At 43.3% G+C, this 72,089-nt stretch overlaps 1 protein-coding gene and 1 long non-coding RNA gene across 4 annotated transcripts; one reads left to right on the top strand and one right to left on the bottom strand.

Annotated features, from left to right (window-relative positions):
* Positions 1-9,290: 9,290 nt before the first annotated feature.
* LOC137326156 (uncharacterized) lies at positions 9,291-13,346 on the top strand. Its single transcript, XR_010964126.1, has 4 exons — positions 9,291-9,452; positions 9,979-10,081; positions 11,261-11,289; positions 12,759-13,346. It is a non-coding gene; the product is annotated as an uncharacterized lncRNA (long non-coding RNA).
* A 14,528-nt stretch (positions 13,347-27,874) lies between these two features.
* LOC137326155 (protein delta homolog 1) lies at positions 27,875-57,629 on the bottom strand. Of its 3 annotated transcripts, none has more exons than XM_067991024.1 (6): positions 57,484-57,629; positions 54,669-54,780; positions 49,926-49,989; positions 36,789-36,919; positions 31,628-31,772; positions 27,875-29,221 (listed from the first exon to the last, which is right to left on the bottom strand). In XM_067991024.1, the coding sequence occupies exons 2-6, from the start codon at positions 54,751-54,753 to the stop codon at positions 28,453-28,455; spliced, it is 1,194 nt and encodes a 397-aa protein (XP_067847125.1). In that variant the 5' UTR covers positions 54,754-54,780; positions 57,484-57,629; the 3' UTR covers positions 27,875-28,452. The 3 variants fall into 3 exon arrangements, with proteins under 3 accessions (XP_067847125.1, XP_067847128.1, XP_067847126.1); XM_067991027.1 differs by lacking the exon at positions 57,484-57,629 and adding an exon at positions 55,589-55,631; XM_067991025.1 differs by lacking the exon at positions 57,484-57,629 and adding an exon at positions 55,211-55,345.
* Positions 57,630-72,089: the final 14,460 nt, after the last annotated feature.

Here is a 72,089-nt window from a genome sequence, read left to right as displayed (position 1 = left end):
GGAACCTGAGCAGGGAGAGAGAGGAAAGCGTAACAGGAAGGGACAGAAGGTATGGAGTAATAGGTAAAGTGTTGAAAAAGGAAAAAGCAGGAACTAAGCGTCACAAAACAGATTTGAAAGTTCTTTATCTGAATGCACGTAGCATTCGTAATAAAATGGACGAGTTAACGGCACAAATAACTACGTATGGGTATGATCTTGTGGCCATTACAGAAACATGGCTGCAGGGTGACAACGACTGGGAATTAAATATGCCAGGGTATTTAACAATCAGGAAGGACAGGCAGGAAGGAAGGGGAGGTGGGGTGGCTATGTTAATAAAGGAAGGAATCACTGTAATACAGAGAAATGATATTGGGACAAAGCATCAAGATAATGAAACAGTTTGGGTGGAGATAAGGAATAATAAGGGAAAAAAAACATTAGTGGGCGTAGTATATAGGCCTCCTAATAGTTGCAACTCTGCTGGAAGAAGTATTAATCAGGAGATAGTCGGGGCATGTAATAAGGGAACAGCCATAATTATGGGGGATTTTAATTATCATATTAACTGGACAAATCAAATTGGGCAGAGCAGCCTTGAGGACGAGTTCATTGAGTGCATCAGGGATGGATTTCTTGAGCAGTATGTAACTGATCCTACAAGGGGGCAGGCAACCTTGGACCTGGTCCTGTGTAATGAGTCAGGATTAATTAATAATGTCCTAGTTAAGGATCCCCTTGGAACGAGCGACCACAACATGGTTGAATTCCATATCCAATTAGAGGGTGAGAAGGTTGATTCTCAAACAAGCGTACTGAGCTTGAATAAAGGAGACTATGATGGTATGAGAGCGGAATTGATTAAAGTGGACTGGGAAAATAGATTAAAGGGTAAGACGGTACATGAGCAGTGGTGTTCATTTAGGGAGTTATTTTACAACTTTCAAAATAAATATATTCCACTGAGGAAAAAAGGGTGTAAAAGAAATGACAGCCACCCGTGGCTAAGTAAAGAAATCAAGGATAGTATCCGACTAAAAACAAGGACATATAAGGTAGCCAAACTTAGTGGGAGGATAGAAGATTGGGAATTCTTCAAAAGACAGCAAAAAGTAACTAAAGGATTGATTAAGAAAGGGAAGTTAGATTATGAAAAGAAATTAGCAAAAAATATAAAAACAGATAGCAAGAGTTTCTATAGTTATATAAAAAGAAAAAGGGTGGCTAAGGCAAACATAGGTCCCTTAGAGGATGAGACCGGGAAATTAATGGTGGGAAACATGGAGATGGCAAAAATGCTGAACAAATATTTTGTTTCAGTCTTTACAGTAGAGGACACTAAGAATATCCCAACACTGGACAAACAGGGGACTCTCGGGGGGGAGGAGCTAAATACGATTAAAATCACTCAGGAGATGGTACTCAGTAAAATAATGGGACTCAAGGCGGATAAATCCCCTGGACCTGATGGCTTCCATCCTAGGGTCTTGAGGGAAGTGGCAGTAGGGATTGTGGATGCTTTGGTGATAGTTTTCCAAAATTCCCTGGACTCAGGAGAGGTCCCGGCAGATTGGAAAACTGCTAATGTAACACCGTTATTTAAAAAGGGTAGTAGGCAGAAGGCTGGAAATTATAGGCCAGTTAGCTTAACATCTGTGGTGGGTAAAATTTTGGAGTCTATTATTAAGGAGACAGTAACGGAACATTTAGATAAGCATAATTTAATAGGACAAAGTCAGCATGGCTTCATGAAGGGGAAGTCATGTCTGACAAATTTGCTTGAGTTCTTCGAGGATATAACGTATAGGGTGGATAAAGGGGAACCAGTGGACGTAGTGTATTTAGACTTCCAGAAGGCATTCGACAAGGTGCCACATGAAAGATTATTACTTAAGATAAAAAATCACGGGATTGGGGGTAATATTCTGGCATGGGTGGAGGATTGGTTATCAAACAGGAAGCAGAGAGTTGGGATAAATGGTTCATTTTCGGACTGGCAACCAGTAACCAGTGGTGTTCCACAGGGGTCGGTGCTGGGTCCCCAACTCTTTACAATCTATATTAACGATTTGGAGGAGGGGACCGAGTGCAACATATCAAAATTTGCAGATGATACAAAGATGGGAGGGAAAGTAGAGAGTGAGGAGGACATAAAAAACCTGCAAGGGGATATAGACAGGCTGGGTGAGTGGGCGGAGATTTGGCAGATGCAATATAATATTGGAAAATGTGAGGTTATGCACTTTGGCAGGAAAAATCAGAGAGCAAGTTATTTTCTTAATGGCGAGAGACTGGAAAGTACTGCAGTACAAAGGGATCTGGGGGTCCTAGTGCAAGAAAATCAAAAAGTTGGTATGCAGGTGCAGCAGGTGATCAAGAAAGCCAACGGAATGTTGGCTTTTATTGCTAGGGGGATAGAATATAAAAACAGGGAGGTATTGCTGCAGTTATATAAGGTGTTGGTGAGACCGCACCTGGAATACTGCATACAGTTTTGGTCTCCATACTTAAGAAAAGACATACTTGCTCTCGAGGCAGTACAAAGAAGGTTCACTCGGTTAATCCCGGGGATGAGGGGGCGCACATATGAGGAGAGGTTGAGTAGATTGGGACTCTACTCATTGGAGTTCAGAAGAATGAGAGGCGATCTTATTGAAACATATAAGATTGTGAGGGGTCTTGATCGGGTGGATGCAGTAAGGATGTTCCCAAAGATGGGTGAAACTAGAACTAGGGGGCATAATCTTAGAATAAGGGGCTGCTCTTTCAAAACTGAGATGAGGAGAAACTTCTTCACTCAGAGGGTGGTAGGTCTGTGGAATATGCTGCCCCAGGAAGCTGTGGAAGCTACATCATTGGATAAATTTAAAACAGAAATAGACAGTTTCCTCGAAGTAAAGGGAATTAGGGGTTATGGGGAGCGGGCAGGAAATTGGACATGAAGCTGAGTTCGGATCGGTCAATGCCCTGTGGGTGGCGGAGAGGGCCCAGGGGCTATGTGGCCGGGTCCTGCTCCGACTTCTTGTGTTCTTTAGATTTGTGGTTGGGATCAGATCAGCCATGATCTTATTAAATGGCGGAGCAGGCTCGAGGGGCCGATTGGCCTACTCCTGCTCCAATTTCTTATGTTCTTATGTTCTTACAGTTCAATGTAAATATCACAATTCCAAACCAATACAATTCAAACCAATGCAATACAGATTGTACACCATGTGATCCCAATATTACAATTCAATATGATTCATGGTGTACAATACAAGGTGGGGTGGCCTTACACGGTGGCCTATCCCCATAGAGCCTTTGCATAAGTCGCACCATGCTTCAGTGCATCCCGTAGCACGTACTCCTGGACCTTGGAGTGTGCCAGTCGGCAGCACTCAGTCGTGGACAGCTCCTTCAGCTGGGGGACCAGCAGGTTTTGGGCGGATTAAAGGGCCTCCTTCACCGAGTTGATGGTCTTCCAGCCTCAGGTGACATCTGTCTCGGTGTGCATCCCAGAGAATAGCCTGTAGAGTACAGGTGTGCACAAGTGTCCGGTGTTACCGAACTGTTTGGGATGAACCGGGACAGATACCAACGCATCTCTCTCCACACCCTCTCCACAAAGGGCAGCCCATCAGGAGGTGGACGACTGTCTCCTCCCTGCCACAGCCTCGAGGGCAGCTCACTGAGATTCTGTGCCTGTTGGAAGGATTGCACTGAGAGGGCCTTTCTCACCACCATCCAGGCTACATCCTGGTGCCTGTTTGTTAGTTCTGGGGACAAGACGTTCTGCCAAATGGCATCGACTGTCTGGTTGGGGAAAAGCCCAATCGAGTCCACCCTCTCCATTCCTTGTAGGCCTCTTAGAACGTTTTGTGTTGACCACTGTCTGATGGCCTTGTGGTCGAAGGGGTTCCTCCTCAGGAAACTCTCCACCTGGGACAGGTGTGGGGGACGGTCCAGCTGGACGGGATGTCCTGCGCCTGCTCGGCCAACGTTGCCAGACCCAGCCTTCTCAGCGTGTTGGATAGGTAGAAACTCAGCACGTAGTGACGCTTGGTGTTTGCTTACTGGGGCTCTACACACATCCTGAGGCAGTCACACACAAAGGTGCCCATCAGGATCAGAGCAGCATTGGGGACGCTCTTCCCCTCCTTTGTCTGCGGACTTGTACATGGTGACCTTGCAGACGCGTTCTACCTTGGACCTCCAGACAAAGTGGAAGATAACTCGGGTGACTGTGACTGTGGAGTTGTGGGGAATGGGCCAGACCCTGGCCTCGTAGAGCAACACTGTGAGTACCTCATGCCTTATCACCAGGTTCCTGCCAGTTATGGAGAGGGATCGCCCCACCCACGTACCAAGCTTCTGTTTGTCCTTGGCGATCCACTCCTTCCAGTTCCTCGTGCAGGCCACGGGCCCCCTGAACCAGATCCCCAGCACCTTCAGGTAGTCAGACTTGATGGTGAAGGGGACAAAGGATTGGTCTCCCATCTGCCAAAGAATATGGCCTTGCTTTTACTTTGGTTCTCTCTGGCCCCCGAGGTCTGCTCGAAACGGTCGCAGGTGCCCATCAGTGTGTGGACCGACTGCTGATGGGAGCAGAAGACGGTGACGTTGTCCATGTACAGGGAAACCTTAACCTGAGAGCCTCCACTGCTTGGCATCGTCACCCCCTCGATACCTGTGTCCTTCCTGATGGACGCAGCGAACGGTTCGATACAACATACGAACAAGACCACAGAGAGAGGACAGCACTGCCTGACTCCAGATCTGATCGGAAAGCTCTCCGACTCCCACCCATTGATTAGGACTGCACTATGGATGCCCACGTAGAGCAGTCAGATCCAGTCACGGATTCCCTCCCCAAAACCCATTTCAGAGAGCACATCCATCATGTACGTGTGGGATATTCTGTCGCAGGCCTTCTCCTGGTCCAGGCTGGTGAGGCAGGTGTTCACCCCCATGTCCTGCGCGTAGGCGATCGTCACCCTGAGCAGCGCAAGGCTATCAGAGATCTTCCTGCCGGGTAAAGTACAGGCCTGATTCGGGTGGGTCACCTGCTCCAGAGCAGACTTGAGCCTGTTGGCAATGGCCTTAGACAGAATCTTGTAGTCGGCATTTAGCAAGGAAATGGGTCACCAATTTCTGATTTCTTCCCTCTCCCCTTGTAGATGAGGGTGGTGATGCCTTTCCTCATGGACTCTGACATGCTGCCTGCCAGAAGCATACCCCTGTGCACTTCGACCGGTAAGCCATTGCTTCTGGGAGTTCTACAATTCTCAAAGGACCAGAGGGCCTTTGCCAGCTCGTCCAAGGTCAGTGGCCGATCCATGCTCTCCCGCTCGCTATCCTTCAAGATTTCCGTGATAGAGGACAGGAAGGCATGTAGCATGGAGTCTCATTGGTGTCAGATGCGGGGGAGGCTTGAAAATCAGTTGTGTAGTCTATGCACCTGATTTGCTGCCTGCCACATTTCTGTGTAACTTGGGGCAGAACAATGAGGCTGTGCTATCAGAATGCAGGAGCCTCATTTAAATGTTTAAGTATTTAAATCAGGTCCCACGCTGAATCTTGTGACTTCAGGCAAGGTTCCATCTATTGCGTGCACCTCACCCTATTTAAAATTGGTGCATAGGAGTCCTGGGTAATTGCATGCTTTTTAAGGGAATATTATAGTTTTAAATGCTGGGAGATGGTTTCTTTTAATTACATTTTGCTACATTTGCTCCATGTACAAGTTGGTTTTGGTGGGATGTCTGCCATTTTTGGGATAGCAGCCAATATTTTCTTTTAATACCCTTGGTTGTTGCTGCTATTTTAATAGCAAAATACATAGTGTGAGGATGGGAATTCCTTTGGAGTTCCAAAAGCGCTGCATGATTTAGATGAGTAAGAGAAGTCCAAGAGGAGTCAGCAACACATGTGAAATGACATCGAATCCAAACCTGTTATTGCCTCAGGACCTGAGTTTATAGATTCATCTACAAGTACTTAGACATGTTAGAGGAGACCTGTCTTTGCCACTTCTGCTTCACAAGACGGGCTGTCAGAGTTGTACCATCTGCTGCAGGATGACCTACAGAAAAAATCTGGAACAGGGAGAACTCTTCCCATAGAAGAGAAGGCTACTATAGTATGAAGCTTTCCTGCTACTGAATCCTTCCATGTTACTACACAGGACGTCTATCATATCAGCCAGTCTGTCGCACGTGAGTATCAAACAAGTGACAAATGCCTTGTTTACAAGAAGCAACATCTCCATCACTTTCCCTGTGGAAAGGAGGCATCAGCTCGACGGGACGAAGAATTGAAGAATTATAGCTTTCATTCTCTTTCAACCCACATCCTGCGCCAAGTCTTTCTCTCCCATTATCCCTTTCTCACTGGCTTACACGGTCTTCCTATCCCCTAGTGTATTAAATTTAAAATCCCTGTCCTTGTCTATAAATCCTCCATGGCTTTACCTCACTTTATCTCTGTAATCTCCTTTAGGCTGATATCTACTTCTGAATGCTCCATTCTTCTTACTCTGGCCTACTGTGAATTCCCCTCTCCGTTCACCTCATCAATGGTGACAGCCTTCATCTACCTTGGTCCTATACTCTTTGGAACTCCCTCCCTAAACCTCTCTCCTTCTCCACCTCTCCGCCTCTCTCTCCACCTTTAAAAAGCGTTTTAAAAAACTTCTCAAAACCTGTCTCTTCAACTGAGCTTTCAGTCACCTGTTCTAATCTCCTCATTCCCGGCTCAGCCTCCATCCTCCTTACATCTGTTTGAGATGTTTCTTTACGCTAAAATGTATAAATGCAAGTTGTTGTTTTAAATGCAACATTTTTCATCTTAGGCTTTTGCCTCTCTGAAAAGCTTATGGCTTGAGTTCAGATGCTTCCCAGATCTATTAATATTAGCTGAAAGGACAATGGGGTCTCTTTTGACTTTTGAGGTCGTTACTACTCTGCTAACGCTAGGCAAAAATGGACCTTAACAAGTACAACTTCCAGCAAGTATCTGCTCGTACAGCCAGCTGCAATCCGAGTCTGTGCAAACATCTGTGGAGAAAACTCCCAGCAGGCATCAACATCAACAACTTGCATTTATATAGCACTACTAATATAGGAAATCATCCCAAGGTGCTTCAGAGGCATGAGAGAAAATGGATGCTGAGCAAAAGAAGAGCTAAGTAGGAGGGGTGGCTAAAGGCTTGTCAAAGGAATGATAAGGAGGACAGGCAGGTGGGAAAGACTTGAGCTCCAGAACTAGCTGCGCCTCTAGCCAAGCTGTTCCAGTACAGTTACAACACTGGCATCTACCCGACAATGTGGAAAATTGCCCAGGTATGTCCTGTCCACAAAAAGCAGGACAAATCCAATCTGGTCAATTACCGCCCCATCAGTCTACTCTCAATCATCAGCAAAGTGATGGAAGGTGTCGTCGACAGTGCTATCAAGCAGCACTTACTCACCAATAACCTGCTCACCGATGCTCGGTTTGGGTTCCGCCAGGACCACTCGGCTCCAGACCTCATTACAGCCTTGGTCCAAACATGGACAAAAGAGCTGAATTCCAGAGGTGAGGTGAGAGTGACTGCCCTTGACATCAAGGCAGCATTTGACCGAGTGTGGCACCAAGGAGCCCGAGTAAAATTGAAATCAATGGGAATCAGGGGGAAACTCTCCAGTGGCTGGAGTCATACCTAGCACAAAGGAAGATAGTAATGGTTGTTGGAGGCCAATCATCTCAGCCCCAGGGCATTGCTGCAGGAGTTTCTCAGGGCAGTGTCCTAGGCCCAATCATCTTCAGCTACTTCATCAATGACCTTCCCTCCATCATAAGGTCAGAAATGGGGATGTTCGCTGATGATTGCACAGTGTTCAGTTCCATTCGCAACCCCTCAAATAATGAAGCAGTCCGAGCCCGCATGCAGCAAGACCTGGACAACATCCAGCTCGGGCTCATAAGTGGCAAGTAACATTCGCGCCAGACAAGTGCCAGGCAATGACCATCTCCAACAAGAGAGTGTCTAACCACCTCCCCTTGACATTCAATGGCATTACCATTGCCGAATCCCCCACCATCAACATCCTGGGGGTCACCATTGACCAGAAACTTAACTGGATCAGCCATATAAATACTGTGGCTACAAGAGCAGGTCAGAGGCTGGGTATTCTGCGGCGAGTGACTCACCTCCTGACTCTCCAAAGCCTTTCCACCATCTACAAGGCACAAGTCAGGAGTGTGATGGAATACTCTCCACTTGCCTGGATGAGTGCAGCTCCAACAACACTCAAGAAGCTCAACACCATCCAGGACAAAGCAGCCCGCTTGATTGGCACCCCATCCACCACCCTAAACATTCACTCCCTTCCACACCAGCGCACTGTGGCTGCAGTGTGTACCATCCAGAGGATGCACTGCAGCAACTCGCCAAGGCTTCTTTGACAGCACCTCCCAAACCTGCGACCTCTACCGCCTAGAAGGACATGGGCAGCAGGCACATGGGAACAACACCACCTGCACGTTCCCCTCCAAGTCACACGCCATCCCGACTTGGAAATATATTGCCGTTCCTTCATCGTCGCTGGGTCAAAATCCTGGAACTCCCTTCCTAACAGCACTGTGGGAGAACTTTCACCATACGGACTGCAGCGGTTCAAGAAGACGGCTCACCACCACCTTCTCAAGGGCAATTAGGAATGGGCAATAAATGCTGGCCTTGCCAGCAACGCCCACATCCCATGAACGAATAAAAAAAAAGTGGAGGGGTTTAGGGAGGGGATTCCAGAGTGCGGGACCCCGGCAGCTGAAGGCACAATTGTCAATGGGTGGAGCAAAGGAACAGGGATGCAGAACACCAGACTCAAAGGAATGGAGAGTTAGGTGGTTGGGTTGGGTTTAGGATGGGGGGTTGTCGTAGGGCTGAAAGAAGATACAGAGATAGGGAGAGGCAAGGCTATGGATCGATTTAAACACAATAATTAGAATTTTAAATTTAAGAGTTTGTGGGACTGGGAGCCAATGTAGGTCATCAAGGACAGGGGTGTGTGGGACAGGATATTGGCAGCAAAGTTTTGGATGAGCTGAAGTATACAGAGGTTGTAGGATGTAGGTGGGATGGTCAGGAGAGCATTGGAGTAATTGAGTGTGGAGGTGACAAAAGCATGGATGAGGGTTTCAGCAGCAGACGAGCAGAGCTAGGGACACGGTGGATGATGTTACAGAGATGGAAGTAGGCAGTCTTTGCGATGGACAGGATATGTGGTCAGAAGCTTAGTAAAACAGGATGTGAAGGTTACAAACAGTCTGATTCAGTCTGAGAAGGTAGTGAGGGAGGAGAATGGAATCAATGGCAAGGCTTCAGAACCTGCGTTGGTGGCCAAAATCAAGCTTTGGTCTTCCCAATGTCCAGTGAAGGACATTGTGGCTCATCTAACAAGCAGATTTCAGACAAGCAGTCTGACAGCAAGTCCTAAAGTCTTCAAAATAAGGTAAAACATGGGCTTTGGAACTTTTTGAGATAGATTTTGATAGGAAAACTATTTTCCATGGTTTGTTCATTTATAAATAGAGAGGTGAATAAAGGGAAACATAGATAAAGGCAGGGAAGGACAGACAGAGACACAGCGGAAGAGGTGGAGACACACACACACACACACACACACACAATAGATAGAAATGTACTGAACAAAAGTGGGGGCATAAGCTTCCAATGAGAAACTACTCAGGACATATCAAGCAATGATCAATGAGTAGTTAGAAAAAGCTAAGAATTATATCTAGTTTGGAGCCAACTGTCTATGTTTCGGCTGTTATCATTATATTAAGGTTTGATATCATCTACATAAACAAAACCTACATTCCAGTGAGAATGAAGAGTATATTGTGCGACATTGCCATCTATAGGTGTAGTAGCATATGAAACAAGAAGGTCACATGACAACAATCTCAGAATTGATAGATTTACAACAACAAAAACTTGCATTTAGAGCAAATCATCTGATTTTGTCCATCTAGGTTTATAAATACACTCACTTTCAGTAATTCTATTGTATTCCGTGCTGAGAACTTGCCTGAATGGGTTGTAGTTAAAGGCAGACCCGAAGAATATCCTCCTATAGTAAGTATATAAACGTATATCTTGCTTGTACTTTCTGTTGACATTAATAAAACCAGTAAATTGATTTATCTCTGGCCTCCAAACTTATATAATTTAAGTTAATCTACTCTGTTAATTTAACAATGGGTTGCGGGGTGGGATAGTGTGTTGGTTGTCCCACTTGCTGTGCCACTGAATAGTAGAATGCAGGTGCATGTCTGCAATTCTGTACATACTGACTTTCCATCATAAGCAGAGGACACATGGAGGAATGAGAGAAAAACTGATGGTTAATCCCCCAGACCACTGTAGTGCACTTTCTAATAGTCCGATTGAGTCAGATTTTCAGATGCCTTGGTGCAGGTCGTTTCCTCATTTTCCTGACTAGAAAATGGAGTATATCAGTGAGGATCTGAAATGGGGAAGATTTGCTCTGGACACTATGGGGGTAATTTTAACCTAACACGCTGAACGGGAAACCCAGGGGATCAGGTGGAACGCCGGTTTTAACCTCGTCCAATATTACTCTCCATTGACTTCACTGGAGAGTAAAATCTGGGGTGTAAAACCAGCATTGCACCTGATCCCGTCAGTTTCCCAATGGGCGGGTTAGGTTAAGATTTCTCCCTATGTGTACTGACATCATTAATATGTTCTTTAATACACTTACAATGTACCTATACATAGCAACCAGAGCAATTACACAATAAGTTTCTAGGGGACAAATACTTAACATGTTTGTCTGACATTCCTCACCCTGCTATTAGTGAAGGCGTTGACCTGTTTAAAATAAATGGGTTAATGCCTCCACTAAATTAAAGAGGGAAAATTTCAGGTAACCGTGTTAAACGTTTGTCTGCTAGTATCCCGTGGTGTAATCTCAGGGAATGCACAAAATGACAGCACAATAAATATGCCTTAAAATTAGTTTAAAATGCTTCTTTACAACTAATTGAGAATTTCAATTTATCCACTTGAGTCTGGCACAGATGTTTTACTGAAGGTTATTGGCATAGCAAAAAACAAATGAATTTTGAAGTTAGGTCTGTTTAAGGAATGCAAAACTGGAAAGTGTACACATTCCTTGATGGATGTACAGTGGTTTTAACTTACCCTTTCATATATTTATGAAAAACCCCATGCAAACTCTATTCCCATGTCACTTTTTATTTCGATAGTAATTCCTTTCTCTGTCCGCAGGTCACCATCTCTTTTTCAATTTTCTTACGGTAAGTTAAAAAGAACAGAATCTGAAAGTTAAAATGTTTCCTTTCCTTTACTTCCTCACAGATTAGATACACTTTTGCATTTCCCTCCAACTGAGAGGTATAGTTAATACTGAGGAGGGCTGCGACAAAATACAGGAAGACATTAATAAACCTGCAGAATGGGGGTATAATTGGCAAATGAATTTCAATATAGATAAGTGTGAGGTATTACATTTTGGTAGGGAGAATAAGGAGGCCACATACTGCTTGGAAAATAAGAGTCTAATTGGGGTAGAGGAGCAGAAGGATCTGGGGGTACAAATCACGAAAAGTAGCGACACAGGTTAATAAGGCCATAAGAAAACCAAGCAGTGTGGTTCATTTCTAAAGGGATAGAATTGAAAAGCAGGGAAGTTATGTTAAACTTGTTTAGAACCTTAGTTAGACCACACTTAGAGTATTGTGAACAGTATTGTAAAAAAAGGATATAGAGGCACTGGAGAAGGTGCAAAAAAGATTCACTAGGATGATACCAAAACTGAGAGGTTATACTTATCAGGAAAGATTGAACGGGCTGGGGCTCTTTTCTCTATAAAAGAGAAGACTGAGGGGTTACCTGATAGAGGTCTTTAAGATTATGAAAAGGTTTGATAGGGTAGGCGTAGAGAAGATGTTTCCACTTGCAGGGGAGACCAGAATTAGGGGCCATAAATATAAGATAGCCACTAATAAATCCAATAGGGAATTCAGGAGGAACTTCTTTACCCAGAGAGTGTTAGAATGTGGAACTGGCTACCACAAGGAGTAGTTGAGGCAAATAGCATAGATGCATTTAAGGGGAAGCTAGATAAACACATGAGGGAGAAAGGAATAGAAGGATGTGTTGATGGGGTTAGATGAAGAAGGGTGGGAGGAGGCTCGTGTGGAGCATAAACACTGGCACGGACCTGTTGGGCCGAATGGCCTGTTTCTGTGCTGTGCTGTAATTCTATGTAATTTCTTCACTTCTCTTTTAAAAGTGCTGCCTGTCGCTGGGGTACAGTTCCACGGCTGGTGGCAGCTCTCTAGCACCTCATCAAATTAGCCATTCATCACCTTTGAACCTGGACACTGAGGGTCTGCAGGAGAGGAGGAACACAGCTGACCTTGACACTGTTGCCTGACATCCACACACACAATTTCTAGCAAGGCTTACTGGTCAAACCAGGAGCAGGAACCTGGTTTTTCCCTTCATAGTCCAGGGGCAGGCTACATTAATCTATATTAAAACCAATCTGCCAATGCTTAGACTTGTCTTCTTAATCAGTCATGATCCCCTTGAATACTGTCAATATCCCTTATACATGTCGCCTATCTACATATCTTAACCTCACTTGAACAGAGGCGACCGGGGTGGGCGGGGGGGGCGGTTACCTTATAGAGCTATATAAGATAGTTCATCGGTCAAAGGTCATCGACCTAAAACATTAATTCTGTTTCTCTTTCCACAGATGCTGCCTAACCTGCTGAGTGTTTCCTGTATTTTATGTTTTTAAGTTAAGAAGACATATCCAGAACACTACTTCAGATAATCTGTAACAGGAAGATTCGGAGGACAAGTTCAAACTAGTGAAAAGCAAGTTCAGGACTGATGTCAGGAAGATCTTCTTTACAGAAAAGCGGTCAACACATGACATGAACTTCTGGGTAGAGTATTGGAGGCAAAAGCCCTGGAATCATTGAAGAAATAGTTAATGCTGTGATGGGGGAACATTGTTTTTTTCTGGGTGGATGAGCTAAAATGGCCTTCCTCATTTGCACTTATCGTGTCTTGTGTGATCAGCAAATTTTATAATTTTACAAGAAGTGCTCTCCTCCATGTTATTTATGAATAGTGTAAGCACCAGGGAACCCACAAGAGACACTTGTCGAACTCTACTAGTCACTGCTTTCTTTTCTGTTTATCACCACCTTCTGCTTTCTATGTTAAGGTAGTTTTCAATCGTGCTTGCTAATTTGCCATTACAGTAATTGCAGTGTTTGCCAAGATAGCTTGTGTTTGAATCAGAATTATACTTAGATCAGCATTTGTATAATGTACTGGAAAAATTGCTGAATTGCAAATTTCTGTACCACTGCCCATTTGTTCAGCAGTTGAGTCCAGAAGAAAATTTCAGAAAACACTTAACAGAATTGCTTACACAAGATGATTTGGTATATATGATGTGCCGCTGTCTGATGGTGAAATTTGGCAGGAATCATACCATAATTAATGTGCTCCATATTAAAACACAGTTAATTGGAGAACATTTTATGTTGGGATCAGGATTCTGTACTGAAGTATTTTGTTTGGATCAGGAATTATGTACAATGAGAAAGAATAGGAAAGGGTTTGGTGTTGTGGAATTTTGTGCTTGTTTCAAGAATGCGTCTATCTGGAATCAACAGTACACACCACATAATGCTTAAATTTACCTCAGAGAATTGCTAAAAAATGTCAGACATACCTGGAAGCCATCAAGTTCCTCACAATAACTTTCCAAAAATATCTTCCAAACATAAGAACGAAGGTACAGTAACCATATCACAAAGTGCAGATACAAAGGTGAATTCCATGTGATTTTTAAAAGGAGATTGTCACCTTTTTGGAGAAAGGAAAGAACCTGAAGGAGCTGGGCATTTATTTCATTACGGTGCATTGATTTATTTTTAACATTTGTCACCTCATTGTGTCCTAAATTATATCATTGCATTATGTGATCACTAAACAACATTCCTTCCAATTCATCTCAATAAAGAGCAACACTGTCAGTTTAAGAACTTCAAGAACCATTGTGATTGCCTGGGAATAACAGAAGTTGATACATATTCTGAGGCTATAGGTGATTTTAATTTACATTCCACAGCATGAATCTATTTGCTGACAATGGGGTCGATTTTGACTTTAGGTGCCAAATCGGCACCCGATGGGTTGGGGCAATTGGGCTGTCCGCTTGATGAAGTGTGTGAAAGACCCGAGCCATTTTGATGGTCGGGGCTTCATTAGCCTATGATAGGAAAGCTGCCCACAAGTTTGTGAGCATTAACAGGCAGCTCGCTGAGGAGGGGGGCAGGATTTCAGGTGGGCCCAGTGTCAATAAAAAGAGAGGTCGCATCTCTTAAAGCAAGATGCAACCTCTCAAAGTGAAGACATCCTCATAATTGGCTGCAGATTGGGAGGAGAAAGTGAAGGATTGCTTTGGCACGTTTAAGGGCACCAAGATTTTCAGACGGTGCCTGGAGATTTTGTTGGAGCGAGTGAGGGCAGACACTGCAGCAGACTTGGAGGGAGATATCCGAACAAGTGAACACAGTCAGCCTCACCCCAGGACATGGTTGCAATGTCATAAGATGTTTAATGCACACAACATATTTGCCCAAGGTAAGAATTACTTCTTGTGCTGCCTCCTTCTCTGCATTTCTCTCACATCTTACCACAGCACTTCCCTTCCTCCCCACACCACCCCAAGCAATTCCATCCCTCTTTCCACCTGCTTATACTCTAATGCGCGTACCATCTACAGGATGCACTGCAGCAACTCGCCAAGGCTTCTTTGACAGCACCTCTCAGACCTGCGACCTCTACCACCTAGAAGGACAAGGGCAGCAAGCACATGGGAACAACACCACCTGCACGTTCCCCTCCAAGTCACACACCATCCTGCCTTGGAAATATATCGCTGTTCCTTCATCGTCGCTGGGTCAAAATCCTGGAGCTCCCTACCTAACAGCACTGTGGGAGAACCGTCACCACACGGATTGCAGCGGTTCAAGAAGGCGGCTCACCACCACCTTCTCAAGGGCAATTAGGGATGGGCAATAAATACTGGCCTTGCCAGCGATGCTCACATCACATGAACGAATAAAAAAAAATTCGGAATGGGAACGAAGGCTGCCCTCCTTCTAGTTTCAGCTGCACTATCAGCAGTTGTTGTGTCCCTCACAGCTGCACTTGCAACATTTTGCTGTCACCTGGTTGCTTAGGGAATTCTATGGACTCTTCTTGTATTTACCAGTAAATTTCAGCCTCCTGCCATTTTCCTGCTCTGTGACACCCTCCCATCCTGCACACTGCTTGCTGCATATCACACTCAACATGCACACATCAGCACGCCTCACACAAATTCACAAGCATTTGATGGGGCCACACACTATTAAGCTCCCCTTCTTTCTGTGGGACAAGTTGGCACACAGTACTGAGGAGCGTATGTGAACAGGAGGAGGGCCTACCTCAATTCAGGTCTTCACTTCCCTGGAGCAAGAAGCATTGGAGATCCTGGGCACAGACTTCCCTCAGTGTGCAGGGATGGAGAGTTGGGATGATTGGAGTTGAAATCATTGAAGTTGAGGTAAGTGGTCCAGTTTCGGTAGATCCTGTTTGGAGGATATTGGCACTTTTGTTGCCCTATCCCTCCAACAGTCTTCCTCCAACCTCCCGTGTAGCTTCTTGGTCTCTCTGCTGCTGCTGCTGCTGCTTCTGTTCTCCTTCCATAACTAACCAGATTGGTATTGCTAAGGCAGCTGCCATTGTCAGGAGGACTCGCAGGTTGTAGCAGCCTGCTCAGTTTTTGTAAACTGCCAACAAATCTATGTTCTGACAAAGTACAGCTCTCTGGAATAAGATAGGCTTCCAGCCAGATCTAATGAACCAACAAGTTTCATGTGTGTTCCCCTTTAAATAGCATTCCAAGTGGCCTCTCTGAACCACCTAATTTACTGGGTGGGTCCTATCCTCAGTGGTAGTCCTGCTATTTGCCTTCAAAATTGCAGCATGATAGGACACCTATTTAAATATTGCCAGCGCCAGATACAGGCAGGCACCTGGGCCACCTGGGTCCTAAACTCAGTTAAGAGGGCGGCAGATACCACGCAAGAGTAAATAGGGCAGTAAGTACTGCGCCATTATGTTAACCCCATTTGCGACAGTTGGAATAGGTCACCATTGGTCCCGTGCACCTTTTAAATGAACAAAACCATGTGTGTGCAGGTGCTGCCATCACCTGGGACTACAGAGAAATGCTGAATTGTCTCAGGATCTACTTTTTGTCCATAAGAAACTTCCAGCCACAAATCTGCGATCCTGGAAAAATTGCAGCTGTGGCACGGGAGCATTTGTAACCAGTTATGCATTGACCAGAAACTTAACTGGACCAGCCATATAAATACTATGGCTACAAGAGCAGGTCAGAGGCTGGGTATTCTGCAGTGAGTGACTCACTTCCTGACTCCCCAAAGCCTTTCCACCATCTACAAGGCACAAGTCAGGAGTGTGATGGAATACTCTCCACTTGCCTGGATGAGTGCAGCTCCAACAACACTCAAGAAGCTCGACACCATCCAGGACAAAGCAGCCCGCTTGATTGGCACCTGTCTGGGAAATATATCGCTGTTCCTTCATCGTTGCTGGGTCAAAATCTTGGAACTCCCTTCCTAACAGTACTGTGGGAGAACCTTCACCACATGGACTGCAGCGGTTCAAGAAGGCGGCTCATCACCACCTTCTCACGGGCAATTAGGGATGGGCAATAAATGCTGGCCTCACCAGCGACGCCCACATCCCATGAACGAATAAAAAAAAGGCTAAGCAAGCCAAATCTTGAGATTATATGCCCCTCCCCTTGAATTGCCTGGGCTCTGAGTGCATTGTAAAAGAGTGAATAACCACTGGGACAGATGGGAGCCCTGAAACAGCTCGCTGCACTTTTTTTTTTTTCGTTAATGGGATGTAGACATCGCTGGCAAGGCCAGCATTTATTGCCCATCCCTAATTGCCCTTGAGAAGGTGAAGGTGAGCCACCTTCTTGAACCGCTGCAGTCCATGTGGTGAAGGTTCTCCCACAGTGCTGTTGGGTAGGGAGTTCCAGGATTTTGACCCAGCGACGATATATTTCCAAGTCAGGATGGTGTGTGACTTGAAGGGGAACGTGCAGGTGGTGTTGTTCCCATGTGCCTGCTGCCCTTGTCCTTCTAGGTGGTAGAGGTCGCGGGTTTGGGAGGTGCTGTCGAAGAAGCCTTGGCGAGTTCCTGCAATGCATCCTGTGGATGGTACACACTGCAGCCACGGTGCGCCAGTGGTGAAGGGAGTGAATGTTTAGGGTGGTGGATGGGGTGCATGAGGGAATGGCCCCTTGCCTTGTTCCCAAGGGAAACATTTGAAAGCATCAGCAACGCTGAGTATGGAAGAGTGGTGTCACCACCCAGCAAGTATCATTTTTTTGACACCTTTCCCACATGTTCTGTCTTCCTCCTCCCCGGGATTCATTTGATAAATAGCTGTATAACATACAACATATCTTAGAGGGGCAAATTTCCTCACCGTTTTCAGTGCATTAGCGACGGATAAACAGCTCAACAAACTTTTCTCAGTCAGGAAAATCGGACAGAAGCCATTTCACTGTTGCTGAGCACATATCTCATAAAATTGTTTCCAAATCCCAGGTCTGCTTGTCACTTCTTTCATTTCTATGCATATAATATACTGAACTTATTGCCTATCTTGCAACTCACCAAGAGCAATGCCGTGGGAGATCCATAGTATGCTAGTATTTCTAAAGAGTTTTCGGGAACAAGTTTTGACATTTGGAAACTTGTCTTTGTGTTGGCTCCAAAGTACTTTAAATAAATGGAATATTTTTGGCTTTTTCTTTTAAACTTTTAATGGATCACAAGCTTTTATTTTACAGCCACAAAAAATCCATCTTACTCCAATATTGTCATTTACGTTGCCCAGCTAAATATTTTCAAGGATCATGCCTGAGAAATGCAGCAATCAAATTTAATAACTGGTTCACATAAAAATAAAGTAGTTCAGAAACAACTTTATTATTAGTGTGCTTGGATATGGAAATGACAGAATCTATAAGGAGTTTATACAACAAAATGATAGTGAATTAAAAAAACAAGTTTTGTGGCATTTTAGTGCACTGGTTTCTGAAAATTCCACTTGCTTATGGTGTAGCTTACAATTCCCAATTCAACAGGTTCAGATGTTTAAATATTTTGGCCATCGGACACAGAATAACCAAAAAGGCAATTTAGTAATAGAAAGAAATATGGATGACTCTGCTGTTGAACAAACACACGTCTAAGGAACTTGTATCATAGTATCATAGTATGAACAGCACAAGAGGAGGCCATTTGGCCCATCGTGTCTGTGCCAGCTCTTGAAAGAGCTATCCAATTAGTCCCATTCTCCTGCTCTTTCCCCATAGACCTGTAATCCTTCCTAACGTGTGTTGCACAGAACTGAACACAATACTCCAACTGAGGCCTAACCAGTGATTTATAAAGGTTTAGCATAACTTCCTTGCTTTTGTACTCTATGTCTCTATTAATAAAGCCCGGGATCCCATATGCTTTTTTAACAGCCTTCTCAACTTGTCCTGCCACCTTCAAAGATTTGTGTATATACACCCCCAGGTCTCTCTGCAACCCTTTAAAATTGTACCATTTATTTTATATTGCCTCTCCTCATTCGTCCTACCAAAATGCACCACTTCACACTTCTCTGCGTTAAATTTCATCTGCCATGTGTCTGCCCGTTTCACCAGTCTGTCTATGTCCTCCTGAAGTCTGTTGCTATCCTCCACGTTGTTTACTACATTTCCGAGTTCCGTGTCATCTGCAAACTTTGAGATTATACCCTCTATACCCAAGTCCAGGTCATTAATATATATCAAAAAGAGCAGGGTCCTAATACTGACCCCTGGGGAACACCACTGTATACTTCCCTTTTACCCTATTCAAAGGCTGCTAGCCGTATACTTCGATCTTACCACAGAACTGTGTTTTAAGAATTCCTCTGGCTAACTATTGCATACCTTTCAGTCAGTTATGTGGAATTCTGTCTAGCTAGAATACAGTAGACTATAAACATCAAACAATGTGTCTGTTTTGAGAACTCTAGTGGCCAACTCATCAAGTGGTGTTTAGTTATTAGTGTGATGTTACGCTTCATATTATTTCACTTCAGTGTGTGATTGTTTATTTTAATCTTTTTCTTTTATGTGTGGTAAAACAGAAATAAAATAAATTCAAATTGAGATTGAATGCTTGAAGTAGCTAAACATTTCCTCCCAGGTTCTGGCACATTGACAGGTACTATTGTATAAATAATAGTTTTGATTGATTGTTTTAAATTAAAACCACAATAGAACAGCGAAGAGGCTGCTGCCTATTTAAATCACTGCCAAATGTTTCAAACTTACTGATTTTCTGTCCAAATTCCTTAAAAGTCATAAAAATTATATTCAAAGCATGTTGGCCTAATGTTTTTTTTATTCATTCATGGGATGTGGGCATCGCTGGCGAGGCCAGCATTTATTGCCCATCCCTAATTGCCCTTGAGAAGGTGGTGGCGAGCCGCCTTCTTGAACCACTGCAGTCCAATCATCATGAGAAACTTAACAAGGTCATTTCTGCAGCATTATTTTTCAATATTAATGATATGTAAGGAAACTAGGAACAGACTGTGTTATTGGCCTAGAAATTTCAGGCAGCGTGGGGAACGGAGGTGCGTCTTAATGGATAGGCCTGAGGTGCACGTAATATTGGGCCTCCTGACTCATTATCATGGAGCCGGCAAGCTGCGGACACATAACGAGCGTCCCCAGGCAGCTCGTTGGAGAAGAAGACTCATCCTTTGGGCCACTGCAACACCAGCAGCAGCCCTCGGCTCAGCCCTTAAAGAGGAACAGTAAGGGGGTTGACCGGGAAGGGGGTGATCGGTAGTGTAGGTAGCAGTAGCCGGGATGGAGGGTACTGATGGCCGGGAGGGAGGGCAGTGTAGGGCGATGATCGGGGAGGGTAGAGGCCAGGATCGGGGAGGGTAGACACCGGGATCGGGGAGGGTGGATCCCGGGATCAAGGAGGGTAGAGACTGGGATCAGGGAGGGTGGAGACCAGGATTGGGGAGGGTAGATGCCGGGATCGGAGAGGGTGGAGCCCCGGATCGGGGAGGGTGCAGCCCGGGATCAGGGAGGGTGGAGACCGGGATCGGGGAGGGTGGAGACCGGGATCGGGGAGGGTTGAGCCCGGGATCGGAGAGGGTGGAGCCCCGGATCGCGGAGGGTAGAGACCGGGATCGGGGAGGGTAGGGCCCGGGATCGGAGAGGGTGGAGCCCTGGATCGGGGAGGGTGGAGCCCGGGATCGGGGAGGGTAGAGCCCGGGATCGGGGAGGGTGGAACCCGGGATCGGGGAGGGTGGAAACCGGGATCGGAGAGGGTGGAGCCCCGGATCGGGGAGGGTGGAGCCTGGGATCGGGGAGGGTGGAGACCGGGATTGGAGAGGGTGGAGCCTGGGATCGGAGAGGGTGGAGCCTGGGATCGGAGAGGGTGGAGCCCCGGATCGGGGAGGGTGGAGACCGGGATTGGAGAGGGTGGAGCCTGGGATCGGAGAGGGTGGAGCCCCGGATCGGGGAGGGTGGAGACCGGGATTGGAGAGGGTGGAGCCCCGGATCGGGGAGAGTGGAGCCTGGGATCAGAGAGGGTAGAGGCCGGGATCGGGGAGGGTGGAGCCTGGGATCAGGGAGGGTGGAGACCGGGATCGGGGAGGGTGGAGCCTGGGATCGGAGAGGGTGGAAACCGGGATCAGGGAGGGTGGAGCCCCGGATCAGGGAGGGTAGAGGCCGGGATCGGGGAGGGTAGAGCCTGGGATCGGGGAGGGTGGAGCCTGGGATCGGGGAGGGTGGAGACCGGGATTGGAGAGGGTGGAGCCTGGGATCGGAGAGGGTGGAGCCCCGGATCAGGGAGAGTGGAGCCTGGGATCGGAGAGGGTGGAGACCGGGATCGGGGAGGGTTGAGACCGGGATCGGGGAGGGTGGAGCCTGGGATCGGAGAGGGTGGAGCCCCGGATCGGGGAGGGTGGAGACCGGGATCGGGGAGGGTGGAGCCTGGGATCAGAGAGGGTGGAGCCCCGGATCGGGGAGGGTGGAGCCTGCGATCGGAGAGGGTGGAGCCCTGGATCAGGGAGGGTGGAGCCTGGGATCAGAGAGGGTGGAGCCTGGGATTCGAGAGGGTGGAGCCCGGGATCGGGGAGGGTGGAGCCTGCGATCGGAGAGGGTAGAGGCCGGGATCGGGGAGGGAAGAGGCTGGGATCGGAGAGGGTAGAGGCCGGGATCGTGGAGGGAAGAGGCTGGGATCGGAGAGGGTAGAGGCCAGGATCGTGGAGGGAAGAGCCCGGGATCGGAGAGGGTAGAGGCCGGGATCGGGGAGGGAAGAGGCTGGGATCGGAGAGGGTAGAGGCCGGGATCGTGGAGGGAAGAGCCCGGGATCGGAGAGGGTAGAGGCCGGGATCGGGGAGGGAAGAGGCTGGGATCGGGGAGGGTGGAGCCTGGGATCGGAGAGGGTGGAAACCGGGATCAGGGAGGGTGGAGCCCCGGATCAGGGAGGGTAGAGGCCGGGATCGGGAAGGGTAGAGCCTGGGATTGGGGAGGGTAGAGCCTGGGATCGGGGAGGGTAGAGCCTGGGATCGGGGAGGGTAGAGCCTGGGATCGGGGTGGGGTGGAGGCCTGGATCGGGGAGGGTGGAGACCGGGATCGGGGAGAGGGAGGGCGGCGATGGGTGGGGGTAATGGTGGTTGGTGGCGAACTGCGTGGTTTGAATGTCCATGATTCCATGAGGGTGAAATTTAACTTCGGTATGGGCGTAAAACGGGTGGTAGTAGATTGACGTCAATGGAAAGAAAATTAAGACGGGGTGTGCAACGGGTGGCCGATCTGCTACCGCCCGTTTTGTAACCCCACCGATGTTGAATTTTACCCCCTATGTTTTCGTTTGAGTAGCAAACACTGCCTTTCACAAATTAGGGCAAATGGTCCCCAGGAGAGCGACAGGATTTTCGAATGGGTCCCCCAGTAGTTTGTCTATTTGCAAGGGGTCCGCCACACGATAAAGTTTGAAAAATCACTGATTGAAAACTAAGCCAACCGAACTAGTGCAAAAATATTTGCTTGATTTTGCCACTAGATGTCAGCCTACTCATAGACCTTGGTGTTCAAAGGAAGCACGTCTAACTTACACCAGCACCTTTTAGAGTACGAAAACAAAATGAATAATTTCAAATAGGTTTTATTACAAACAAATATTATATAATAAATGTTATGAATGTTATCTTAAATTCATTTTACAGCAAAAGCGGGCTCACTGTTACTTTATGTAGGAACAGTTACTGATCATTTTCTTAAGGATTTACACCTCGGAAGAGCTCGCAAAATACTTAGTTAAAACATGAACAAATTGTGTAGTGTTTGTAGATTAGAGCTTACTCAGTCCACAAAGAGAGTATTTAACTCTAGATATCTGGATGACTGAACACAACTTGCTAGAGAAAATGAAAGTAAAAATGAGGGCCTAAAAATCTGGCCACACAACACCCATTTTTTGGGCACTAACTGGCCTACTAAGGTCCCAACATGTCAGACAGGAAGCACACACATATTTCTCATCAGCGGTGCACCGCCCGCCATATTAGTGATGGTGGGTGTACTGGAGTCAGGAGTGCACCGCCCGCCATATTAGTGATGGTGGCTGTACTGGAGTCAGGAGTGCATATCGGGATTATTTAAAGGGCAGAATATTTTATATCGATTAGGCTCCTGTGCTTCTTGCAGGACCTGTTTTCAAATTTTGAATGCCCCAGTGCTTCACTCACCACGAGCTGAACTCGCATAGCACAACGTGGCACTAACCAGCAGGAAGGAACCCAAGAATGTTTTATTTTTTTTTATTCGTTCATGGGATGTGGGCGTCGCTGGCGAGGCCAGCATTTATTGCCCATCCCTAATTGCCCTTGAGAAGGTGGTGGTGAGCCGCCTTCTTGAACCGCTGCAGTCCGTATGGTGAAGGTTCTCCCACAGTGCTGTTAGGAAGGGAGTTCCAGGATTTTGACCCAGCATCGATGAAGGAACGGCGATATATTTCCAAGTCGGGATGGTGTGTGACTTGGAGGGGAACGTGCAGGTGGTGTTGTTCCCTTGTACCTGCTGCTCTTGTCCATTTAGGTGGTAGAGGTCGCGGGTTTGGGAGGTGCTGTCGAAGAAGACTTGGCGAGTTGCTGCAGTGCATCCTGTGGATGGTACACACTGCAGCCACTGTGCGCTGGTGGTGAAGGGAGTGAATGTTTCGGGTGGTGGATGGGGTGCCAATCAAGCGGGCTGCTTTGTCCTGGATGGTGTTGAGCTTCTTGAGTGTTGTTGGAGCTGCACTCATCCAGGCAAGTGGAGAGTATTCCATCACACGCCTCACTTGTGCCTTGTAGATGGTGGAAAGGCTTTGGGGAGGAGGTGAGTCACTCGCCGCAGAATACCCAGCCTCTGACCTGCTCTTGTAGCCACAGTATTTATATGGCTGATCCAGTTAAGTTTCTGGTCAATGGTGACCTTCAGGATGTTGATGGTGGGGGATTCGGCGATGGTAATGCCATTGAATGTCAAGGGGAGATGGTTAGACTCTCTCTTGTTGGAGATGGTCATTGCCTGGCACTTGTCTGGCACGAATGTTATTTGCCACTTATGAGCCCAAGCTGGATGTTGTCCAGGTCTTGCTGCATGCGGGCTCGGACTGCTTCATTATTTGAGGGGTTGTGAATGTAACTGAACACTGTGCAATCATCAGCGAATATCCCTATTTCTGACCTTATGATGGAGGGAAGGACATTGATGAAGCAGCTGAAGATGGTTGGGCCTCGGACACTGCCCTGAGGAACTCCTGCAGCGATGCCCTGGGGCTGAGATGATTGGCCTCCAACAACCACTACCATCTTCCTTTGTGCTAGGTATGACTCCAGCCACTGGAGAGTTTTCCCCCTGATTCCCATTGACTTCAATTTTACTCGGGCTCCTTGGTGCCACACTCGGTCAAATGCTGCCTTAATGTCAAAGGCAGTCACTCTCACCTCACCTCTGGAATTCAGCTCTTTTGTCCATGTTTGGACCAAGGCTGTAATGAGGTCTGGAGCCGAGTGGTCCTGGCAGAACCCAAACTGAGCATCGGTGAGCAGGTTATTGGTGAGTAAGTGCCGCTTGATAGCACTGTCGACGACACCTTCCATCACTTTGCTGATGATTGAGAGTAGACTGATGGGGCGGTAATTGGCCAGATTGGATTTGTCCTGCTTTTTGTGGACAGGACATACCTGGGCAATTTTCCACATTGTCGGGTAGATGCCAGTGTTGTAGCTGTACTGGAACAGCTTGGCTAGAGGCGCAGCTAGTTCTGGAGCACAAGTCTTCAGCACTACAGCCAGAATGTTGGCGGGGCCCATAGCCTTTGCTGTATCCAGTGCACTCAGCCATTTCTTGATATCACGTGGAGTGAATCGAATTGGCTGAAGACTGGCTTCTGTGATGGTGGGGATATCTGGAGTAGGCCAAGATGGATCATCCACTCGGCACTTCTGGCTGAAGCCTTGTCTTTTGCACTCACATGCTGAACTCTGCCATCATTGAGGATCGTGATCTGGCAACGGGCAGTTGCAGGGGCAGTCTGTAAACACCATGTATTGTTCAATATGTATAAATGCGTAGGCTTCAAGGAGCTCTTGAAACATTTGCCTGAGGAAGGAGAAAATCTCCGAAAGCTTGTGAATTTAAAATAAAATTGCTGGACTATAACTTGGTGTTGTAAAATTGTTTACAATCATTGAGGATGGGGATGTTTACAGAGCCTCTTCCTCCCGTTAGTTGTTTAATTGTCCACCACCTTTCACGACTGGATGTGGCAGGACTGCAGAGCTTTGATCTGATCCGTTGGTTGTGGAATTGCTTAGCTCTGTCTATAGCATGTTGCTTCCACTGTTCAGCATGCATGTAGTCCTGAGTTGTAGCTTCACCAGGTCGGCACCTCATTTTTAGGTACCCCTGGTGCTGCTTGGCATAATTTATAAATACATAAAGAGCAAGAGAATAACTAAGGAAAGTAGGGCCTATTAGAGACCAAAAAGGTAACCTGTGTGTGGAGGCGGAAGATGTGGGTATGGTTTTTAATGAATACTTTGCATCTGTCTTCACAAAAGAGGGAGACGATGCAGAGATTGTAGTTAAGTGTGAAATATTGGATGGGATAAACATAGTGAGAGAGGAAGTATTCAGGGGTTGTTTAGCATCTTTGAAAGTAGATAAATCGCCAGGCCTGGATGAAATGTATCCCAGGCTGCTAAGAGAAGCAAGGGAGGAAATAGCAGAGGCTCTGACCATCATTTTCCAATCCTCCCTGGCTGCAGGCGTGGTGCCAGAGGATTGGAGGACTACTAATATTGTACTATTGTTTTAAAAGGGAGAAAGATATAGACCGAGTAATTATAGGCCGGTCAGTCTAACCTTGGTGGGCAAATTATTGGAATCAATTCTGAGGGACAGCATAAATTGTCATTTAGAAAGGCACGGGTTAATCAAGGACAGTCAGTATGGATTTGTTAAGGGAAGGTCATGGCTGACTAACTTGATTGAATTTTTTGAACAGGTAACAAGGAGAGTCGATGAGGGTAATGTGTTTGATGTAGTGTACATGGATTTTAGCAAGGCTTTTGACAAGGTCCCACATGACAGACTGGTCAAAAAGTAAAAGCCCATGGGATCCAAGGGAAAGTGGCAAATTGGATCCTAGGTTGGCTCAGTGGCAGGAACCAAAGGGTTGACGGGTGTTTTTGTGACTGGAAGGCTGTTTCCAGTGGGGTCCTACAAGGCTCAGTATTAGAACCATTGCTTTTTTGGTATATATTAATGATTTGGACTTGAATGTGGGGGGCTTGTTCAAGAAGTTTGCAGATGATACAAAAAATGGCCATGTGGTTGATAGTGAGGAGGAAAGCTGCAGACTGCAGGAAGACATCAATGGACTGGTCAGTTGGGCAGAAAAGTGGCAAATGGAATTCAATCCGGAGAAGTGTGAGGTAATGCATTTGGGGAGGGCAAACAAGGCAAGGGAATACACAATAAATGGGAGGATACTGAGAAGTGTAAAAGGAACAAAGGGACCTTGGACTGCATGTCCACAGGTCCCCGAAGGTAGCAGAACAGGTAGATAAGGTGGTTAAAAAGGTATACAGGATAAATTCCTTTATTAGCCGAGGCATAGAATATAAGAGCAGGGAGGCCACAACTTGAGTACTGCATACAGTTCTGGTCACCACATTACAGGAAAGATATGATTGCATTAGAGAGGGTACAGAGGAGATTTATGAGGATGTTGCCAGGGCTGGAGAATTTTAGCTATGAGAAAAGATTGGATTGGCTGGGGTTGTTTTCTTTGGAACAAAGGAGGCTGAGGGGAGATTTAATTGAGGTATATAAAATTATGAGGGGCCTAGATAGAATGGATAGGGAGGACCTATTTCCCCTAGCAGAGAGGTCAGTGATCAGAGAGCATAGTTTTAAAGTAATTGGTAGAGGGATTAGAAGGGAGCTGAGGAGAATTTTTTTCACCCAGAGGGTGGTGGGGGTCTGGAACTCACTGCCTGAGAGGGTGGTAGAGGCAGAAACCCTCAACTCATTTAAAAAGTACCTGGATGTGCACTTGAAGTACCCTAACCTACAGGGCTATGGACCAAGTGCTGGAAAGTGGGATTAAGCTGGATAGCTCTTTTTCGGCCAGCACGGACACGATAGGCTGAATGGCCTCCTTCTGTGCCATAACTTTCTATGATTCTATGATAAGGTCTCCCTGAAGCGATATTTAAAGGGATAATGCAATACTTACAGGTCAGTTGCTGGTTTCTCATTTCAGGCTGCTGGTTAAGTTTTTGATGCCTGGAGGGCTAACTGCTTCTCTGGACCGGGGTCTCCAAGGCAGCATTGGAGAACCTGGGTGCCTTGCCTGGACCTTTTGAAGCCATTCTAGCCCTTTGACAACGTTTCTTCCTGTGTGCCTGAGTGCACCTCCCCTTTAAGAGGTGCTGGCTGCCTTTAAGTGGCGTCAGAGATGCCTGATTTCTGACCCCCCTACACAGGCGTGCAGCCAATGAATAGTGGGGGTACGTTTGCTGCAGACCTGAATGATTTTAACGAGATCCTAGCATGAAATTACCGTGCTGCTTGGGATCACATGAACAGGAGCATACAGCACGTGCCCTGCCCTCTATGGCCCGTTTTCGGGCGTGATCGAATTTATAGGTCGCCATTTCTTAGATGAGACATTATCTGTCTTCTCAGGTGGACGAAAAAGATCCCATGGCACTATTTCAAAGATGAGCAGGGGAGTTCTCCTGGTGTCCTGGCCGACATTTATCCCTCAACCAGCAACACTAACACTAAAAATTATCTGGTCATTTATCTCATTGCTATTTGTAGGACCCTGTTCTGTGGAAATTGGCTGCTGTGTTCTTACAATTCAACAGTAATTCATTGACTCGGACGTCCTGAGCTGGTGGATGGCACTATATAAATGCAAGTTCTTTTTTTCTAATTCCATTTGTCATCTTTTGCACCTATTTGTGTGGATTAACTTGTTGCACATTCTTGGCTGGGATTTATACCTATGATTCCAGAAATAGGAAGTTAGGCTCTTGACACAATTCTAACTGAAGACATGCTGAGTAGCATACTAAATGAACAATTAACCTTGCAAATAGACATCATTGACTACATAATGCTATTTATTCAATGCCACTGCATTTAAGTACATTGTATGACAGTCAAAGATAAGCATTTATTTTGTCAATAACTCTTAAATTAATTCTTGTATATAATTATGATGCAAAATGAACACGGTCACAATACTGCCAGACTGTCATTAAAGTAAAATGATATGTTATGTAAATATATGAGCATCTTAAGCACATGAATGCTTTAATGTATATAGCTAAATATATTGCAGCATAGTATATAAATCAGGAATTCTGACTCAAATAGGATACAGTTGTGTTAGTTCCAATAGATTGTACACAATTAGAAAGGGATTTAATTATTTGCTGTCACCATTCTGCAGATTACAAAACCGTGGGAATTTAAAATACCATCATGCCATATAGGTCCTACTCTTGTTCAAAACCTTGGACTAGCACTTCACATATTTATAAACATAAACTTATTTATGACAAACATCAGAAACATTCAAACAATACAGCACAAGTTATGAACAAAAGGCTCGATTATGCTGTAACAATTGTAAACGCCCTTAAATAATGCAATACAATATAGACATATTTGATTTACAAAAAACAATAATAAAATTTCAGATAGATGTATAACTTTTTCCATAGTTTGTCAATTTATTCATGCTTGGAAATATAACTTTGACCGAAAAGTCTTCGTTTTTGTCTTTGAGAAGGTTTTTTCTCTGTTTCCAGAGGAGATGGCGATATTTAGCATTTGCCAGCCACATTTCACACTTAGAGAAGAAAATGATCACGGTAGTCCCCAAGACCACAAGACACGTCAATAATCCAAGCACAATGAAGCAGATCACTTGACTACTATTGAGCAGGGAGCTGGATGTGTGGATGGTTTCTTTGACTGTGATCTTGAGCATGCCATTACCTTGCTGGTGTGTTGATTTATGAGAGGCATGCAGCGGTGGATGGAAAGGCTTGCCGCTTCGGACCCAACTTGATCCTGTATGCTTGGACACATTTTGCCTTGCGTCATGATTAAAGTTCTCAAACGCATGGTGTTGGCAGGTTTCTCCTCCATATTCAGGCAAGCACACGCAATTGAAACCTCTCCCAGGATGATCATGGCAAGTACCTCCGTTTTGACATGGATGGCTAACGCAGGATGCGACTGAATAATCACAGGATTTGCCAGTGTACCCACTGAGACAAAAGCAGCTGAAGCTGGAAACCAGATCTGCACAGGTCCCATTGTTGGCACAAGGGTTTGGGTTGCAGTTATTGATGCTTATTTCACAGAAGTCCCCAGTAAAACCAGGCAAGCATCGGCAGTGAGCCTTCACCCCAAACCCATTGTCATCAAAGCAACTTCCTCCATTCTGACAAGGTGGCCTGCAATCAAATAAATAAGTAACAGAGACTGAATATATCTACCTATAGTATATCAATATCCATGAAACTGTGACACCAGTCCATTTGAAATCCAGGGGTAACATGTAAATATAATATCTGCTATAATTACTTCCTCCAAAAATGGACATTGTTACCTTAAAAAAATTGGCAGAGATTTTGCTGTTCCTGTGCCTGGGCAATTCGATCACCTGGGCACAGTAACTGCAGGGAAGTTGGACGGGGAGGAGTGCATGCCCCTAACTGAGCCACCTATTTTTCTTTGTCCATTAATTTAAATAAGCTTAAAATCAGACTAGCTCTCTTATGGTCATGAACTTCTCTATGCCTTCTTTGCCAGTATTCAGGGCATCTAGGTAATCCAATTGCTCCAGACATGGGAAAAGGAAAATCTGATCTAATATTACAAGAGTGTCTGCTATTCTTGCTTTCTCTACAGGCGGTGCTGAAATCTCTCTCAGCCTGTTACAACAAACTCAGCTCAATGATGTACCATTCTTCTCCGATTAACTATGGGAAAGGTCATGGGAAATTCAATAGTAATACATTAAAAGTATTGCGCATAGCACCTTTCCTGTAAATGTCACACTTACTTCCTGTCACACTTTAGATTCCTGTCACATTTTAGTCTATCTTCTGACTTACCATTAGCAGTGCCATAGGAGATCTGCACATTATATGGTAATGTCCTAGAATGCAGTCCCTAAAAACATCGAGGCAGGTTTAGATTGCCTGTAACCATACTAATTTGTAACAAATTCAGGATTTTTTATACTTTATTATAAATACTCATGGCAATGGAGGCACAAAACAAAATTAAAAAGGAAAAAATGTGCTTTTCAAATAAGTGTGTCTATATAACATGCAGTTTGCCCTATTTTTAGGCAACAAATCAAAAAATCTTTCTGTGTGATAACTTCACAACCAGAACTACATTTTACCATGAGAACACAAATGGCATGAAGGTGAGAGGGCTATAGCTCATGCCACCTATCACACTGCACTTAACTGCAGAAGGAAACTGCAAAAACACAAACGTAAAATAAATTGTCAATGGACTGCAAAACTCACTGCTAACATACACAGTGTAACTATTGCCACAAAAAATGCTCACTACGCACTCCTTACTGCAGATCATTCATGGAAAATAACAAACATGCACTAAGTAATTATACCAAAACTAAGTACGGATAAATTGCAACTTGTAAAACAAAGTCCATAAACCCATTGGATAAGCAGAAATTTTAATGGCAGTAATGTTATTGCACATCATTTGCAGTTGTGAGGCAGACGAGCAATAATTCAGCCACTTGATAAATATGGACCTAGAAATTCAGGAGCGTATGGAAACATGGGCAGGGGAATGGGGACGGTGCGCAGATTGAGAAACAATGCAGGCAGCATGCAAAATTTGTGGTGTCTGCTTACTATAATTATTCGTGCATGGAGCCAGCGCTACCCGCGCTGTCCATTGGCTGCACGCCACTCGGGAGGCCCCGATATCGGGAGGCCACTACGTTACTTAAAGGCAGCCAGCACCTCTTAAAGGGGAGATGTATTCTGGCTGCAAGACCTGCTGTACTAAACGGCCCAATTTCTAGGCCGAAATGCTTTACTTCAAGTGACTTTTGAGGCACAGGCTGTAACATCATTTAAGAGGGAATTGGATAAGAATTTGAAAGGATATGGAGAAAGGAGAGTGAAATGGAATTAGACTACATAACTGCAGTGGAAGAGATAGCCCCAGCACAAGTGCAATGGGCTAAAAGACTTCCTTCCGTGTTCCAGTTTCCAGATTTCTATGAGTGCTGATTATGTTATTGGCAAAGTGATTTTCAAACCACTGTCGCTGTTCAATGAATCCCAGCTTAAAATAGCCTTTTTACAGCTTTGGATTTACTCCTCAATATGACTTTTTCGGAACTGTATTATAGCATTTAAATTAATTCTGGCACATCACAATGCACTTTGTCACTGACATAGACGTGGTGTACGATATGCACGTAGGACTATCTAAATCAAATATTTTGGGACTTGGGTCTCTCTTACGCAGGTTGGAAATCAAAATGGGCACGTTGAAGTGGTCACTCATTTAAATTAGTAAAAGGCAAATTTACGACTGATACCAGGAAGTTCTTCTTCATACACAGAATGATCAACACTTTGAATGGATTGTGGTAGAAACAAAAATGTTGCAATTATTTAAGAATCAATTGGACGCTGCAATGGGGGAATTAAGGGTCATTTTGGATGAAGTAAGATGGACCAAATGGCTTTCCTCATCCACAGTTCACTTGTGATATCTGTAATATGAATGGAGATAGTTGATCCTGTTGTCCGCTGCCTGAAAACACTGTAGTTTGGATTTTAACAGCACTTATCCTTTACCCATTGGTGTAGCAGGGTCCTTTCCTGAGTTGACAATGGCTTCCTATAAACTCCTGTCCACAGATACACACGTAACCACCATCTTCACTCTCTATACATGTAGAATTATTAGCACATGGGTGCTCAGGTGAGCAGCTGTGGGAGGCTGTAATAAAAAATGTGGCTAATTAAAACAGAGAACCCACTCTGCATCATGCATACTAATACATTAACAAAGTAAATGTTCGGTTTTAATGGTTTTTAATTCAAATTATTTTACATGAAAGATAACTCCAAATTTACAAATGCATTGTTTTAAAGACACTTATACAAACACATGTCAATAGTTCAATATGCACAGGGTTATACGGAGATACAATTGAGTACAGCAGGACTCTAAAACTGTGGCTGGTCTATTCTCCCTTCAGAATGCCATTAGAATCATAGGTCATTTTGTACTGAAGGGAAATCATCTTTTTAGTAAGAATACATTATATTTTTAATCAGTATGCTCTTATTGAAGTCTAAAAAAAATCAAACCAATTGCAATATTGACCATGAAAGCATTCTAGAGTTTTTTTGAAGCTATTGAGCTGAATTCTAATCCCGATGGTGGATTAGCAGCGGAGCGGGAATACCACCCATCAATGTGAATCCATCACTAAACCCTGCCAATTTCCTCCGAGGGCCATTATTTGCCATGCAGGGTGGGTTTGGAACAGTAATGCCACTCCTGATAGACTTACCACCACTGGGAGGGAGGGAAATACAAGCTGCAGCTAAAGGGCAGCATCAGTTTCTGAACAGCAGCAGCACCCTTGGGTGGGTGGGGGTGGTGATGGGAGGGGGAAGATCAGCAGCTGGAAGACCCCCCTGTTCCTCCATTACATCACTGGAGGTATTGGAAGCTTAAGTGAGGGCCAGAAGAGGCACATTGTTGAGATTGAGGGCAGTGAGCTCCATAAGTGGGTGGTGCAGGTTTCCTGGAGGGAGATGGCAGAGGTAGTCAATGCAACCTGCACCATCCCAAGAACTGCCACACAGTGCAGGAAGAGGTTCAATGACCTCACAAGGGTGGTCAAGGTAAAGCAAGGCTCTGTTGTCAATATAAATCTTCTACCACTCGTAGGGGTTGATTTTAATTCCCTTCGCCTGGCATCCAGGGGCCTATGTCTGGGTGTCTAAAGCACCTGCCTGATTCAGGTGATAGGGCCCTTTTAATGTGGAAATTGGGGTCCTATGATGTAATCAGGACACGATTGCTAGTTTAGGTATCAACTGGTCGGCAGGGGTACTAAAAATCAACTGCAGAGTTCTGAGTTGATCTCCATGCATGTTTTCTCTTCTTTGGGGTTTAGATGATTGCAGCAGATATGTAGACTGCTGTCTTATGAAGGAATTTGACAGAAGTCTTTGACAGTGAGGGTGTTGGGGGAAGAATAGGCAGGTGTGAAGAGACCTTTTTTTGGTGAGCGAACCTTTATTTATTGGAAGCTCCGGGCTATCAGTTGTGCCCTCCTTCTTCTGGTTTCTAACTGTCTTGCCACATGTCCTGTTCTTCCTCAAGTCTTTCTGGAAGCAGGAAGCCTTTTTCTATTAACTTCAATGGAAATGAAAATCGGGAGAGACGTATAACGGGTGGCTGATTCGATATCGACCGTTTTACACTATCGCCCAAAGTGAAAATTACCCCCATTATTTCAGTTCTCCCCTCACACCAGGGAACCCCTCCCTGATGTCAGCTGCCATTGGTAATGGTGCACAAAAGAGTGGTGGCACTGGAAATGCTGTCACTCAGGAAGCACTAAAGCTAGCACAAATCATACAGGCTGAGTACTGCTGTGTACCAGCCTTCCCTGGATCCTGATTTTTGTCTGCCACATCAACTGAAATCAATACAGTGGCACTCTGAATGAGCAGAGACCAAGGTGGAAGATCTCCACAGAACTGAAAATCACCAATTAATTTAGAAATATGTCCTGCAGGGTAGGATAATGATTAAATAGGAAATGTTATACAATCACATATATTTAAGTAATAATATTAAAACAGAAAATCCTGGAAACACGAAGCAGGTCAGGCAGCATCCGTGGAGAGAGGAAGGTAGGGTTAACATTTCAGGACGATGACCTTTCACGAGAAACACTGGGCCAGAAATTGCGCTGAGCAGCGAATGGAGGTTACCTGCCACTCATAAGTAGCTAACACACCCACAAACTTTTCGCAGGCTTCTGGGCACCAACCTGCTTTAATTTAGACTGGCAAGAAATGTAACGTTCTTTCCCAGGCTTCTCTGAGCTGTGAGAGGAGGAAAGGAGCTCTATGTCCCCTCTGCCAATCGGCTTGAAATAAGCCATTCTGTGAGAACCAGGTAGTGTCAGATAAGATTAGTAAATGTACTATAAAATCAGATAAAGAAAGCAAAATAAAGAGAGGGTAAGATTAAAATACTAAGATCAAGAGACAGAAAGAAAAAGTTAAAACAAAATTTTTAATTTAAAAAAAATGTTTTAAATGTCCAAAAACTATTAAAATTGGGAGTAATGAGAATCCACATTTTTAAAAGTTCATTTTCAGTGCCAGAGAGGTTGTTTGGCAGTCATTAATACTTACCACACCATTAAAAGTTAGTTTAGACTTGGTACAACTCAGCATACCTTTTTTTCTGGCAAGATTAGTTTCCAGCTGGGCAGGAGAGCAAGTTGGCGCTGGTCCATTGATTCCAGCCAGCGATATCTCTTTAATGCGAAGCTGTCAGATCAACAAGGAATCAGGAAGAGTAAGTTCCAGATTTCTGCATTTGACTTGTGCACGCGTGCTTGCTGGAACTTGCTCTTCCATTTGCCCTGAAATAACGATGAGCCCTGTTAGCATTGCTGTTATTTCTTGAGCAATTTCTGGGCCATTAACTCTGCTTCACTCTCCACAGATGCTGCCTCACCTGCTGAGTGTTTTCAGCATTTTCTGTTTTAATTTCAGATTTCCAGCTTCTGCCTTATTTTGCTTCAGGTAATCATGTGCCTATGTTTTGTGCCACTATATGAATGCCTCCATTATGATGATTCACAGCTATTAATCACAGGTTTAAAATGTTGATATCCCCAAGACTCCGGTAACCATGCCAATATAAACAGTTACATTTTTTCTCCATCAATTAGGAACACAGGAACATTAGCAACAGGGGTAGGCCATTCAGCCTCTCGAACCTGTTCCGCCATTTAATTAGATCATGGCTTTGCTCCATATCAGTTGATACCCTTAACTAACAAACATCTATCTATCTCAGTCTTGAAAGTTCCAATTGACCCAGCATCCACAGCCTTTTGGGGGAGGGAGTTCCAGATTTCTACTAGAGTGTGAAAATGTGCTTACTGATGTTGCTTCTGAATGGCCTAGCTCTAAATTTAAGATTATGGCCCCTTATTCTCAATTCAGGTCACCCCTTAATCTTCTATACTCATTGGAATACAAACGTAGTTTATGCAACCTGTCCTCATAATTTAACCCTCTAAGCCCAGGTGTCATTCTGTTGAATCTGTGACCACATCCCTCCAAGGACAATATATCCTTCCTGAGGTGCAGTGCCCAAAACTGAACGCAGTTCTCCAGACCAAGGCTTTGAACAACTGAAGCATAACTTTCCTTTGTATTTCAGACCCCTTGAGATAAAGAAATTAACAAATAAAACAATATGATTGTTCCAAAAACTGCCTTGGGGATTTTTAGCCCCATAATTTCCATGGCATTGTTACAACTGTCCTTTGCGTTGAAATGTGTGTGAATAACATTTAATCACTTGGTAGACTGCTATCTAACATTCTCAAGGCCCATATATTAGTGGCTGAAAAGGTGAGTGTATTGGTATTATAGTGGTGGTTGCAGGGTATTAGATAATACTCTGAGCTCCTACGATAAAGCTTTAGATGCATTCCTTTTGTGAGATCAAATAAAAATGTTTCAGGATACTGGACAGCATTAGAAAGGAAACTAAACGAGTGAATGGGACTGAAAATAGAAAAGTCACCAGGCCCAGCTGGTATGAATCCCAAAATATTGAGGGGCCTTGGGGAAGAAATAGTGGAGGCACTAGCCACTACGTTCTAAAATCATTGAAAACAGGATTTGGCCCAAAGGACTGGAGGATGGAAAATATTACACCTCTGTGGAAGAAAGAAAAGGAGTAACACAGAAAATGATAGACCTTGGTTGTAGTTAAACTTCTTGTGCCAAAAATTCCATAGACCCTTTTAAGGGGGGGCAGATGTGCAGTAGGGCAGCACTTCCATCCATCACTTTAACAGGTCCTTGACTCTGTCCCAAATTGCAGGGATGGGGTCATTTACATACACAGGGTGGACACCGAAGCATGTAGAGGTACAAAAGAGGCGCCTGCCCAAAGAGGTGGAAAAAGCAGAGTGCCATTCCAAGAAGGGGCACCCAAGGTTTTTATCAGTCTGAAGATTAAATAACCCTAAAATAACTTTATTCCCCAGAAGAAATGTCTGGGCAACAGGCTTACAGCATTCAATCCCTTTTCACTGAATCAGTGAAAGTTAAAGGGAGAGAGTTTTTCAAAATTATGAATAGTTTTGAGAGGATAGTCTAAAGATTGTTTCCACTGGTTGGCAAACTGGCAAATAAGGTGTAAATTGAGCGTTATTATTAGGATAACAAAAGGAGAAGATAGAATATTTTTTTCACAAAGAGAGTTATTGAAACTATTTACCATAAGTGGCTATTGGGGCAGAAACTATATCATATTTTAAAAGTATTTGAAAATGAAAAGTATAAAAGGTTACAGGGAACGGCCAGGAAAATTGTATTCAAGTAGATAGCTCCAGTTAAGGAGGTACAGGCACTTCTGTCTGTAATTTCTAAGATTTTATAAAATGTTGACAATATGGAGCAGAAATACTAGCTGCAGTCCACCAGTATATAAATATAGAAAATAGAACTAATATCAAATCATCTTTGTTAAAAGGTCATGTGAGTATTTCTAGATAAGTCTCGGTCTTCAAAATTAAAAATTGCCCTAAAAATAAATTTACTAACAAATTGTCTGAGTAAGTATAATGTTGTTTATCAGGCTCGAATATAATTCTGGATATTTTCCAGCTGTTTTTAATTTATGGATTGCACTTTACAGTTTTGCATTTGCATGACACTGCATGAATGAACAGACCTGTGTCGCAGCGGCTGCCTGTCCAGCCCTCGTCACAAACACATTCCCAAGGTTTGATGCAGATCCCGTGTAAACAGCCAGGAAAAGGAATGCACTTATCACACAGCTCTCCCTGCCAACCAAACTGGCACCTGCAACAGAGAAACACCATCAAGTTCCAGGCAGAGTGTGTTTGATGGTGCCCAGCTATGAACCAGGTTTGCAACCTTGATCCTTTAATATAGTTTATTGACACTAGCAACGATTATTAGATAGTACTGAATTGAATTCATGACTTTTGATAACTCTAGAGAAATACCAGTATATTTTTCACAATAATGTCGTTAATATTTCATACTTCATTTATTTTTTCATTTTCTATTCCTATTTCCCTCTTGTTTTCTTCTCATTTTGTTTCTGTTTTAAACACTGTTAAGTGAGTATGACTAAAGATAGTGGAAACCATATTTCACTGACATAAATGTTTTTGACAAGTTATCTAGACAAAGGTGAAATTTTCAAAGTAACCAAAGTCTGATGAGTGGGAATAGGTAAAAAAAAAATGAATGAAACATTAATCCCAAACGCTTCAAACTCAAGTTTTTATTTGGTATGTATGGTAATTAAAAGAATATATTTTCTTCTCCGCTCCCCCAGGTATTTTGATACCCTACACCAAATCTTGGCTGACAAGGTGGGCAGGCGAGTTGCTCCCAGATCTCTGCCAATGCTGCCCATTCGTTACATGAGTGGCCCCTGTAGTGTCCCTCTAATCCTTGCTCCTCGCAATTGGAAAAGGGCCTATGTTTCGTCTCATCACGTGAGGAAATGTAGTCTCAGGACTATGTCCGACCATTCTATGCATAGCATCCTGGTGCTCCAGTGTGGTATACCACCCCACCACCTCCTTCAAATTCTATTTTAAAAATACATATTCCACTTCATTTTGACACTTAGACAATGAAAGAAATTGGGCCCGATATTAGGAGGGAGGCGGGTTGGCAGCGGGGGGTTGACTGGGCGCGTGGGTAACGTGCCCAGTGAAATCAGGGTGCTCCGCACGCAATCGCAGCTTGATTGAAGCCACTTACCTGTGCTTCCGGGTTTCGCGCTGGAAAGCTGCGCAGCGGGCGGACTGCGCATGCACAGCATAGGCTGTCAGCTGGAGGAGCCCTATTTAAAGGGGCAGTCCTCCACTGACTGATGCTGCAGAAAATAGGCAAAATTACAGCATGGAGCAGCCCAGGGGGAAGGCTGCTCCCAGGTTTAATGATGCCTCACTCCAGGTCTTATTGGATGGGGTGAGGAGGAGGGAGAGGACAGAGATCTTCTCCCCGCCAGGCAGGAGGAAGTGGCCTGCCTCTGCCACCAAGAAGGCCTGGCTCAAGGAGGAGGTCACCTGCACCACCAACATATCACGCACCTGCATACAGTGCAGGAGGAACTTCAATGACCTCAGTAGGTCAGCCAAAGTGAGTACACTTCCTTATTCCCCTACACTCTGTCTGCCACATCACCGCCCCCACCCCACATCTCCTTCTGCACTGCCAACACTACTCTATCTCATCACTCCTCACACCCACTCAAAGCTCATCCTCATCTTACCTGCACTTACTCACCTCGCCAGTACTCATCCCACCACTACCACTCAACCCAATCCTCATGCAATCTCATGGTTGTATCTCATACTCACCCTCTCATGCATCTCTTTCACGGTCAGCCTCACTCAACCTGCCACTACCTGTGCTGCAGCCACAGGGCATGCATCATATATATGTGCAGTAGGAAGCGTAAGGCAAACGTGTCATGAGCATAAAGGGGATGCACAAGGGTGTTTGAGGGTTTGTCATGGTTTTTACTTATATTTAATTTCTGATCAACTCACATTACATATTATATTGTCACCACTACTGCCACGCCTTTGCGAATCTTGTCTGGTTTGTGCAATAATGCCGTTTCCTGAGGATCACCATGAAGACCCACAACTGATGCCACCCATTGTGTCACTGCAGAGTGGGTGTAGGTGTATTCGCACGGCTCTTTTGTGCAGACGACTGAGAGACGTCGGCGATGTCCCCGGTGGCACCCTGGAAGGATGCAGAGGAGAAGTTGTTGAGGGCAGTGGTGACTTTGACAGTGACAGGTAAGAAGATGGTGCTCAGGCCAGCCGGGAGCAGCTGGGCATGAAGGAGGCTGCAGATATCCACGACTACATGTCGAGTGATTCTGAGCCTTGATGTGCACTGCTGCTCAGAGAGGTCCAGGAAGCTGAGCCTCGGTCTGTAGACCCCGTGGTGAGGGTAGTGCCTTCTGCGACGCATCTCTCTCTGCCGTTGCCCTCCCTCCTGCTGTGCAGTTGGCTGTGTCACAGCACTGTGTTGTGCAGCTCCACATGTCAGAGGTGGACGGCGTGGCCAGCGAGGCTGGTGATGCTGTTCGTCCTCCGAGGAGGTTATGACCGCAGCTACGGCGGCCCCCATCCGGAAGATGTACATTTGAGGGGGTCCACAAGGTAGGTAAATGTGTCTGGACACCGGGGTAAATGTGCAAGTTTGTGAATTTTATTGTTAGGAGGAGGGTGGTGGAGGCTAAACTTTGTGCCAAGTGACAGAGTGGCCACCTGCAATGAGTGAGGGTCTCCCCCCCCCCAAACTGTCAAATGGACCTTTGCAGCTGCCACAGGCTGATGGCTGCAACATGTCCATTTCAACTGGGAGTGTTTCCCCAAGTACGGGAAACAGTCCCAGTTGACTTGAAAATCCCATCCCTTCTAAAATATCAGATCAATCAGGTCTGTAAACGACCTGAAGTACCTAGTTAATTACTTTAAGTGGCATTCCGCTGGAGTCCCACATGCGGGGGCTGCGCGCGCATGTCAGCGCGTCACTGGGGAACCCGGAAGTGGGCGGGTTGAAGCCGGGCTCCGGACCCGCCCCGGGAATCCCCGATTTTCGGAGCCCCCCCGCCACGAACACACCCGCTCGGGGGTGCGAAAATCGAGCCCATTATCTTTGGTTATTTGTGCCTAGTCACATATGATCATGTGATATACTTTCACAAAGCAAAAAATAATTAGAAGGCATTTATTGCAATTTAATTAAATGAGGCTAATTAACAACTGTCTGACAAACACAACATCAAAATGCACACAATGACTCAAAGCAACAGTGAGATGTGGACAAGTATTATAAATAATTGTACAGCAACTGGGTAATTAAATTATTCTTTCACAATCATGAAGCACCTAGTAATTTTACACAAGATTGTATAAATCTGCCAGCAGAGCAGAAAGGAAGATGTCTTCGGATCCACATTTGAAAATGAGAGAAATTAAAATAATTGAAACATAAAAACAAATAATATTAAATTAGAAGAAAAAAATCATACATTTAGAAAAAGAATCAAAATCTAACAATAAATTACTGGAAACATAAGAATGTAAAAGATGGGATTTCCGCCACACTTCCAGTGAAATACTGCTGGTGAAACGGGAGCAGCTCCGAGGAATTTCCTGGCCATAGGCCCAAAATTATCCAACGGAATAATAACGCATGAACGCTTAACATGTTTGTCTGAAATTCCACTAATTTAATTGAGGCATTAATGTGTTTGAAATATAAGACCAGCACCTCCACTAAAATATTAGAGAGAAATATTTAAGACAAATAATTTAAACATTTGCACATTAGTAGGCTACTAGATGCCAATGCAGCTTTATAACTTTATCAAATGTAAGTGAAGAAATGTAATTTGGTTGTTCAATAATTTATAATTAGCAAATGACAAAAGTTCCGGTTTTAAAGTTAAAATTACAATGTCCATTTAATTATTGTTCACTCCATGAGATAATTTGCAACATTGAAGGAGGAAAGTGCGGGAACAGTGTTTTTAATATAAAGTATTCCCTTCACCTAGAAAATGTTAACATTAATTGAAAATATCCTATCTCAGGAAATATTTTTACTTTGAATGTTCTTTTCCTTCCCCTAGAGACTTGCCATTTTAGATTTCTGCCCAGTAGATGGTGAACTGTTCCCTGCAGTGCGTGGACTCCCAATCTGCCAAATTTCCAAAGAAAAGGGGGAAAAAGCACTGAAATAGCAAGTAGTGTATAAGGTAGGAGTTTTTATAAACAGTTATTCACAGTAACTGGTTGGGAAGACAGTACCATTGCTGTTGAATTTTGTGCTCATCCAAGTAAGGGATGTCAATACTCAAGGATTTGAGTTCTCCCCACCCTCCGTTTTGCATTCAATGAAAGTATCAGCATGAATTCAAGTGTAACGCAAACCAGATAAAAGATAAAAGTCACAAATATCAAATACCACAATTCATCTCAAAGTCACTTGACTAGACATTTGAATAAGTTGTTCTAACTGTGTAGATCATAGGAGAGTCCATTATTTGCAATCTTTGGCATCCTATCTTCAAAACAACATAAGTGATGGTTCAGAGAAGAGTGACAAAGATAATTCTAGGATTCAAGCTTATGATGAGAGATTTGAAGAGCTGGACTTATTGCCGACAAGAGACTGAAGAGGAGACACGATTCAGGTCTTTCAAATATTGACAGGCCTAGTTGACGGAGTTTAAGTAAGCTCTTTGGCTTAGACAGAGTACGGAATTAATGAAATTAAAAATCCTCAAGCAAGATGCCTCCTGCAGAGTAGTGGATATGTTGGAGTAGACTTTCAGCAAAAGCAGTTGGTTGTTGGTTAACCCCTTCAAAAAAGAACTTGATAAATATCTGGATGGGATAGAATAGGTATAGACTGAAATGATCAAATACTCCACTGGACACAATCGTTCCTATTGATAATGGGGTAGGGGAATATTGTCAATAAGGGCAGCAGCCAGATTTGAAAAGTATAAATGTGAAATGGATATCCAGTCTAGGATTTGCTTGTTTAGCTTTGGAGATCAGGGCATATTTATGCAGAACTTTTGTTCAGGAGACTGGAAGAATTCGGCAGAGTCCATAATGAAATAGATCGTATAGGCTTGCTTTCCAAATGATCTGGATCCAGACACAGTTCAACTCAGCTACAGTACTTGCAACACAAAGTTAACAAGCTGACCATGACACGATGCCGCCTCCCGATATCCCCACCATCACAGAAGCCAGTCTTCAGACAATTCGATTCACTCCACGTGATATCAAGAAACGGCTGGGTGCACTGATACAGCAAAGGCTATGGGCCCCGACAACATCCCGGCTGTAGTGCTGAAGACTTGTGCTCCAGAACTAGCTGCGCCTCTAGCCAAGCTGTTCCAGTACAGCTACAACACTGGCACCTACCCGACAATGTGGAAAATTGCCCAGGTATGTCCTGTCCACAAAAAGCAGGACAAATCCAATTCGGCCAATTACTGCCCCATCAGTCTACTCTCGATCATCAGCAAAGTGATGGAAGATGTCGTCGACAAGCGGCACTTACTCACCAATAACCTACTCACCGATGCTCAGTTTGGGTTCCGCCAGGACCACTTGGCTCCAGACCTCATTACAGCCTTGGTCCAAACATGGACTAAAGAGCTGAATTCCAGAGGTGAGGTGAGAGTGACTGCCCTTGACATCAAGGCAGCATTTGACTGAGTGTGGCACCAAGGAGCCCGAGTAAAACTGAAATCAATGGGAATCAAGGGGAAAACTCTCCAGTGGCTGGAGTCATACCTAGCACAAAGGAAGATGGTAGTGGTTTTTGGAGGCCAGTCATCTCAGCCCCAGGACATTGCTGCAGGAGTTCCTCAGGGCAGTGTCCGAGGCCCAACCATCTTCAGCTGCTTCATCAATGACCTTCCCTCCATCATAAGGTCAGAAATGGGGATGTTCGCTGATGATTGCACAGTGTTCAGTTCCATTCGCAACCCCTCAGATAATGAAGCAGTCCGAGCCCGCATGCAGCAAGACCTGGACAACATCCAGGCTTGGGCTCATAAGTGGCAAGTAACATTCGTGCCAGACAAGTGCCAGCCAATGACCATCTCCAACAAGAGAGTGTCTAACCACCTCCCCTTGACATTCAATGGCATTACCATCGCCGAATCCCCCACCATCAACATCCTGGGGGTCACCATTGACCAGAAACTTAACTGGACCAGCCATATAAATACTGTGGCTACAAGAGCAGGTCAGAGGCTGGGTATTCTGCGGCGAGTGACTCACCTCCTGACTCCCCAAAACCTTTCCACCATCTACAACACACAAGTCGGGAGTGTGATGGAATACTCTCCCTTCCTAACAGCACTGTGGGAGAACCGTCACCAGACGGACTGCAGCGGTTCAAGAAGGCGGCTCTCCACCACCTTCTCAAGGGCAATTAGGGATGGGCAATAAATGCAGGCCTCGCCAGCGACGCCCACATCCCATGAACGAATAAAAAAAAAGTGAGCCATCCACCAGCGCAGATACTCACACCTCAGTGGGTCCTAGTAGTCAGTTAGTTGGGTTGGCACTTGGTGAGTCACCACACACAAGTGAGCATGAGCAGACACTGGTGGCAGAGGCAGCTGTGGAGAGTCTGCGTCGGTGGGCGCACTCCTCTCCAGGCTCTGCTCAGCTGGACGCATATGCTGAACCCCGAGGGCCATCCTTTAAACGAGGATGATCGAGGGACAGCAGCACATTTGCGAGGTGCTGGAACAGGTGCCACGCGCACTCTCCACAATAGCGCAGAGGATGGAAGAGTCCAACTCCTGCATTAGTGGAATGGTGGCACAGGTACGTGAGGGAATCGCTGAGATAGTGTTGCAGGTAACTACGGAAATGTCTGAGATGGTGTTGCAGGTAACTGCGGAAATGTTTGAGATAGTGTCACAGGTAAGTGCGGGAATATCTGCGAGAATGTTTATAAGATATTAAGGGGAACAGATAGGGTGGATAGAGAGAAACTATTTCCACTGGTTGGGAATTCTAGGAGTAGGGGGCACAGTCTAAAAATTAGAGCCAGACCTTTCAGGAGTGAGATTAAAAAACATTTCTACACATAAAGGGTGGTAGAAGTTTGGAATGCTCTTCTTCCGAGAGAAGGCTAGCCTCCGTTGAGCTTCAAGCACGGCTCACAAATGAGTCCACTCAGGCCCTTACAATGGCCGTTCAGACTCACGGTGAGCAACATTCTGCCGCCTGAAACAGACAGACAGAAATTTTACAACTGGGCTTCCAAGGCATCATGCATGTCCTCCAAATTGTTCTCCAGCAGGGAGGTAGGAGTGATGTGGGCCTGGCCCAGGATAAGGATGATGGCAAAAGGGGACATGGAAGTGGGGACGCCACTCAAAGCACTCCCATGTCTCACCCGTTGTGCCTCTCTCAACCAGTACCTGCAATGCTGCCTCCTCTCCAGGTGACCGAGTCTGCCCCTGCACAGGTGCAGGTGGAACAGTTTTTGGCGGGGCCCTCGCGGGCTCCAAAACCCAGAGGCCGTAGGCCGAAAGAATCTAAGCAGTCAGGGCATGAACATGAGCAACCTGCCACTACCTCTGCTGCAGCCACAGGGGATGCACCACGTAGAAGTAGTAGGAAGAGAAAGGCTAAGGTTTTGTGATCACAAACGGGTGTGTACAAGGGTTTGACAGAATGACATGTTTTTCATTTATATTTGGTTTTTGATAAAGTTACATTAAATGTTATTATTCTCACCATTACTGCCACATCTTGCCCATTCTTGACTGCCATTTGTGATGGCGCCCTTTCATGTGCTTCATCATGAATGGCGGGACTTGATGCCACCCAGTGGGTGACTTTACAGTGGGTGCTTGTATAGTTGCAAGACTGTTTTGTGCAGGGTGGGGGGAGATGGTGTTGGTGCTGCTGTTTCCAGGTGGTCTGAGGACTGGACTATTCTCACTTTGTGATCTCCTTATGAGAAGTGTTCATATATTAATGACTCCCTGGCCTCACGAGCAGCCAGGTGAGCCGCTGCTCTGCCGATGGGTTCGTCCTCCTCCTCCTCCTCCTGTTCCTGCTCCTGCTCCTCCTCAATGTTCATGGCAGATGTGGACGCTGGATGAGGACATGGGGCCTCATCGACCAGTACCCCTCTCTGTAGCACAATATAGTGCAGGACACAAGCCACTAATATAATTCGACCCATTCTCGCTGGTGCGTATTGAAGCGCTCCTACAGACCAATCGAAGCACCGAAATCACATCTTCAGCAGTCCTATCGCATGTTCAATTACAGACCTGGTGGCGATGTGGCTGTCGTTGTATAGAAGCTGTTGCTCGCTGATGGGGTTCCTCAGAGGTGTCATGAGCCACGTGTGCAGGGGCTATCCCTTGTCTCCGAGGAGTCAGCACGTAAGGCTGTTTGGTGCGTGGAAGAGGGCCGGGATGTTGAATTCCCTCAGAATGAATGAACCATTGCAGCTGTCAGGGAATCTCGCACACACGTGAAGAAATCTTTTGTGGTGGTCACAAACGAGCTGACCGTCGATGGAGTGATATCCCTTTCTATTGATGAATAGTCCTGGGTTGTGTGGAGGTGCTCGGATTGCTATATACATGCAATCAATTGCACCCTGTACCCGTGGGAAGCCAGCCACAGAGTGGAAACCCACTGCCCTCTCCGTCTGGCTGAGGTCATCCATGGGGAAGTTGACGTATTACGAAGGCCTGCAAAATAAACTGTTGGTGACCTGTCTTATGCACTTGTGGGTAGATGACTGAGACCCTGGCGATGTCACCGGTGACACCCTGGAATGATCCGGAGGAGAGGAAGTTGAGGGCAGTGGTCGCTTTAACTGCTACAGGTAATGAGATGTTGCCAGGCCCAGCCGGGAGCAGCTCAGCACGAGGAGGCTGCAGGTGTCTGAGACCACCTGGTGACTCACTCTCAGCCTCCGTAGGCACTGCTCCTCAGAGAGGTCAAGGAAGCTCAGCCTCCGAATGTAGAGCCTCTCCCGAGGGTAGTGCCTCCTGCAACGTTGGTCCCTCTGTTGTTCCCCTCTCTGCTCTTGTGCAGGTGTTGTGGAGCTACAAGTGGCGGAAGTGCACGCCGTGCCTGGCGAGGATGGTGATGTTCCTCGTCCTCGGATGTAGTGGTGAATGCAGCCATGGCGCACCCCCATCCTGATGGTGTCAGTTTGAGGGGGTCTGAAGAATTGGTAAATACGTGTAATCAGAACAATTCTGAGTGCGAACCAAGAATTTTCAGTCTAAACACAAAGATCTCCCAGTTAAAAGTTTGTCTGAGAGAACTGAGTGCCCTGCTGCAATAACTCACCTTTTAACCCCATCTGTCAAACAGGGATTTAAATGTCCAAATGGCTGCCGGCTGAAACCCGACTACTTTCCCATGGCATGTTTCACACAGCACGGGAAACACGTTGAGGCAGCGTTAAATCGCGTGCCTTCATTGTTAATTGGATTTATAGGCATTTCAAGTATTTTAAGTACTTGATTTTACTGCTTTAAATATCATCTTGCCAGCTTTAATTGCCAGCGGGACTTCCAGGTTCGGGAACAGCGCGCGCACCCAGGTGACTTGGCGGGTTGGAGCCAGGATTCCTGCCCGCTCCAAAAAATCCCAATTTTCCTCGCCCCCCGGCCCCCAAAGCACCCACACTTTCGTTTCAAAATCGTGCCCTATGTGTTGCTAGGCTTTCAGCCATGATCCTATTTTCATGTGACATCTGTTTTCATGTACACTTTCCAACAGGGCTTACTGGACAACAGTCAGTAGCAGGAACCTAGGATGATTTTTTCTCCTCTCTTGATCAAGAGCACTGAGGCCAACTGTACTGCCCCAAATGCTGGTTTGGCTGAGATCAGCTAACTCCTGTTAATTGTAAGGAATCTTACAACACCAGGTTATAGTCCAACTGTTTTATTTAAAAATCACAAGCTTTCGGAGGCTTTCTCCTTCGTCACACTCGCTCACCTGACGAAGGAGAAAGCCTCCGAAAGCTTGTGATTTTTAAATAAAACAGTTAGACTATAACCTGGTGTTGTAAGATTCCTTACATTTGTCAACCCCAGTCCATCACCGGCATCTCCACATCCTGTTAATTGAACCTGGGTTCTTCTTGTGTGTATGGCATAGTGCTACACCAGGCAGTGCCTTTACCTATTAGACCAGCAGAAACCTCCAGGCCTTTGTTAAGTGACTCATGCGCACTGGGATGTAAAAATGAAAATGGGGTAGAAAGAGCAAATATTATTTGATGATGCAAACTATCAAAAGGACTTAGGCACTCACAGTAGCTAGGTAAGCTTTTCCAAATCTCCTGGGACCATAAGGAAGTGTCACACCTGGAAGTACTGATAAACATTAACCATTTCAAGATGACAATAGTTATGTCATAAATGCATATATGGCTGTCAGATCCATTCTCCAAAAAGCAAGATAAGAACATAAGAACATTAGAAATAGGAGCAGGAGTAGGCCATACGACCCCTTGAGCCTGCTCCGCCATTCAAACAGATCAATGCTGATCTTCAATCTCAACTCCACTTTCCTGCCCAATCCCCATATCCCTTGATTTCCCGAGAGTCCAAAAATTTATCTGTCTCAGCCTTGAATATACTCAATGACTCAGCAGCCACAGCCCTCTGGGGTAGAGAATTCCAAAAATTCACAATCCTCTGAGTGAAGAAATGCCTCTTCATGTCAGTCTTAAATGGCTGACCCCTTATCCTGTGACTATGCCCTCCAGTTCTAGACTCTCCAGCCAAGGGAAACAACCTCTCAGCCTCTACCCTATCAAACCCCCTCAGAATCTTATATGTTTCAATGAGATCATCTCTCATTCTCCTAAACTCCAGAGAGCACAGGCCCATTCTACTCAACCTCTCCTCATAGGTCAACCGTTTCATCCTAAGGAATTAATCTAGTGAACCTTCATTGCACCGCCTCTAAGGTAAATATATCCTTCCTTAGATAAGGAGACCAAAACTGTACGCAGTACTCCAGGTGAGGTCTCACCAAACCCCTGTACAATTGTAGTAAGACTTCCTTACTCTTGTACTCCAACCCCCTTGCAACAAAGGCCAACATGCCATTTGCCTTCCTAATTGTTTGCTGTACCTGCATGCTAACTTTTTGTGTTTCTTGTACTAGGACACCCAAGTCTCCCTGGACACCAACATTTAATAGTTTCTCACCATTTAAAAAATATTCTGTTTTTCTATTCTTCCTACCAAAGTGAATAACCTAACATTTCCCCACAATATACTCCATCTGCCACCTTCTTGCCCACTCACTTAACCTATCTATATCCCTTTGCAGACTCTTTGTGTCCTCCACGCAGCTTACTTTCCCACCTAGCTTTGCATCATTAGCAAACTTGGATATATTACACTCGGTCCCTTCATCTAAGTCATTAATATAGATTGACTGAGGCCCAAGCACCTATCCTTGAGGTACCCCACTAGTTACAGCCTGCCAACCTAAAAGTGACCCATTTATTCCTACTCTCTGTTTTCTATCCATTAACCGCAAGATAATCCACTAATTGTTGAATTCCACCTTCTCTACAATTGGGAGAATATCAGGATTATATTTGAAGGATGATCTACATAGAATTACATAGAACCTACAGCATAGAAACTGGCCATTCTGCCTAACTGATCTATGCCAGCGTTTATGCTCCACACAAGCCTCCTCTCACCCCTCATCATGTAGAACATTGAAAAAGTAAGAGATGTCCTTCCAAGTCTACAGAACTGCCCACAAAAGTATACATGAGATGAGAAATCACATTTGAAAAGAAATGAAGATTGCATAAAGGAATGGCCTGACAGCATTACTGCTCCATGCTGTCCATGGGTATTCCTTTGGATCCAATTCAACATGTATTTAAACTGGGCAAATCAATGATGAAATAAATAATTGAGGACTAACCCCTCTCTGAGAGATGGAAAATTAGTGGAATTTAAATCTAATGTGTGAGTCACCTATGGTTAAAAAGTGAGATATTGTTTGGTCAAGTTGCTTGAAGATGACACCAGGCATGTACATAGGAAGCTTCTTAAAGTTATTTAAGAGCCTCATTTTAACAAGGATCAAAAGGAGGAAACAGCATCTAGACACTGGGGGGGAATTTCCACAGGGGTTCTTCTGCTGATCCGCTGTAACTTCAGCAGGAGAACCATGGAAACCCCAGAAAAACGACGAGTGGGAGAAAACCCCCATGAAAATTCACCTCCAGGATAATGTAAAATTGGAAAGTAATTGGCTTCTGTACAAACAGATTAGGAGCAACCTGTACCCCAAATTGGCTACATAAGATGCAAAAATTCTCAATACTCAGAGGGTGCAGAGAGCCCAAATCTATGGTGTCAATCTCAGTATGATTGATCTTGAACACCAACAGATCACCATACTGCTTGATAAAAGCTAGAACATCAAAGAGGGAAACCAAATGGTCAGAGATATACAGCAGTACATTATTTTCACAGAATTAAATTTTATGTTACTGATTAATAGCCACTACCCCATGTATGCCCTGGTTTACTCATATGCTGCTGGCTATGGAGTCTGTTGATGTCATTGTGTCTCTGGATAAGACAAAGGGAAAAGATATTTCATTACTGGTGACCACTAAAGACCCTGGGATGCATACTAAGGTGTTAAATGGAAAACAGCTGTTTCAAAAGAATAATTATGTCACAATTATCTTTTCAAATAATTAAAATCAATATTTTCTATTTACACCTTTTATCCTAACTCAGATCCATTCTTTGATTAATAAATTCAACAGATCCACAAGGTATTACTTGTACGTTTGACTACAACTTTCCCCTGTTGATTCCATTAAGTGAGTTAAGGTTAATAAAATGTTAAATTGTACTCCTCTCTTCCTTGTGAAGGGATAGATTCAAATGCAAATAATATAAAACTGTAATAAGCATTGAATCGAAGAATGACAGCTCCAAAACAGATTGAAAGCATATGGAGATAACCATCCAAGAAACAACTACTTCAGAGTTGCTCCATTAAAGCTTTTTAAACAACACAGAGGTTAAAAAAAATTAGATTTTAATCATGATACATCAAGATATGTACATTATAAAGTCTCGTTAGTTCAGTGTTGGACACTTTAGACAAACAGAGTAGTTTGCAGTTATGAAAAAATATTTTTTTTTTTAACAAGATGTTCAGTAACTGGATTTTAGGCAACATTTCCCTAGTTGAATGTGTAATTGAGTTTGTACCTGCATTCTCCAGTGGTCTCACAATATCCATTTAATGAGTGACAGCCAGGTTTGCAATCAGTCCCTACAGGTGCAGAAGAAAGATGTAAATTAGTAAATAATTGCCCAAATAATGAGCAGAGTTACCGTCCCTAGCAAACATTCATAAGTATCTCCTCTGCTATTTCCAATGGACAGTTTGACTCCATTATATTTCCATTACTATATACAATGGACATGTAATACTATTGATAGTAAAAGTTTAATTATTCCTTGTATGGTGTTTGTGCTCTTGAAGGTGCAGTTGCATTAATTACCCAACCATCTACTTTTTGTTTTAATTTCAAGTCAATTTCATATTTAAAATCCACACAGTTTAATTCAAAGAATGGATTGAATTAAAAATGGTATTTTCAGGCAATAGGGGGCAGATGTTCCTCTGGTAGTGAATCTTAAAGAAAAGTAAACTTGAATAAAAAGTGGTGCAATGTCAATGAATTAATCATCAGTGTTTAGTGTTCCTCTGAGCATTCATGTCCTTCAAAAACAGAAATTAAAATACTGATGAAAAGTTTAAAAAGATCAATTTAACTTGTTAAAAGTTGTTACTGAGGAATTCTAACAGCATTGTACAATTGCACAAGCACATCAAAAGGCAGCTATTTAACTTCAGCTCAGACAGGGCATTAGTGAGAGTAACAAAGGTGAAGAGTGTGGATAGTAGGAGAGCAATGAATACTGTAGGAATTTTCTGAACTAGAGCATGAATGAAGTACTCATGGTTGCACATAGCATGATGGAGGAGAATAGGGAGGTCCAGGAGTGCAGGAAGCATTGAAAGTTTATTAGTAGGTACTATCCCAGTCAGTCTGTCTATAGCAATAGCATCAACTCCCTGTGAATGATAGTGGAGCAATGTCTCAGGGTGCTCATGCTCACCGGGGAGGCTGTAGGTGAAGTGTGCCACTTGGTCCACAAAGGCCTGTAAGGACAGTCAACTATTCACACCAAATTACCAGTGGTATTGAAGATCACCACTGTCCTCAACCTTTATGCCATAGGAGCCTTCCTGACCACTACAGAAGACATCTCAGTAGTCAACCACTTTATTGTGAACTGCTGAATTAAAGAGGTGACTAAAACCCTTTATCACTACACACCTTCCCACAAACTCCTCAACAATAACTAGCAGCAGACCGGCAATTGCAGGCAGGGAGACATGTAAGGGATTCAGTTCTAATACTTACCATACCTGTTTAGTTTTTGCTGCATACCTTTGAAAAACTGACTTCATTTTCTGCTCAATGAAAGAATTACAGACTGCATGATACAGTAATAATGAATTAATTTGTACAGTACTAGAGGTGTTTGTATCTAATATGTTTTGCTACAGTGGCTGCCTTTTGTCTATTGTGAATCTTTTGTGCTAACTGAGGATGTGCCACACTTCTAAGTACTTCCTTTCTAAAATAATAACACTGATGGATAACTGCAGGAATATGAAAGGTTTGCTACCTGTATCTGTGACTAACCCTGATAGAGCTGCATTAGTGCCAGAGGTTTCTGATGTTGTAGTCTTTGTGGGCTTAGTACTTTCAAAAGATGCATCTACTGCCAATTGTACAAAGTGACATGATGAACAGAACTGCCACTGACCAACCCCATCCACTTTCATCTGTGCTCCTCTACAAGCCATTGGTGGGGGACATCCCCATATGATACCCACAGATCTGTGTCTATAAAGAACAGTGAGCATATGTGAGTTTCACAATCTCTTCTTCATGATTGTTTCTAGTGAGTTTCCAAACAAATTCAAGCTAGCCATGACTACATCTTTGCAGTGACCATTGCTCCATTACACTAAGATTTGTGCCCCCATACAACACTGAAGGGGCATGCAACACATTGGGCCGTGTTCTGTACCAGCAGACTCTTCATCAGCTACCAACACTGCTCCTCTTCTTCGTCAGTGCTCAATGATTCAAGCTGTGCTTCTTTATCCTCACTGAAATCTACATCTCCTACCTAGTGCATAACTGTGTCTGCTTCAAGTAGAAGTAGTGATAGTTGGTGCTCCAGTGTGTTGTGCTCTTCTGGTGCAATTGGGTTCTTCTTGGTCTGTGAAAAGAGCTGATGGGTCATTATGAGTACATCAATTTAGCCACTGCATCATTATTGCATGCATTATTGTGTCCTTGGCAATGTTTATGAACATGTTCATGTAATATTATGCAAGTTATAGAATATGATAAATATGGTACTCCCCACTAGTTCTGTTCTCTCCTCTAACCTGCACAAACCCAATGCCTTCCAAACTCTAACCAAATAAATCCATCATTGTTTGTTTAGATGACATGAGTACCTTAAACTCCTTGGCCCCCCACTGTTGTATGATGTGCCCTTTTATTAAGTGTGAGTTTCACCTTTTATCACAAGGTGGGAATTGAGACATGACAAGTTGGCCCGTGGAAATTCCTTTCTGCAGTTAATTCACTCTCCCATCGTTGCATATATAATTTGGATAACCCTTTTCACTTCTAATATATTACTTGCTTCATTCTGGTTAATATTTGTTTGCGTCAGTAACATTTTTGTTGGAAATATCTTTCACAAGCACAACTTCTGCCAGGTGTACATTACGGCCTCTACACCCAGTTTGTGCTAATATTCATGCCTCATCATTGTGCTTCTCTAATCCTGTACTCCTCCCCACCACCCCGCGCCCCCTGTCCACATATCTTCTGCCAGGTCCCAGTCAGGAAGGCAGTGTTAACACCTTCCATCCTGTACGGCCATTCTTTAAGGCATATTAGCATGGTAAGTTTCTGGTCTTCCCCACCGTAGTGTGCTCACACTGCAGTAACTCGCCAAGGCTTCTTCGACAGCACCTCCCAAACCCACGACCTCTACCATCTAGAAGGACAAGAGCAGCAGGCACATGGGAACAACACCACCTGCACGTTCCCCTCCAAGTCACACACCATCCTGACTTGGAAATACATCGCTGTTCCTTCATCGTCGCTGGGTTAAAATCCTGGAACTCCCTACCTAACAGCACCGTGGGAGAACCTTCACCACATGGATTGCAGCGGTTCAAGAAGGCGGCTCACCACCACCTTCTCAAGGTCAATTAGGGATGGGCAATAAATGCCGGCCTCGCCAGTGACGCCCACAACCCATGAACGAATAAAAAAAAAATCACCTGTAGAGTATAGCTACTAAAACTCGCTTTGCACCTACTGCCATTTCTGTTTACAGTTGTAGATACCACAGCTGGATTCTAGGACCTTGATGTTTATGTGGCTCCTTTCGGAAGTGTGAAAAGATCATTATTGCAAGTGTCTTATGATGAAGCTGACTATGAGCAATGTAATTCCAGCAGCAAATATATTAACCTGTCATTAAAATGGACGAGAGTGGTTTTTTTTGCTTTCATTTTGTGAAAACTAAGAATGTCGGCTGCTAAGTTTCTGCCATCGAACTGCTTGGGGAAGGAAAATGACCATAATCAGAGGGATCAAACGAGGGGCTAAACATTGGGAAAGTGTTAATGTTGGCAAATAAATGACACATGAAATGGTTGCTATAGATTGTATATCATGGGGATGGTGAAACCTGGCAGCAAGGCGTCAGCACGTTCAGTGGCGGGGACACAAGGCAGCAGGTTATTGTCTCTGCACAATGGGGCTGAGCAGCATCTCACCATCAATATACGGCTCATCATCTCCCCCGTTTTATAGAAAAGCTGTTTAGAAACAGTCTCTACCGCGGTTTAACATTATCCTCACACTTTCTACAAAAAGGTCATATTTCTACAGAGGAATGGGGTTGGTCAGTAGATTTGTGTTCGGCAAAATGTCAGGGACGGTGGCTGTGGGTTATTGGAACCTCATTATGTCGAGCTGAACCTCTGTTTAAAAAGCCACACGCAACACTAGGTGCAATTTGGATTACAATTCTTAGAGCAATCCTAGTATCACTAGACTTCCCTCTACTAGGAATTAATACATATGTGTGTACAAAGAGCGGATGCGCCCTACCTTTTTTAGTCTTGTGTTATGTTTGCGATGATGAATTTGCTTTAGTGACACATTGTTTGAACAGAGGGTGTCACCAATGATGAAATGCTTCAAAGTGTCTCTTATCACACTCTAGATGTGCTCGATACCCCGATAAACGTACTTGCAACGGATGATGTTCTTCTGAACAGTCTGATCTAAGAAATGCACTGCACGTTTTATCGGATGTTCGTCCTGTTTTACCCACTTTATATTCAACCCTTTACTAAAAGAAACGTCTTCTATCCTCGATATTGTTTAGTCAGATATCTAAACACGTCCACGCACACGTGAAAGCATCGTGAAAAATTATTTTAAAAATGTGTGAACTTTACATCCAGTATTTGATATTAACCAGATCGAGTTTCTACATTTTTATTTCATGTTGGTTTCGACCTGTGTTTTTCCATATGCGAAATCAGTTCATTCCCTACAAGTTGCTTTATAAGCTGATCCGAGTAACACCCAAATACGGAAATCTGGTCCCATAATTACATCGAGACCGTCTCGTATTATCCGCAGTCTCGGTCATCATCGAAAGTCCCATTACTTTGTCACTACAGAAAATAAATCAATACGAGAGTGTTCAATAGCGCTGTAAATAAAACTGTCCCTGTCGCTGTGTTTCTGTACTGGCAGTAATCTGACCCTCGCCTCCACACTACATTCTTTCCACGGAACCTGCGTAAAATAAATCTCAATTTACCTTGAGCAAAATTGCCAGCAATGAGGATCAGAGTGAAGCACGCTAACAACGAAGGAGCAGAGTGGTAGTCCATTGTTGTTTTCATGCCGAGAGCACATACTCTTCTAACAACCTAAACAGTAGTTAAGAAAGATTTACGATTCAGATCGAAATGAATTAGCAGTAATACACCCATCCGACCAGTCCGACCGTTCGACATTTCCCACCGGGTTCCTGTGACTAGTTTAATCCATCTCCTTGTGATGCCAAAGTTATGTATTTCCACGAGGATCAACGGGTTGGTATCACATATTTCCGACACAATTCACCCATAAAGATAAGTTGGATATACAGGTCCACAGAGGCAATGATGCTGGACTGCCAATAAGATGGAAAAGTGAGACTCTACTCTCAAAGGCATCTGGGTGCAATGGACCAGAACTAGTCAAATTTACCTTATAATGTTTTCCTGGGTTCTGGAACAGTTACCCACTCATACCCTCCGTTGTCTGCCAAATCTGGGGGAGGAGGAAGCGATGAATCGCTTCTGACACCAACTTTACCTGAAGCTTCCCAGCTTTCCCCGTTAGCAGTCCCCCCTGGCTCTAGGTAAGGCTGCTGCGATTTGACCTCGAGTTGCTGCTGTCATGGATGGCTGATTTTTTTTTAAAGCTGCTTCGCCAGACTGATGGTGTTTAACATCCCAACCACCATGTCACGTCCTAGAACATGAACACGGATCAAACGTTGAGGAGATAGCTGTCCAACCTGGAGGGAGAGTAAGGTGAAAGACGCATGCGTCCACTCCAACACAAGCTCTATGCCAAAAGCAATCCAACTTCTTAAAGGGGGCTTTGTGTAAGAAATGAGTTCTCCTTATAGCAAAAAACAATAGCCCGTGCAAGCTTATTCGTATATATACCACAATCGTAGAATCTTACAGCTTAGAAGGAGACCATTCAGCCCATCGTGCCTGTGTTGGCTCTTTGAAAGAGCTACCCTAACTCTTTCCTCAAAGCCCTGCAATTCTTTCCTTTTCAAATATTTATCCAATTCCCTTTTAAAAGCTACTATTGGATCTGCTTCCTCCACCCTTTCAGGCAGTACATTCCAGTTCATAACAATTGGCTGTGTAAACTATTTTTCCTTGTCTCCCTGATTGTTCTTTTGCCAATTATCTTAAATCTGTGTGCTCTGGTTACCGACCCACCCGCCTGTGGAAATAATTTCTCCTTATTGAACTCAAATATTTAATGGACTTTAACAAATAACTGCATATAAGGGCATAAGGAAAGTAAAGGAGGGGACCATTGCTTATGTACTCAAACTTTCCTATCTTGACATCCAACTGCATTTAAATGTTTTTAATGCTGTTATCTCTACTCCCCGTTTGGCAGATCATTCCAAATATGATGGTCCCTTGAGTAAATAAGTTCTTCCAAATATCGGTTTTAAATTTACTTTCGCCTTATTGAAATTTGCATAATCCGGGTCAATGTTCTTCACCTAATTAATAATCTGGGTTTACCTCATTTATACCATTTTATATATCTTGATATATAACCATATTAGACTAGAACATTTGACCTTTTCTAATTATTCCTCATATCTCAGTTTTGTTCCTCTTTGTACTTGTACATCTTTTCATGGCATGGTAACCAAATTGGGACACAAATGTGGTCTGACCAGTGCATCTTAAAACTATACCATAACCTTTGTAGATTTGCACTTTATTGTTCTGACTATATATCCCAGTATTCCATTATTTCAATTGCTTTACCACATTGTCTAGGCATTGGAAATGATGACTCTGCTAATGCTCTGAGCTCCCTTTTTCAAGTCTCACTGTGCTAATTCAATTGTTAATACAATAAATGTATGCTTACTAATACATTTTTTCAACCAATGTGCACTATTTTACATTTCTGAGTGTTGAATTCGATTTGCCAGTTGACTGCCTAGTTTTATAACTGATAAAAATCCTGCAGCAAATATTTAGCTGCATCCTCTATCACTACTGCTCTCATTATCATCAGCAAATTTCACAAACCAACATTTGCTTTCGGAATTCAAGTCTTTTTTGCAGATTAAGAGGAACACGAGTCTAAGTGATGACCCTTGCAGGTTTCCACTCAAAACTTCCCCACAGTCTACTATTACATCTAGTGTGACTAAAAAAAATCAACTACTTATCCAGTCCAGTGTTATACCAGAGATTTTAGCTTAATTAGAAAACTTTCATGTGGAATTTCATTAAAAGCCTTTTAAAAGCCAAAATAAGCTATTCTACTTTCAACTTTTCCTTGATGCCCTCAAAAAATCAAAGAGGTTTGACAGGCAGGACCTTTCCCTTCTAGATCTGTTTTTGGTGTTTAAGTTATTGATGTATAGGTATTCCTCCAGCCCATGCTTTTAAAGAGTTTCCATTTTTTTACTTGTTGATGGGTCTGTCGTTGCACATGGGTCAAATTTGTCACTCTTTTAGAAGTGTAAGTACTGTTTTTGATTGCTTCCAGTCCTGCAGGATCTTGCCAAACCTCAGTGATTCCTTCATTACAATATCCAGTACCCCACAAATTGCACCCCTAATCCCCTTCAGTATCCTAGGTAATATACCGTCTGACGCAGAAAATGTGCGGGTTTTAAGTCTCTCTAACATCAAACGATTTTACCACACTGACTTCAAAATCCTTTAAGATATTTTATATATTACAAAAATTGGACAGATTAGTGTTATTCTCATTAGTGAATACTTGCGGAAAACGGCCTTTAATATTTCAACTAGTTTATCTTCTCTTATAGTTCTAACTTCCTCTCTAACTACTCTTTTACTTACATGATATGGAAAACCTAAACATTGTATTCCAAATACTTCGAGCGTTTAGGTTAGGGCACTTAATTGCAGTCCTGACTCCTGAGGGAACGGCGCAAGATCCACAGAGGAGGTCGTGTCATATCACTTGGATTTCAGCGCACGGAGCATGACTACCGGCGGGTTACAAAGTGTTCAGCGATCTATTGGACCTCCTCACACTTTACAAAACATTCTCAAGACTTAAATGTTTAAACAGTGGGAGCGGAGCTCCACGCATGCGTGTAAACACATACAAGGGGTTTCATCTTGGATTTCAGTGTACCAACCTCAATCAAATAGTTGCATTATAACTGTTTAAAAATCAACCATTCCTCTTTATATTTTCCAAAATATTAATTGGATTGCAGGATGATTATAACAAGCCCGGAGTACACGAAAGGAAACGATTCTGATATAACCAAGTCTCTCTTAGCTCAGCACTACTGGCAAATAAACTAAAAGTGTATTTACACTGTAAGAACCCACAGCAGTGAATCATATGTATTGTCTGATTCACAGTCCATTTCAGGAACTGCAAAGGCACATTGTTTTCTCAAATGATAAATGTCTTCAATTTTTTTTAATCCACTAATATTTCTAAGATTTGGACACTCTGCTTTAAATATGACATTTAATATATCTGAAATGGAACAATGCGCAGACTTACACAAAGAGTCTGCAGCAGCAGCATTTCGAACACTTTGTGTTCCACGATCCTGCTAATACTAACTGCAGCAGACAGTCATCGACATGACGGACATAACTATCCTCGTTTTCCTTTTCTCGAGGATATAGCATTACGGTGCGGTGTAAAAACTCAGTCCTCACAGCGTTAAATCAGATTACTAGGTAACCAATTATCCTCGTTTCATTCGCCTGTTTTGCTTCTAATCCATTGAGTTGATTATATCTTCAGGCCTCACTGTAATTTAATGAATCTTTCTGAATCCCACTCTTCCGTAAATCAGTCTGTTGTTTTTAGGGTCAATTTTTATCTGATTACGCTCCAGTGAAGCGCCTAGGGACGTTTTCCTAGGAAAAAGGCGCTGTATAAATGCAAATTGTTGTTGACAAGAACCTGTCTAGTTCCTTCTTGGAATTCATTATGGCTTTTTGTTTCACCACTTGTGCCAGTAATCTGCTCCATATGTTTTAGTAAAAAAGTTCCTCCTGCATTTCCTATTTTCTTTTGTTGTCCTTAATTTGTAAATATGACCCACTTGTGCTTAAATTCTGTACATAGCAGAAAATTAGAACCAATTTGTCAAAACCTTTCATAATTTAAAACATTTGTATAACATCCCCTCGGTCTTTTCGAGAGAAAGGAACCAGGGTAGTCAATCTTTCCACATATGTCATTTCTTTTAAGTTTTGGGAACAACTGTGTAGGCTTTCTTTGTACCCGCTCCAACAACCGAATATCCTTTTTGAAATAGGAAGACCAAAACTGCACGTATTACCCCAGATGTAGTTAAATACAGGTTTGAAATTATCATCTGGATTTATATGTTATACCCCTTTCTATGCATTTCAACATTGTGTTTGCTTTTTTAAAAAACAGCCTGGGAATGTTATGCTGGTTTTAATGACCTGTCCACTAAAACCTGAAGATCTCTCTCCTGCTCCAATACCTCAAATACATTCATTCATATTTAGCACGTAATCCACATAAACCTCCTCCCTGCCAAATCTCATAACCTTACATTTCCCTGTATGAAACTGCATCTGTCGTTATCTGACCGCTGATCGAGTTTGTCAAGATCCATTTGAATTTGTGTACATTGATATTTACGCTGCACGGTGCAGGATTTTATAGGTTGGTACAATGGATTTGAAGTGGTTACTCTTGCACAACTGTTTTGCATAGCCTGGTTTGCTTGAGAACCATGACTGAAACCCTAGCAACATCTTCCTAGCTTGCTGTTTTTGTATGGGAGATAACAGAAGTTAATAGAGTGATCCTGTCCACCAATGAATTCGTTTTACTCTCAGACAAAAAGTCTATATTATGATGTTTCTCACCTTTCTCCGGGTGGCCATAATACATGGGCCTTGTGGGTGATGCAAAGTTTTACACATTCATGTGGTATCCCTGATGCTTCTGTTTTAGTTGGGTATCTCGACTATGCAGTTTACCTCAATGTGCACTCCCCCACAGACCTTCGGAGTAATTTGTTGCACCTCACTGGCAGCAGAACTAGTACACTCTGGCCTTTGTGGTATGCCTGGTCTGTGATTGTAGTCATACCAGTCTTTCTGGCATTTTTGTACGTGTTCTAGACTCTCCTGTGTATGTTTGGCCATCTGATCAGGTCAACCTTCAGTCTGAACATATACTGTACTAAGTTTCTGTCCTCATCAGTCATCTTCCCTGACCATGCCTTTCTGATTAGTATTAACCAGTCTCACACTTGGTGCTCATATAGCAATTCAAAGGTTGAGAACCCTGTAGATTCTTGGGAAACCTCTCTGTAAGCAAACAATAAATGTGGCAACTTTTTATCCCATTCCTCAGGATTCTGCTAAGCATACAAGTCAGTGTGCCATTAAACCTAGATTTGCCCATTCATCCAATTATGGTATTGGAAGGATCAAAGTTTTATTTGGCACTGTTGCCATCATTGAGTGACAAGCTGAGACAAAAACTAGCCCCTTGGTTGGACTACATTTCTTTAGGGAACCTGATTCGAGTGAATTTTTCCAAGAATGTAGTGGGCACAAAATCTGTGTGCATGGATGCTAGATCTATTGTCACGGAGACTTACACGTGTCGTCCACCATGGTTAATATGTACCATTTCCCAACTGACTCCTAATAGTGACCTATAATATCTATGCCAAACCTCTTGAAAGATTCATTTTTAAGGGGTAGGGAGTGCAACTGCATTTTGTTGCTATCCCTAGTTTACCCTTACACCGACACTAATCACACATCCTACAAAAGTCAGCTATATCTTTTGAGATACTGCACCAGTGAAAGCTGTGCAAAAATCTGCATTTTACCCCATGTTGCTCTGCAAGAAGAATGTCATGGTCATGGAATATCTTTAGTAATTCTTTTCCATACGCATGCTGTAACACTATCTGTTGGAATTCTTCCAGTCCCCGTTCCTCAACTGGTTTTGATTTGCAATGACGGACCAAAACCCAGTCTTCATAACTGTAGCTGGTTCAAGCTATGAGTCCATGGTGTTGCGGGTGGCCAGTAGCATACGGTCAAGTCCATTTACCCCTGCTAGCTCACATCAGTCCAGACTATTGCGTTCCCTGGTATTTTTCAAGATATTGGGGGGGGGCGGAGGGGAGGGGGGAAGACTTCAGTCCCCTCGCATTCTTGTATATGGCCAGTGTCATTGTGGCAGCAGGAACCTCCTCACCCCAGGAACTGGCCACTGTCTCAAGAGCCGTGCAGGCAGAACTCACCAATGCGGCCGGTGGTACCGCTACTTCGGTCCGGCTGGGCTCCTGAGCTTATGCCTGACTTTGGGTAATCAGCCAAGCTTTCTCCTTCTTAACCACATTAACCCTAACATCCCCATCATTCAGGTCATTTCCCAGCAGAACTTCAAATGACATGAGCAAAGACACCTCTACTTCTTTTGCCTCCAACCACAAGTGATATTCTGTTCTTTTTTAAAAAAGTGGAAATAATTAAAGGATTTTGTAATTTTTCTCTTCCATCCCCTGAATAGGTATTTAATCAGAAAAAAATTAGCTGTAGCCTTTGTGGTTCCATGGGAAAGGTCACTCTCCATACAGTGTGTCCTCACAGTGTTATAAGCATTTTGTGAAAATTTCTGCTAGGTAACTAAATTAGAAGAAATTAAAAGCTTTCAAGTAATATAATTGTTTATATACTTAGCAGCTGCTATGTGTCTTAAATGTGTGATCATTTTATTTTAAACCTGAGTAGGGCTTGAACCCACAACTTTCTGACTCAGAGGTGAGGGTGCTACTAACTGAGCCAAACTGATACTTTTCAATCACATTGTAAATATACTTTGATGAAAGAAATTCCAAATTAAGAATTATATGTGATCATTTCACTGTTTGTTAGGAATGTTAAGCAACATTAAATATTTAAATACATTTGAGAAAAATTATTACTTTAAGAGCTGACAGAAAACATAATTACTGGTTAAATAAAAGGCAAAAAACTGCAGATGCTGGAGTTCTGAAACAAAAATAGAAAATGCTGAGAACATTCAGCAAGTGTGGAGAGAAAAGGTGAGTTTGCATTTGGGTTGTGGATCCTTTGGGTTTTGACAAAGGGTCCACACCTGAAACATTAATTTGTGTTCTCTCCACATAATTACTGGCTAACAACATTCTGTTCCTGCTATAAGAAACAGAAAATATAACAGAATTCAGATAAAAACAATGGATGATTTATTGTATTTGAAATCCAGTTGTAGTCTTGCATCATTCTTCATTTATGTTTCCTTCCTTATTTAGCTGCAGTGATTAGTCCACGGTGCAAAATCACTGTTGAGCAAATAAATTAAACTGTTAAAGAAGGCATTAGAAGTTTAATGATAGATAATACAAACTTTTTAATGTAGCTAGTGTTATAACATATCCATTGTGAATAGATTGCCCATTAACCAAAAATTAAATTATCCACAATAATATATACTGTTGCACACTGCAAAGAATTCAACAGGCAGAATGCACAATGCTTTTAGACAGCCTGAGAAATATAATCAATGTTCCTTAAAGCACTTTCTTAAACATTCTCATCACTGTTATTAATTTCAAAATACAGATTAAAACAAGTGATGTGACTCTGGAATTAAAATGTAATAAATGTACGACTATTGTAGCATTTCTAAGGCCACGTTGAAGCAGAGCATCTTGGAGGAAAAAATCTTTATAACTGCATATATTTCACAAGGTAAAAAATTACCTTTCAACTTTACCTGTGAGTTACTGCACCATCAATAGTACATTTGTTTGCTTGTAAAAGAGCAATTGGAACACACCTTCATTCTGCTACTAAAATGGCAATGTGGCGATTGAGCTTAAAATTGCCCCAGAATTCAGAACATTTGGTGAGGTTGCAGATATGTATCAGGTTTAAGTTTTTTAGTACTAGGGACATTAAAATCTCTACATCCCCAGGCTATGAAGGAGAAAAGCAATCAGTATTCCCATTCCTGATCCAGAGATCCTTGGAACCTACGCATGTGTAGAGGTTGGTTGTTAGGATGTAGCTTGATTTTTATGCCCTCCCATGTTATGCCAACACCATTGTCTAGGCTTGCATATGAAAAAAGACTTCTTGAATAAGGTATATTGGGGTTTCTGACACCAATGGAATGGTACCACGTGAAGAGTCAGTGCCTTCAGCAGAGGAGAACAGAAAACTGAGGGGAAATACAAACAACCCTTATCTGTTATAGAAAGCTTTAAAACCATATCAGCTCCTCATTACCTCCTAATCAACAACAGCAATAACTTGCATTTATATAGTGCTTTTAAGTAGTAAAACATCCCCACAAACTGTATTGCAATAACTGTGCCTCATGTTATACAACCCAGCCAGAGGAAATGAATTACAGCAGCAATCCCCTTCCCCCCCCCACCCCCACCCCAACAGCGTTTTCAAATGAAAGCAAACTTGAGCTTTGTATTTTTACATGATGGTTGCTGTTAAGGCTAATCCAGTAATATAACATCCTATAATATAAAAGTGATTGACAGTGAATTACAGTGTCAGAAGATGAAGGCTAGAAAAGGAAAGAAAGCTAAATGAAATAATAATTAGTTGTTGTATCATACTGCAGCATTCATTTTCAGGCTGAAAAATTAATCTTAAGAGTGAAAATATATGGAAGGTAATTTCTCAGCATATGATGAAATCTGGTCAGACTAACTCCTGGGATACTTTAGTATTTAAACAGAGCTAATATTTTAATATATTGTCCATATCATGTATATAGCAAACATTATGAGACATTAATAGTAAAATATAAGTGCTCAATTAATTTTTGTGTATATACTACCAGTTAGGTTAACTGCATGAGAAGCATTTTTCCCTGCTAATACACAATGGGGGCATGTTCTGCGTATGCAGTGACAGCAGCTGAGGTTGTCCACCACCACAATGTATTCACAACATTACCCTCTATATTTTCTTCTAATTGCAGTTTGCATATTTCTAAAACACCCCATATTTTCTGAGAATCTGACAGTCACATTACATTCTACATTTCAGGATTATATGGCTGAGGATTATCAAAGGAGAATGTAGATATGAGTTATTTTAAAATGTGCTTTGAGTCATAGCGTGCTTTAATGGGATTTGTTTCCCTGGAGAGCACCATGCTGGATTATGAATCTAAAGCCGAATAATATGTTAATTGGGAAGTTCTTCCCCCCAGGGGCCAAACAATAGGCGATTTCTTAGCTGCCTGGATAATCAAAAAGACACGGTGTATCCTGGTGTTTGAAACCTTTTGTTCTCTGTTGGTCTGTGAGAGAGGTTTTCATAAATCAGAACACAAACACCAAGGAGTCAGGAAGCAAATTGCTGCTTGAAGGTTGAAAAGGCAGGAGACTGCAAAGAGAGAGGTTCTACTATGGGCTGTATCATGCAAATATAAGTTATATTGATTGAACTAAGCAACTTTGATCATACCTATTGCTCTGTACTTTTCACTTTACTGTAGAATAAAGCAGTTTATGATTTGAACCAAACTTTTCCTCATCTGGTGTTAACTTGGTCTCCTTCGGAGAGAATGAAGAAGTACATATGTGTAAGACACTGAGATCCAGTCCACTTCACAAGGGAGTTTCACTGTTACATTTCCAAATCCCACTACCATATAAGTAGATATGGATATTATGAGTCAATTTCATAACAGTAAGATGTTCAGACCATTTAGGGGAGCAACAGTCGCAATTGAACATGAGAAGGTATGTACAGCAGACCTGAATTTGTAACTGAAGGTAAAAATGTCACTTTAAAAATGAGCATCTCAATAGTTTAAATGGTGGATCCCCGCTGCCCCCCCCCCCTCCCCATCTTTCCTTGCCCCTGGATCACCAAGATTCCATTTCCTGGGCATCACCAGTGCAGGCCTACCCCCAGCAGGAGCTAATGCTATCAGAGGGGTCAGGAAAATGAAGTGCAGCTCCAGACCACTCAGGCCTATAGGTGCGGCTTCAACCTTGGAACGTTCTGGCAGCCGTAAGGTCTCAATTCTATTCTAAGATCCTGGGTGGCTGTTCCATTTGTTCAAACTTCAGCCTGGTCCAGGGATCCCCGTAGACACTCCAATTGGTGGAGGTCTAAGGGCAGGCCATAGTGACGTGTTCTTCAGACGCCCCTGCATTGATGCACTCAGCTGATGTTCATATCGAAGAATGAGGTGTGAGGCTAGGAATATCCCCTCCGTCTCATTTACATTCCTCAGAATGGCCAGCACCTACTGCAGATGCAAGCTGCGTTCTGCCTCCCTCCCCCTAAATAAAACCCTAGAAATCCCAGAGCAAAAGTCAAAAGGGCAGAAACCCTTTTGGCCCCTTTTTCCTTACTTGGGGAACTGGGCATAACCTAGGATAAACGGTCAGGAAAATCCATCATATAGAATTTTACAGCACTGAAGAAAGCAATGAACCCATCATGCCTGTGCCAGCTCTCTGAAAGAGTTATCCACCGTCCCATTCCCCTGACCTTTCCCCATACCTTTTAATTTGTTTTCTTTTTCACTTCCCTTTTGAAAGCTATTATAGATTCTGCTTCCACACTATTTCTGGTGTGGCATTCCATGTTCTGACAATCCTCTGTGTCTTTTAAATTCTGCTAACTCTCCCCTCATTCTTTTACCTGTGATTTTAAATATATTTACCTTTAATTACTGACTCACTGACCAATGGAAATAATTTTTCTCAATTGATCTTATCAAAACTTGTCATTGTTTTGAATACCTCAATCAGATTTCTCCCTAACCTTCTTTATTCTAATGGAAAAAAGCTCTATTTCTCTAGTCTCTCCTCCTAACTAAAGCCTTTTAACGCTGGTATCATCTTAGAAAATCTCTTCTGCACCCTCTCCATAGCCTTGACATCTTACCTAAAGTAAGATCCTTAAAATTGGACACAATATTCTGACTGTAGCTTAACTAATTTGCATAGGTTTATCATTACCTCTTTGCTTTTGTATTCTATATCCCTATTAATAAAACCTAGGATCCCATATGCTTTTTTTTACAGCTTTATCAACTTGTGCCACGTTTAAAGATTTGTGTATCTGAATCCAAGTCTTATTCAACCTCCCAAAATGTATCACCTTTCATTTCTTCACATTAAATTTCACCTTATGTCTATCTGCCCAATCTACTAACTTGTCTATGTTTTCCTGGAGCTGCTCACAATTCTCATCAGAGTTAACCATGCTTCCTATTTTTGTGTTCTCTACAAATCTTAATATTGTGTCCCCTACACCCAAGTGCACAGGTCACTTATAAATATAACACACAGAATTTTATAGCACAGGAACAGGCCATTCGGCCCAATAAGACTATGTCGGTGTTTATGCTCCATATGAGCCTCCTCCCATCTTACTTCATCTCACACTATCAATATATCTTTCTATTCCTTTCTCCCTAATGTACTTATCTAGCTTCCCCTTAAATACATCTATGCTATTCGCCTCAACCCCTCCATGTGGTAGCGAGTTCTACATTCTCACCACTCTCCGAATAAAGAAGTTTCTCCTGAATTCCTTATTGGATTTATTAGTGACTATCTTATATTTATGGTCCCTAGTTTTGAACTCCTCCGCAAGTGGAAACATCGTCTCTATGTCTACCCTATCGAACCCCTTCATAATTTTAAAAACCTCTATTAGGTCACCTCTCAGTCTTCGCTTTTCCAGAGAAAAGAGCCCCAACCTGTCCCATTGGCTGTGGTCACACACCAGCTGAACACTCAAGGAGTGGAACCCCTTCCTGTTATAAAACATGGCTGGTTCATGATGGAGAGAACGCAGGGCAACATGTGTGCAGTCAATAAGACCTTGCACCTGGGGAAATGCAGCAATGCGGACAAATCTGAGAGTTCTCTCCTCCTGATCAGTAACCTCTGCGGGGAAGATGATGTAATGTTCTCTGCTTGCATAGGGCATCCATCACTTGCTTGATGGTTGTATGGACAGCAAACTGACTGATGTTGCTGATATCACCTGTTGCTGCCTGGAATGAGCCTGTGGCGTAGAAGTTGAGAGCCACAATTACATATTGAGAAGAGCATTGGTCTCCTCTGGGGAGACACAATTGTTTACATCCCTCCAGACTGAAAAACTACTCGCTGGTGCTTGTTCTTTGACTGATTTCCTATTCATGCTGTCACATTCTCTTTAATACTCCATGCCTTAATTTTATGAACAAGCTTCCCGTGTGGTACCTTATTGGACATCTTTTGAAAATCAATATACACAACATCTACTATATTTCCTCAAAGGACTATTAAATTTATCAGACTTTACAATTACCTTTGTTCTTTTTGAAATGTTAACAACACTTGACAAATTTACATCAATATCACATCCCTTTTGCCATTTTATATATATGAATTCTGACAGATATTAGCTTGGACCCAGCTGTCCAATCCCTCCTACGCCATCTCACCAGCCATGCATTTTACTCCCTTATCTTATATTGATTAGCATGTGACATAGGGACTAACTCTAAGATTACAACCCTGGACGTCCTTTTCTTTAATCTATCTCTTAATTGCTGAAATTCCTTTTACAGGATCTCGGTTCTGTTTCTTCCTGTGTCAATGGCTCCAACATGAATCATAACTTCTAGATGTTTTCCTGCCTTCTCCAAAATTTATATGGACTTCCAGAAGGCATCTGATAAGGTCCCACATAAGAGACTGTTAGCTAAGATAGAAGCCCATGGAATCGAGAGAAAAGTACGGACTTGGTTAGGAAGTTGGCTGAGCGATAGGGATAATGGATAGGTACTCACATTGGCAGGATGTGACTAGTGGAGTCCCGCAGGGATCTGTCTTGGGGCCTCAATTATTCACAATATTTATTAACGACTTAGATGAAGGCATAGAAAGTCTCATATCTAAGTTTGCTGATGACACAAAGATTGGTGGCATTGTAAGCAGTGTAGATGAAAACATAAAATTACAAAGCGATATTGATAGATTAGGTGAATGGGCAAAACTGTGGCAAATGGAAATCAATGCAGACAAATGTGAGGTCATCCACTTTGGATCAAAAAAGGATAGAACAGGGTACTTTATAAATGGTTAAAAGTTAAAAACAGTGGATGTCCAAAGGGACTGAGGGGTTCAGGTACATAGATCATTGAAGTGTCATGAACAGGTGCAGAAAATAATCAAGAAGGCTAATGGAATGCTGGCCTTTATATCTAGAGGACTAGAGTACAAGGGCACAGAAGTTATGCTGCAGCTATACAAAACCCTGGTTAGACCGCACCTGGAGCACTGTGAGCAGTTCTGGGCACCGCACCTTCGGAAGGATACATTGGCTTTGGAGGGAGTGCAGCGTAGGTTTACTAGAATGATACCCGGACTCCAAGGGTTAAGTTACGAGGAGAGATTACACAAATTGGGGTTGTATTCTCGAGAGTTTCGAAGGTTAAGGGGTGATCTGATCAAAGTTTATACGATATTAAGGGGAACAGATAGGGTGGATAGAGAGAAACTATTTCCGCTGGTTGGGGATTTTAGGAGTAGGGGGCACAGTCTAAAAATTAGAGCCAGACCTTTCAGGAGCGAGATTAGAAAACATTTCTACACACAAAGGGTGGTAGAAGTTTGGAACTCTCTTCCGCAAACGGCAATTGATACTAGCTCAATTGCTAAATTTAAATTTGAGATAGATAGCTTTTTGGCAACCAAAGGTATTAAGGGATATGGGCCAAAGGCAGGTATATGGAGTTAGATCACAGATCAGCCACGATCTTATCAAATGGCGGAGTAGGCACGAGGGGCTGAATGGCCTACTCCTGTTCCTATGTTCCTATAACCTTTTGCCCCATTCTGTGATATCCTTACCCTGGCATCAAGGGGCAACATACCATTCAGAACCCTTGGTTATGGCTACAAAAGCTCCTGTCTATTTCTCTGACTATGGAATCCCATCTTACTACTGCATTTATCATTACTACCTTTAACCACATCTCCTATAGGCCAACAGAGAAAACGCTCTTTGAAATTTGCAATGGTCTATAAGCTAAAGAAGCAGTTGGAGCACTGCAGAAACATTAATAACAGAGGAAAATCAGTGCAGGTATTGTACATCAGTTTAAAATTGCTGCTGTGATATTTTGACGTGAAGTCTACAATGACAGATGAAACTGTATATGTTGGAAAGATTTCATTAAGCATTGAAGCTATTTAAGGCATTTATTTTATTATCTCTTGCAACTTCAAACTGACAAAAACTGTTAGATTGCAGAGCTGGGTTCAAACTAATATTTTGTCTGAGAAAACTCAGATATATAAAACAACAAAATGGATGTTACACTGATGTAAACATTGTCAAGTGCTGTTAACTTTCCAGAACGAACAACAAAAAATGTCTGAAGAGTGATTGAAATTGTATGATTTTACGGGACTTCTGACAGGATACCTATACTGTACATGTGGGATGAAACTCTGATCAAACCCATTAACAGAAGGATAGTTAATTTCAACAAGGCTTTGATCTTGTGGGTTAAATAATGGACTATAAGTCTTCAAATATTCCTCGTAATAATGATTTAATCTTAAACTATTCATATACAAGACAAAGCTAAGATTGTTTTATTTCATATTGTCTTATTTATGTAATTAAGGCATGGAAACTTGGATTCTTGCACAAACAATCCCTGAGTGTCAGTAATTCAGCACTCACAGCACCAAAAAAATATTCGAATACAATTCGAAGACTGGTCAAAATTCCTTAGTCCTGTGACTTTAAGCATTATGTGTTGTACAGTTTCTAAGTCAGTGATTGTAAATATATCAAAAATACATTTTACATAATAGCTTTGCTAACAAATTTTCTGTTAACTTCAGTTTATTCCATAAACCTGAGCTGATTCAAAACTTTTCTGCCCGTATCCTAGGCCGCACCAAGTCCTGTTCGCCCATTGCCCCTGTGCTCATTGATCTACAATGGCTCCATTGTCCACCAACGCCTCGATTTTAAAATTTTCATCCTTGTGTTCAAATGCCTCCATGTCCTCACTCCTCCCTATATCTGTAACTTCCTCCAGCCCTGCAACCCTCTGAGAATTCTGTGTTCCTCCAACTTTGGCCTCTTGTGCATCCTCCACTCCCTTTGCCCCACCATTGGCGGTCGTGCCTTCAGCCATCTAGGCCCTAAGCTCTGGAATTACCTCTCCACTTCTCTCTCCTCCTTTAAGATGCTGCTTAAAACCTACCTCTTTGACCAAGCTTTTAGCCACCTGTTCTACCATCTCCCTCTTTGGTTCAGTGTCAATTTTTGTTTTATTACACTCCTGTAAAGTGCCGTGGGACGTTTTCCTCTATTAAAGGTGGTATATCAATGCAAGCTGTTGTTGTTTCATTTTAGAGAAAAACAGAGATAATTTGAGACTCATGGGTCTAATTTATCAAGTGGAGACTGGTATTATTAGCATGCTAGGCACACAGTATTTACCATGGCTTAAACAGTAACTTAAATGAATAAATCTTTATAAATGTACCAATGACCCTATAAAAACCATTTAAAAGACAAACTTTATAATGTGAAAATAGATCCCTGTATGAATTGTACTATACAGTCAAATAGAACCAGAAATTTAGAGCTCATCTGCAGTATATGGCACAGGATAAAAAGTTATATCCAGAAAACCAAAGAGGTTAATTGACATGGGAGTCTCTGCGCTGAAGACCTTGTATAAAAAGTTGTTACCATGGTTAAGAGAGCATCACTGCCTAGCAACTGGTTATTGATACATCTCTTTTGTCTTTTTAAATTCATGTCTTAAATACTGAAAGATCAAATCATGTCCACGTACTGCTTCATTTGCATTTCAAACAATGCAAGCCTGCTTTTGATATCACCACCCTAACCTTTTAGAAACTTAAATTATTCCATTTTATTTGAATGACATTGTGTCATTTCACCACCATATTAAAAACAAACAAAAATAGCTCAGTGATTTGGTGTATTTAGAAAGAACATTTTCAGTAATATAGGGGGCAGTTTTAACCTAACCCGCCTGGCGGGAAACTGACGGGATTAGGCCGGTCGTCCATTTTATACCTTTAACTTTAATGTAAAGTAAAATTGGGCAGGGTGTAAAATGGACAGACACACGTTTGGCATATTTTTCAATCAATCCTATAGTTACACTACAGTAATGAATCCAATTTGTTCCTAATGTTACTGTTTAGAATCAAGATGCATTGGGTTCAGATAATTCCCCTTCCTTACCTTAGCATCTGTGTGAAGTAAGTGCTCTCACCCATTAAAAAACAAATCTGATATATGAATTTTTGAAGGTTGGTGTAAATGGTCCAGTTGACGTCCTCCATCTGAGTTGACTGAGTCTTACTTTTATCCTCAAATAAGCAGAGTAAATGTGTACAACAAACATAATCTTCTCAATCACCTCCACCATTTCTCAGGGCTTTCTGATGATCCACCGCCAAAGTCAAGGTGAGAGAGCGGGGACCCATGCAGAAATTCTACCTCACTGGCCTGGAAATTGCTCAATAAATAATGGCGAGGCTAACAGGGCTTACCATTATTTCAGGGCAAATGGAAAAGCAAGTTCCGGCGAGCATGCGGAGTCAAACGCGGAAATCTTAAACTTGTTCTTCCTGATTCCTTGCTGATCTGACGGCTTTGCATTAAAGGAACCTTGCTGGCTGGAATCAATGGAACTGCGCAAACTTACTCTTCTGCCCAGCTGGAAATGAACTAATCTCACCAGAAAAAAGGTACGCTGAGTTATATCAGGTTTAAACTAACTTTTAATGGCATGGTAAGTATTAATGACTGCCAAACAACCTCTCTGGCACTGAAAATTAACTTTTAAAAATGTGGAGTCTTATTACTCCCGATTTTTTATAGCTTTTGGACATTTAAAACATTTTTTAAATTAAAAACTTTTACATTTTTATTTTTTTACTTTTACTTTCTGTCTCTTTTATCTCAGTTTTTTAATCTTACCTCCTCTGTATTTTGCTTCCTCTATCTGATTTTATAGTACATTTACTAATCTTATCTGACACTTCCTGGTTCTTAGTCTGCGCGGTTTATGAATGAGCTTCACTTTCTGGTTCTCACAGCGTAGCTTGCTTCAAGCTGATTGGCAGAGGGGACACAGAGATCCTTTATTCCTCTCACAGCTCAGAGAAGCCGGGGAACGACCGCTGCTCTTCTTGCAGGTCTCAATTAAAGTAAGTTGGCGCCCAGATGCCCGCGAAAAGTTAATACTTATGAGTGGCGGACGACGTTCATTCACCACTCAGTGCAATCTCCAGCCCATTATGTTTCCGATGATGCTAATACATACTGACCAAAGAAATCTTCCCCATGAGAGGTTCATTTCCTCTGTGCATTAAAGATAGCGCATATGCAAA

This window comes from Heptranchias perlo, chromosome 10, assembly GCF_035084215.1.
Source record: "Heptranchias perlo isolate sHepPer1 chromosome 10, sHepPer1.hap1, whole genome shotgun sequence".
Classification (NCBI taxonomy): Eukaryota; Metazoa; Chordata; class Chondrichthyes; order Hexanchiformes; family Hexanchidae; genus Heptranchias; species Heptranchias perlo.
This window is presented reverse-complemented; position numbering and strand designations above follow the sequence as displayed.

What these genes read in the sequence shown, in the direction of transcription:
- LOC137326155 (XM_067991024.1), bottom strand. Translation starts at nt 54,753, where the DNA reads ATGAAAACAACAATGGACTACCACTCTGCTCCTTCGTTGTTAGCGTGC. An exon ending in GAGACCACTGGAGAATGCAG is followed by an intron (nt 36,920 to 49,925) that starts GTACAAACTCAA and finishes TCTCTGTTGCAG; the next exon opens with GTGCCAGTTTGGTTGGCAGG. An exon ending in GGACCCTGCTACACCAATGG is followed by an intron (nt 29,222 to 31,627) that starts GTAAAGGATAAG and finishes ATTTGATTGCAG; the next exon opens with GCCACCTTGTCAGAATGGAG.